The sequence below is a fragment of the Dipodomys ordii genome, unplaced genomic scaffold, assembly GCF_000151885.1.
Source record: "Dipodomys ordii isolate 6190 unplaced genomic scaffold, Dord_2.0 Scaffold88, whole genome shotgun sequence".
Taxonomy (NCBI): Eukaryota; Metazoa; Chordata; class Mammalia; order Rodentia; family Heteromyidae; genus Dipodomys; species Dipodomys ordii.
In genome coordinates this window covers 6,149,666-6,221,754 of record NW_012267304.1, presented here as the reverse complement: position 1 = coordinate 6,221,754, position 72,089 = coordinate 6,149,666, and the positions used below count along the sequence as shown (strand labels likewise).

General features: G+C 38.0%; 2 protein-coding genes across 6 annotated transcripts in view; one reads left to right on the top strand and one right to left on the bottom strand.

The window, feature by feature from the left end:
- Positions 1–24,455: 24,455 nt before the first annotated feature.
- Positions 24,456–48,255, top strand: Capn6 (calpain 6). The gene is made up of 13 exons (XM_013025851.1): positions 24,456–24,639; positions 29,742–29,921; positions 38,866–38,997; positions 40,400–40,608; positions 41,825–42,017; positions 42,541–42,734; positions 42,991–43,068; positions 43,178–43,364; positions 44,283–44,405; positions 44,569–44,771; positions 45,250–45,371; positions 45,686–45,822; positions 46,677–48,255. Exons 2-13 carry the CDS (start codon positions 29,757–29,759, stop codon positions 46,857–46,859), a joined length of 1,926 nt encoding a protein of 641 aa, XP_012881305.1. The 5' UTR covers positions 24,456–24,639; positions 29,742–29,756; the 3' UTR covers positions 46,860–48,255.
- Positions 48,256–61,606: 13,351 nt separating this feature from the next.
- Pak3 (p21 protein (Cdc42/Rac)-activated kinase 3) overlaps positions 61,607–72,089 on the bottom strand; it is a 250,362-nt gene continuing 239,879 nt past the window's right edge. For 4 of the 5 annotated variants that reach the window (XM_013025849.1, XM_013025846.1, XM_013025847.1 and 1 more), the window contains 2 exons: positions 63,632–63,769; positions 61,607–62,181 (listed from right to left, as the gene is read on the bottom strand). In XM_013025849.1, the coding sequence (XP_012881303.1) occupies positions 62,092–62,181; positions 63,632–63,769 (228 nt within the window). In that variant the 3' untranslated portion in view covers positions 61,607–62,091. The remainder of the gene's footprint in view (positions 62,182–63,631; positions 63,770–72,089) is intronic. The other variant, XM_013025850.1, reaches the window with a different exon arrangement.

The following is a 72,089-nucleotide window of genomic DNA, read 5'->3' as shown; positions in this document are numbered from 1 at the left end:
AGTTTCAGCAGGAATCAAATTACCTTCTTATGTATATAAAATGCATATCCCATGGTCAGTCTCTATCATCCAAATAGGAAGTCACTTTACGACCCACGAAAATACTTCATATTCCTTAGAAATACCTATACCTGCTGCCTGCAGTTTCTTTAACAGTGTGGCCTTTTTCCCTCAAAAGGTTGATGGTACAACCATTTTGGAAGAGGAAACAGATTTTATTCATCCTTAAAAATGAATGACTAATACCTATTTTTCTCAGATAAGGTTTTAATGGGATGAAAACCAGAAAGAATTTGGCTTGGGGAGAGGTTGAGGGATAGGGTAGGAGGAAACAGTTCAGAGAGAGGAGGATGAGGTATTGGAAACCTTTTGATCAACATCATTTTGTGAAGGCCAACCCTGCAGGTCCCTCCTAATCTGTGCTTTGAGCAACAAGGTGCCAACATCTCACACCATAGGACCAAAATGATTACAAAATCCTCCTCCTTAACAGTATTTTATTAACTAACCCCCTGACTCTCATAGAAACAGAATGGATAGAGTTGTGACATCTTGTTGTTTCCAATCCAAAGATGATATCATGTGAAAGACAATACAGTGATGGGTGTTTTTGTTCTTAGTTTTATCATATCCCTCAATTGTTTTTGAGACCAAGGTCAAGGATAAGGGTCAAATAATGCTAAAGAGTTTAAAGGAAAGATTTAAAGGGAGAGTTTGTAGGAATAAATAAAATTGTAGGAACAATAAAGTATTAACTTCAGTGATAGTCATTACTTTTGAAATCACATTCTTTACTAACTCTGCTAGGTTAATCTCCTTAAAGTCACACAATCCCCAAGGGCCAGATCCAGAATTCAATGCAAAGAAGTGTGATTTCAACGTTCCATCAGTTTTTAATATATATTGTTACCTTTAAATAGTTGTACAAGGGGTTTATAACTGAACATGTCCATTTATGTGTCCAATGCAAAAAAAGAAATCACATTCTTTTTATTTTTTGTTATTTAGAGGGTCTTTTGTGAAATTTTGGTCATAGCAGAAGATAGGTATGTATTTCTTTCTTTCTGTTTTCTTCCCCAGTCCTGGGACTTGAACTCAGGGCCTGGGTACTGTTCCTGAGCTTCTGTTTTTTGCTCAAGACTCTACCTCTTGAGACACAGCTCCGCTTCTGGCTTGTGTTTATGTGGTATTGAGGAACCAGACCTAGAGCTTCATGCATTCTAGACAAGCACTCTACCACTAAGCCACATTCCTTGCCCTGCATTTATTTCTTAATGTTCTAAGAAGACAGCCTTTTCAAATTGGAGACAAAACTCACATACATAAAGATATGGTAAAATAGGTCTTCTATGCTGTTCCAAGAGTTCAGATAGAGACTTTGAATTAAGGCTAGAGCTGTGGTAGTGTGAAGGAGATAAGGAACTTATGAGGCACAAGTGTCAGGACATGGTGGACAAATTGCTTGCATGAGTCAGGTACTAGCTACTTGGGAAGGTGAGATCTGAGAACTGTAGTTCAAAGATATCCTGGGAAGTAAAGTCTGTGAGAGCCTTCCCTCTAATTCCAGCAAAAAGCAAGAAGTAAAGTTGTGGCTCAAGTGGTAGAGCAGAAAGCCAAGGAAGAATGCAAAGTCCTGAGTTCAAGCCCCAGTACTGACACAAAAATCAGGCGGCACAATGAAGAAAGAGTAAATACTCCAACTGGAGGAATTCAGCCTGGAACCTTCCTTGTTCCATGAGACTCCTTTGCTCTGGACAGATCAGTAGCCTTTCCTGCTCCTCCCTTGAATAGTTCTGGCTCTGCAATGCTCATTCACACTTCCCTGTTGCTGACAGTCTATCCTTCTTTCCCTGCCTAGAAAAATACCCTCTGAATGCCCTTCCACATTCTCTCCACCTGTCTAAATCTCAACCAGAGCCAAAACTTACCAGCAACGGAACTTAAGGCATATTTATAAGAAAAACAAACCCAAACATGGAGAAAAACTGGCAACTTTTTATCCTGAACTTTCCAAGGTAGTCCCAATCTTATGTAATTTTTGTTCCTTTTCCAAATAAAGGTGATGTGTTAAATCTAAACGTGATTTCATTTTTATACCTTCCTAAAAAAGAATTTATACAAATACACTCACAAAGCTGAAAACATCCCTTTTTGGCCTGCATGTCCTCACTAAGGATTTGGAAAATAGGACTACTTTCACGAGAGTCATTGCTCAGATTTCCTTGTCAACTTGTCTGTACCTCATCCCCTGTGTCCCCTCACTAATATGGGAGAGTTACTGTATTCTTCATTTGTAATTCTTTACAATACTCCCAGAGGGTCTTTTAAATCATCTACTTACATGAAGCCTAATTGCTTTGAGCAGATGACCTTGAATAAGCAGGTAATTTGTTGTAGCTGAGTTTGCTGATTTTCTCCAATCAAGAATACTTCACTTAAATTGTTGGAATCTCTGTACTTTTCCCTAGAAATAAATTAATGCTTATAAAATTAAGAAAAAAGTGGAAGAGCATTTATAAACCACTAATCCAGTAGTCCCCAAACTTACTTGGGGGGGATGAGTGACATGGTATAGTTGCTTCAAACACCAGTTCTTGGTACTCTATCTCTGACTCACTTTATTTCAGTCTTCAGGTAGTAGCATGGAAAGCTTTGCATTGAATAAGAACCTCAATGATTATTCCATCTGAGACGTTTATAACACCTTCCAAATTTTGCAGTAGATAGTATCCCTAGAAGATGTTGTTAAAAATGATCTCCTGATTTAGGAGATTTGGTATAAAGCCCAGATTGTTTTTCTTAAAAGCTACTCACTGAAAAACTATTTTTCTGGTCCATGGACACACTATGCCTCCATCAGAAAGAATGACATTGCCCCATTTGTTAGGAAATAGAAAGACTTGGAAAAAATTATATTAAGTGAAGTAAGCCAGGCCCAAAGAAACATAGGTCCCATGGTTTCCCTTATTTGCAATAACTAGTATATGTCCGAGTCAAGCAGAAAAGGCCAGATAAGATGATTTTAGGCGAAATGAACCCCAAGATAAGGACATAAGTGGTTTTTCTTTCTTGCTATTAATTCTAACATATTTATAAGGTGATTTTTTTTGTTGCTTTGTATGTCCCTCCCCCACGGTATAACCCCTGTTTTCACTGTATTTGATGTTGGTATAATTTGGGGAGGGGAAGGGAAAAAATGAATTGTTTAAATAGGGATAAAGGTGGACCCATCGCAACAATGAGATGTACAAGGTGTTATGTCAAAAAGAAAAAATGAGCTTTACAACTTTGGCGGGGGGGGGGCAGAGGGAGGGGGAGTATAGTCATGGAGATGGGATGGTAGGAGAAAAACAAAGGAGGAGGCAACAATTCTTGATAAGAAATGTACTCATTACCTTGCTCATGTAATTTTAACCCCTCTGTACGGTTTTTTCACAATAAAAAACTTATTAAAAATAAGTTCAAGCCCATCTTTGTTCAGAAGAGGAAACAAACAGATATGGCTAACATTAGGGACTCCTGATTTCTGCACCAGTACTCTTTCCGTATGACCAGGCTGCTCATCACCAAAAGGCACTTAAAGAAGCCCAGCTGCAATGGCACTGTTTCCAATCAAGGGCTAATTGGAAAAAATGGTGCTTCCTGAAAGAGAAGCAGCCCTGGCTTGTCTCAGTAATGAATGGGCACACTGGCAGGAAAAAAAAGACAAAGGGTGGGGGAAGGGACAGATTTATGTCTCATTTTAATTGAAGAAATGAGCCAAGGTCCCCTTACAAGGAGCTATGGGGTGAAGGGCAGGAGTTAAGGTTATAAAATGTCCTTCTACATCATCTAGGGGAGGGATAAACTAATTTAAGATACCAAAAACTATCCCCCAAAACTATGTGATGGAGAATGTATAAGGAGCCGGAGAGCCCAAAGAGGGGCTGTGTAACTGCTAGAATAGGGTGATGAAGGCTGCTAGATATTGGGGGTAGTATAATAAAGCATTAATGATGAGGAAAGAGCTACGATTTACCCTGCCTAGAATAAATCTTTATTTTAATGGTCTCCTTCAAACACAGGTTTCACTGAGGAGGTGAAACTTGAGCTGAGGTTTAAACAAGTTGATGTTTGTTAGGCAAATCCGAGTGTGGGACAGAACAAGGGCATTTCTGCCAAAAAGTCCAGTATGAACAAAATCAATGACGTATGATCCATGTCTAATGTGTCTGGAGGTTAAAAAGGCCTCTGGTAAGGTTGAAGAGCCTAGAGTGTGGAATGCAAGGTAGGGAGTAGATAGAAACCATTTTGGAAAAGTGAACTTGGGATTTATTTCCTGGAAAACTATGCAATATGTTCTGTGTGAGGCCCTGGGCTAATTTCTATGGGATAAGCAGTTGTGGCCCTTCACTTCACAGGTCTCCAGTTTAAGCTTTAGTGATGTAATACTTTTGGCAGCATTTGTCAAATTCTGTGACAAAAGGAAGTTTTGAATGGCAGAGGAAGTGACATCTTAGTTGAAACCTGAATGTGAATCAAAATTAGCTGGGAGAGGAGAAAAAACGTGCTAGGTAAGGGGAAAAGAATATGTGAAGTGTCTGAGAAAAAGAACTCTGTGTTAGAGCAACTGAAAGAAATTCAGTACAGCCTAAGTATGGATGAAGATGCAGGAAAAGTGGTGAGAGATGACACCAGTGAGCCAGACAGAGGTCAGACCATGTGGGGCCTGTAAGTTGCATTAAGCGGTTTGAATTCCCCCCTGAAGAGCACTCAGAGAGTCATTAAAGAGTCTGAAACAGGAGAGTAAGATGGGCAGATAAAATGTGTGGCAAATTGGAGAGACTTTCAGGAAGTGGATTGAATTCTTGGTGAAGGTTTAAATCTGTGGAAAAGTAAAGGAAAAACATTCTGCCTGGATAGAAGTGCGTCAGAGGAGGGGAAGTACACTGAGCCAGGAAGAGCTAAGGACCACTCTGTCATTTGGGAGCAGTGGTGAGCAGTGAAAGCTCCTGGTGAGCAGTGAAAGCTCTCACAGAAGTTGGGCTGTGGACATAAGATTCTGAGGGACAAGAAGCCAATAATGACCTTTTTACTGTTCCCACCCCTCACTGTTGTGCTGCCTCACAGTGGTCTTGGATTCCCAGCTTCATCCTGGTGAAAGGAAAAGTCAGGGCCAAGTGGGAGGAGCTACCAGCTGCTGAACTCTCCTAACAAGTGCTAGCACATGCTCAGCATCCCATACACGTTATCCAGAATAAGTTTCACCCAAACCCAGGTTGTTCTCATGTTTATAGAGAAAACGGGATTCAGCAAAATGGATTGACCTGCTTGTACACACACAGCCAAAAATGATAGTCTGCTGGTCTTTCCATTGGGTTGACTTCATAAAATTTGATATGACAAATTACCACTACAATACGACTTTCCATTATGAATGTCATAACAACAGTTCACCATCTTCTTCAGCTGGAATGCCAAAGAGACTACAAGGAAATCTGAAGCTGCCATGTCAAAATGCTTGATCTCACAGGTGTGGGCAAAGTAGCAAGGATGTGTTGGGTGTTTAAGGCAACAGAATGGGGACCTCTTCTCTCTAGAAGCTTGATGCTGATACCATAAAGATAAATCTTGGGTGGAACTCTGGAGGAACATCATCAAATGGGAAATGTAAGACAATGGTAGATAGCCCACCTACATCCACAGATCTTGGATTCAATCTGTAATACTAAAAGGGGGATCAATGCAAGAGTTATACTCACTAGACACTAAGCTGAAAATGAACTTTACAACTTGAGGGAGAAGGAAGTCAGGAGGAGGAGGGAAAGCAGAAGAAAATTCGGGAGTGGGTAACATTGCCCAAAAAGAAATGTATTCATTACCTTACTTATGTAACTGTAATCCCTCTGTACAGCACCTTTACAATAAAATACAAAAATAATTTAAAAAAAGAAAAGGAAAAAATAGAAACATCAAAAAAGTCAGATGGTATTCTTACCACAAAAGTTAAGTATATGAGGTAACATGTATGTTAGTTTGATTTAGCCATAAGTATATGAGGTAACATATATGTTAGTTTGATTTAGCCATTCTACAATAGACACTCATTTCAAAACATCATATTATATACCATATGTAGGTATATATGTATATAGTTTGTTAATTTCATATGTTTGTTTTAATGTAAACTCCAGTATCAAAGAACACAACAGAATGGACAAACAACCTATGGAAGAGCAGAAAATATATACAAATAGTATATTTGACCAAAGATTGCTACACAGAATATATAAGTATATAAGGAATTCCTACAAGCCAGCAGAATTGCAGATTGCAGAATTAGTACATGACTTGAGTAGGTATTTCTCCAACAAAAAACATATGGGGTAAGAAACATATGAAAAATGCTGAACCATACTAATCATTAAGGAGATACAAATCAAAACCATAGAAATCAACTCACTCCATTAAGAAGAGCTATTATTTTTAAAAAGAAAATGCAGAAATTAACAAGTTGGTAGGCATATAGTGAGATTAGAAACCTTGTAGGTGGGTCACAATAACGAAACGGTACAGCTGTTATGCTTTGAATCATTCCTTAAAATATAAAAATACTTATATGATTTAGCATTCTTATTTTTGAATATGTATTAAAAATTAAAAATAGGATCCCTAAGATATATTTGTACAAACATGTTCTCTGAAGCATTCACAATAGCCAAAAATTGGAAGCAACCCAAGTAGCCATCAATGGATGGATAAGCTAAATATAGTGTATATGTGGAATGGAATATTATACAGCCTTGGAAGAATGTAAATCCTGTCACATGTTGCTATTAACATGGAAGAACCTTTAGAATATTATGACCAATGATAAAAAACACAAAAGCCAAACACTATATGATTCCACCTACATGAAGTATCAAAAGCAATCTAATTCAAAGACAGTAAAAGAGCAGTTCCTAGGGGCTTGAGGTAAGAGGTAAATAATGAATATAAAGTTTCAACAAGCAAAAAAAGACCGTTTTGAAGATCTATTTCTGAGTAGTATGAACATATTTAACACTATTGAACTGTATACTTAAAAATGGCCTTCAAGATAAGGGCCAGGTGTGGTAATGTATGCCTGTCATCCCAGCTACTAATGAAGCCGAGGTAAGGAGAATCATGGTCCAAGGCCAGCTTATGCATGTTAGTGTGATTCCCTAGCTGAAAAATGAACTAAAAGCCAGGTGTCAGTGGATCACACCTGTAATCCTAGCTACTCATGAGGCTATGATATGAGGATTACTGTTAAAACCAGCCCAGGAAAAGACAAGTCTGAGAGACGTCTCCAATTAACTAAGTGTAGGTGTGGCTAAAGTGGTAGAGCACTAACGAGTGAAAAAGCTAACAAGAACATGAGAACTTGTACACCTCATTGTTACAATGTGTCAACCTGTACTTTAAGCATTTTGTTATATCCCTTTCCAAATTATAAATATGTATATACAAGATGCAGGGCACCAGAATCAGATACAGTGAAAATATGGGTTATAACATGGAGGGAAGAACATACAAAAAGAACAAGAGAATCACACAGTGCATTATAAATACGTTAAAAAAATAGCAAGAAGGAAAAAAAAAACATGTGCAAGACACTATGTTGAAAATGAACTTATTTTGGAGTGGGGAGGGAAGAGTTAGGGAAGTAGGAGGGAAGGGATGGTAGGGGGAAAAAGGAGGAGGTAACAATGCTTGATAGGAAATGTACACATTATTCTACTCATGTAAATGTAACCCCTCTGTATAGTAGTTTTACTATAAAAATATATATGGAAAAAAGAAGAACATGAGGGCCTGAGTTCAAGTGGTACTACTGGCACCAATTTTTAACAAATAAAAGCAAATATGACTGGGAGTGTGGCTCAAGTGGTACAGCACCTAGGTAGCAAGCAAGTACAAAGTCCTAAGTTCAATGCCCAGTACTGCAAAAACAAACAAAAAACAGGAAAATAATCTTGAAAATAGTACATTTGGTATTCTGCATATTTTATCCATAATTTAAAATATCTTTCTAAAAGTGTAAGGTGGGATTGATATTTTGAGGAGGCCCTTCTCTCCTCAGAAGCTTCAGAAGCTCTCTCTGTTAAGTTTCCTAAGCTTTTTCCAGAACCCTTTTTCAGGAAATGGGAAGAGTGGCACAGATTCTCTGAGCAGCCTCCTTGAAGCCTTCCTCTCCGCAGTTTTTCAGAATTCTCCCTCCTCTGCTTCTACCCAGTGGATATTCTTAGTCTAGTTGATCTATGTTCATGGAATGTGCCCTCTCAGAGGTACTGGATGAAGCCTGTGAATGAGAGGAGAAAGGTGTGGACAGCTTGTTCCAGTTCTATAAGTTACAAGGACCTCTGTGCTTGCCCAGCAATAGCCTAGCTTTGTCAATTTCAGCAAGCCTCTGCTTCCTCTGAAATGTTCTTTCACTCCAGGCATGAAAACACAGTAAACCACTATCCAAAAAAAACCTGTCCACCCGTGAATGGCGCTTTGTAAGCAGGTTAATGTATAACACTTTAGAAAGCTGGGCAGGGAGCATGTTTGCTTTTCCAACAGGAACCACATCAGGGGTGTCAGATGCCAATAATCCCAGAATTCTGTGGTCATAGGCTTTGAATTGGCAGCCAAACTTTGGGATCCAGACATGGAGGCCAATGATTTCCAACCTTTTCACCACCAAGGTCCCATTTATTATTCCCCCCACCCCCCACTTGCTGGCCCCAAGTTTGAAAAGATGTATATCTACCAAAGTTGCATTTAGTATGGAATAATTCATTTTCCCAATTATTTACTCACTCAGAACTTTTAATCTACATGAGTTAACCATAGCCAACTAATAGAATTATAGTCAAAAGCACAGAAACATGATACTGTAGTTAGCTCTCTGTGGCTTTGTCTTGGCTTTGTACAATTTCTATTAGACTTTCCTAACAGTGAAAAATAGCTTAAGAGACCCCAGATTGAGAGCTTCTGGGACAAGGTACCAGGGATTCCATAGGAACACATCATCTTAACCAACTCTAAAGCCCCTAAAGCACACATAGGGCAGAATGTGTTCATCTGCAGCTCCCTGCCTCATTTCATGATCATTTCACTAGCTTGAGTTTCTTTCTTCCTTGTGAAAAGAATGACAAAACAGATCATTCACAAAAAAAAGTATCCCATTTACCTAGCACCTTCACAGATGTCAGATATTGTGAAGTCTCACACACGAAGATCCGCACACTACCCCCACCCCCTTACCAAATCTAAGGCACATTCCCTCTATATCAGGAATCTTAAGTTGGAAGTTATTTTAGAGGCCCATAAATAAACAACTCTTAACCACAGTGAATGTGAATGGACATGTCTACTTGTCTGTCTGTGCTACTATATGTTAAAAGCCCCTTGAAATGAGGCCCTTCTCTGATTTTTTTTCTCTGTATCTCTATATGTCAACAACCAGGAAAGTGCAGTGCCTGGCATCAACAAATCCTAGTGGAATGAATGACAGTGACTTCTGGGCTAGATGAATAGTTCAATTACTGAGAATAGAAACTTGACTGTGAGCTCCTTCAAAGAAGAGTATCTTATTCATTTCTGCATTTCCAGTGCCCGGCACAAAACAAACACCCAAGTGAATGGATGAATGCATCAATTCCATTATTGAAGAACTGGCGGCCTGAGGCTGGACACCAGTTATTACATGCACACAGGTAAGGGCCATGGGTAGATCCCTTTCCTGACCATTTATTTTTGTATGTCATCAGACTAGGCTTGCTCTGCCTATAGCTAATAGAATTTTCTACTGTGAGACTGGTATTTCCTGAAACCCATCACTCTCTCATCTTGACATTTCTGCATGTATAAACCCACATACATGCTTCCGATAAAAGATTGTAGGTCAGAACCCCAGCACCCCATTTTGGAGCAGTTACTGACCCTTGCTCTAAAAGAAGTTTGGAAAGGGCTGAGAATGAATGCAGCCTAGACATGTCTCTCCCTGTGGTGTCACTGGGTGTAATTTAAGCAGAGGCATTCCTGCAGTTGTTACACCCAGGCAAGTGTGGGGAATGAAACAGTTGTCTGTGACTGATTTAAACTGTGGTTTTTGACAACTGTGTCCTGGATTGAAGTGTCCCATCTGTTAATTTTAGTGTCCAAGGGAGCTGTGAACATGAGTTTCAATAGCAGCACTATCAGTTCTATGGGGCCTGACAACTCAAGAATGAGTTCTTATTCGCAAACCAAATTGGCCATTTTTTCTATACCTAAGTGTTGTTTAATTAAAGCTGTTAATTTGTGGCAGGATCCTAGATTCAGGAACAAGGCAGGCAGAACATGGAGGGAGTAGCAGAGGGGAAAGCCTCTTTTTAAAATCTTTTTCAAAGATCAAATCAAAGGTCACTCAAAAGCTCCTGTCTCAAATTCCAGCCTATATCCCTATATTCACCCCACCTCCATCTCGGATCACCATATTCAAGGTCCTCTACAACTCCCAATTCTACCAAAGGCAATGTAGCCTCCCACTCAGATATCAACATTGTAAGATATCACCAACCACTAATAGAGTGACATTATCTATCAAGTTTGTGACTAATAGCAAGAGAATTTGGCTAGAGGAAAAACTAAGGATAACTGAGAAATAAAGATATGCTTCCTAAAATAGTAGTCCCTGGTGGGATATGGACAGTACAGAAAGACAGAATGGAGGGGGTAAATAAAAGGAGCTGGGAGGGCAAAAACTGAAGGTGATAGGACCCAAGGTACATTATTCTACCATAGATGGAGCCAGGCCTACCATCTCCATTCCAGAGAAGCTTGATAGAAAAGGACTTTCAGTCCTGTCACCCACACCCAGTGGCAGCCCGCCCAGTCAACTAATCTATGACTGTCTTTACAGCTATATTTGACCAGGCAGGCTCCTGTATCACCATATACAAATTTGTAAAACTCACATAAACTCCATTCCAGATTTAGGCTCTGCCCAGTATAATCTCATTATTTACCAACATGAACTCTGAAGGCTGGCCCCACCAATCCTTCTTCTGTCCTCTCAATTCCATCCCAACACGTATCACATTTCTAAATACATCTTTTTAGCTCATGCCCCAAGTGTCTGCTCTTACTCAAAGCACTATTATCTTTCCAGTCCTAGTTCAAGTCTCACAAATTCTATGAACAAGTTTCCCAAGCATCCTTGAGAGGAGACGTTGCATCTGGAGAAATATGCCATATAAATCTTAAAGCATTGGTCGATTAATTATTCCTGAGGATGCCCATGTCCTTCTGTCTCAGAACCTTCCATTGAGGGATAAATGGAAGGAAGGAAGGAAGGAAGGAAGGAAGGAAGGAAGGAAGGAAGGAAGGAAGGAAGGAAGGAAGGAAGGAAGGAAGGAAGGAAGGAAGGAAGGAAGGAAGGGAGGGAGGGAGGGAGGGAGGGAGGAAAGGAGGGAGGGAGGGAGAAAGGAAGGACTAAGAATGCTTCCCACATACCAAATTTGTGTTCAGATAATCATGGCAACTGAGCATAATGGAAGGGGTCAGGCCTTGTCATAAGAATCCTCACTTCATGTTTGAAGCTCAATTCTGCCTCTGAGAGACTTATCTTACTGTTAGGAATATTAAGTTAGTATACAAGAAGCACATTGCACATTGTAGGTGCTCAATGAAAATGAACCAACTTCCTGTGCTTAGAACATCAGCTGTGACAATGTTCATTTTCTGAACTTGTCATCCGACCACACCCAATGCTTTCCAGTAGTCTCAATCACTCTTGTAACTCTTTCGCTTTGTTGCCTGTTTAAAGAAACCAAGATTTAGACAGACTTCAGTGAGTGACCAGACCTTCTGTGTATGTGAGGTGGATGTTAGGCCTGCCTGAGATCTAGTTTTCTCAGTCAGCTGAGTGTCCTGTGTACTGCTATCTTTTCAGACCTGCAACCCTTACCTATTTCCCTCTACACTTCATCTTATCAAATGCAGGCTTAAATTTCAAGGCCCATTTCACCTTTCTTATCTCAGGAATCTGGTGCTCATGCTCTATCATATTTGTTTTTTTTGGTCCGGTTGTGGGGCCTGAACTCTGGGTCTGGGCACTGTCCCTCAGCTCTTCAGCTCAAGGCTAGTGCTCTACCACTCTTGAGCCACAGCACCACTTCTGGCTTTTTTTCTTTTTTGCTTATGTGGTGCTGAGGAATCGAACCCAGCACCTCATGCATGCAAGGCAAGCACTCTACCACTGAGCCACCTTCCCAGCCCTGCTCTATCATTTAAAAAAATATATCCTGAACATTTTCACAGCTTAATTTTACTTCCAACTAAGATCAAGTGAGAATGTTTCATTCCTGTTATTGTTTTGTTTCCCCCAAGAAGAACAAGAGACCCCATACTCTTTTCTCTATGCTTGCATTCCTTTAAGAAGCAAGCACCAGGCTAGGCACTGATGCTCTAGAGACAAACTTAACATACTCCTTGCCTTCAAAGTGAGGACAAAAGTACAAATCAGGTAAAGATGTGAAAGGAATATTTATGCTATTTGAGGACATTGGCCGGATGAGAGTAGCTAAAAGAGAATATGGGAAAATCTAGAAAAAGGAAAAAGCATGCCATGCTCTAGAATAATTGAGTATGATATACTGCAGAAAATATAGCTGAAACTAAATCAAAGCCATCACTTAATTATTTGTCCATGTGTCACCTTAAAACAGTGCATCTCTACTGGGGGCATTTCCACCTCTCTGCCCCATATGATATTTGGCCATGTGTATATACATTTGGGGCTATGTTAACTACACACATACTACCACCTTCTTATGAGTATAGGTCAGAGATTTTGCACTGCACAACACCCTGTAATGAAGAACCGCCTGGTTCATATATCAGCAGTGCTGAGATTAAGAACCCAGTATCAGAACAATGTCCAAGGACACTAATTCTTGAGTACAGGAATTATGTGTCCAAGGTCCAGCAGGTTTTTTGATATCATGAGTGCTTAAATACATAATGTATATTGAAAGAACAAAATATTGGTGGAAGATAGTTTGGGGGGCAAATGTGTATTCTTCTCAATTTATTTAGTCTTCTTCCCAACACATTCCCTGTCTTTATTTTTTAGAATTTGTCTCCATGAGGGCAGAGACTGTTCATTGTTTTCTTTCCAGAAGCTAGATGAATACCTACCAAATATGGGGTTTTTATAAAGGAATATTGAATGAGTGAATGGTGGTCTTCATGGTTGGGCCTGGGGATAAGGACAGGAAAAGTCCTTGTTTCAGATAGACAGGAATCCATTTTCTTCCCTTTCTGTTAAGAAGCAAAAAAGGAAGAGGCACAGTCCTGAAAATCTTCTTTCCCATCCTCTCCTTTGCACTCTGACTTCTGGTTTTCACACATTCAATTGTGGTATACCTTGACATGAATTTCTTTGTGTTTATTCTGTTTGAGATTCACTTAGCTTCTTTTGGTTTATGTCTTGACAAATTTGCAAAATTAGCCACTATTTTTTCAAATATATTTTCAGCCCTTATTCTTAAAACTCTCTCTGGAATCCAATGGTATCAGTGTTAGCACTCTTCTTATTGTATCATTCATCTCTGAGTCCCTGTCTCTCCCTTTTAGTATATTTTCTTTTTGTGTTTTGCTTTTGTTTTTGTTTTTAAATTCTATTTTATTGTAAAGGTGATGTACAGAGGAGTTACATAAGTAAGGGAATGAGTACATTTTTTCAAACTGTGTTACCCCTTTTCTTCTTCATTTTCTCCTATTTTCCTTCCCTATAACTCTCCTCCCTCAAGTTGTAAAGTTCATTTCCAACATAGTGTTTAGTGAGTATCACTGTTGCATTGTTTACCCTTTGTCCCTCTGTTTTTTTATTTCCCTTCCCTTCCCCAAATCAGAAAATGTTATATACAAGACAAAGGGTACCAAAATCAGAAGCAGTGACAACAGGGAATAAACTAGAGGAGAAAAAAATAGAACACAAAAGAAATAACTTCAAACAGCACACTAATAAAAGATAACAACAAAAAACCTTCTTGTTTCCATATCTTGGAGTTCATTTCAATTAGCATCATTTTATATGGTCACGTGTACATAGCTACTGAGCTATTCTGCTCATCTGCTAGGACTATCCTAAACATATACTAACTAGAACAGATGAGGGAAACCATGGAGCCTATGTTTATTTACATCTGGCTTACTTCACTTAATATGGTTTTTTTTCAAGTCTTCTCATTTCCCTACAAATTGACAATACTATTCTTTCTGATGGAAGCATAGAATTCCATTGTGTATATAGACCATATATTCTTGACCCATTTTTAAACATTGGGTATATTCTGTTTCTGTCTTCAAGTTAATCTAGTTTTTGTTATCTCCATTCAACTCTTGAGCCTATCTAGCACTTATTTATTTTGTTATGCTTTTCATCTATGTAATTTTCTCTTTCTTCTATTTACCTTTTTTATTTCTTTGCTGAGATTTTCGACATTTTCCTTTGTTTGAAGACCCAGCTCAGTGTTGGACTTCTCTAACGGTGGAATTGGAGCACTGACTGGCTCAGAGGGGTGAGATACACTTGTTCCATTGACATGTAGTTGCAATTTGATGGATATTGACAAAAATGTTTTTCTATTGTTAGGTTACCATTTCCTATTTCTCTGACTTATGGGGAAAGTTTTATTTGGGACATTATTTGCTAGGCACTGGAAGTTCCAGGTTGGAGGCTTCTACAATACCTTATCTGAAACACACTGGAATGAAACACAAAGCTCAGAGAATCCAAGGCTATTTTATTCTTCAGACACTGAGGTACTTTGATTGCTTTCTTCCAACCTTTCAGTCTTCCTGTGTTTGCTTATTGTTTTATGCCTTGGAATTTCATCATTTATTTTTGTCGGTTGTGGGACTTGAACTTGGCCTGGGTGCTATCCTTGAGCTCTTTTTGTCATTTTGGGCCACAGCTCCACTTCCAGTTTTCTGATGGTTAACTGGAGATAAGAATCTCACAGACTTTTCTGCAGTCTGGCTTTGAACGGTGATCCTCGCATCTCAGTTTTCTGAGTAGCTAGGATTACAGGTGTGAGCCACAGATGGCCAGTGCCTTGGACTTTTTTTAGTTGTAAAAGGGTGGACAGGGGCTGGGAAGATGGCTCAGTGGTAGAGCGCTTGCCTTGCATGCCTGAGGCCCTGGGTTTGATTCCTCAGCACCACATAAGCAAAAAGAAAAAAGACGGAAGTGGCGCTGTGGCTCAAGTGGTAGAGCACTAGCCTTGAGCTGAAGAGCTGAGGGACAGCGCCCAGGCCCAGAGTTCAGGCCCCACGACCAGACCCAAAAAAAAATATAAAAGGGTGGACATAGATGGGGTAGGGGATAAGACTTCCTTACTAGAGCTAGAAGTCTGGGCCATTTGTTATTTTCATGTCAATTTCAGCTTTTTTAAAAAATCAGTTTTATTTGCCCAATATTGGGTATGAACTCAATCTTGCACTTGATTGGCTTGTTTGCTTTTCCAGTGCTTACCACTGGAGATACGCTTCCAGCATAACTTTTTGCTGATTATTTTGGAGACAGTTTTGTTAACTTTTAGTTTTAGGCTGCCTTCAAATCTTGATCCTCTGTATCTCAGTGTCATGAGTAGCTTAGATTATAGATATGAGGCATTAACACACAGTGTTATTTTTTTCTTTAAATATGCAACATAATGAGTTTCATTTTAACAAATAAATGTATAAAATATACTTTGATCATATTCACCCTGTTAACCCTCTTGTTTTACGCATGCTCCTGTTAGAGCCTTTGTTTCCCAAATAGTACCCCTTTTATTTTCAATGTTTGATTTTTTCATATAAATTCTGCATATGACAGAAAATGTGATATTTGGCCTTCCAAATGTGGCTTATTTTACTTAACATAATGACTTCTAGATCCATTTTCCTGCAAATGACAATTTTATCCTCCTTTATGGCTGAATACTACTCCATTCTGTACATATTCCACCTTTTCTTTACTCATTTGTCAGTTCATGAGCTACTAGGCTTTTCCTTATCTTGGCTATGATAAACAATGCTGCTATAAACATAACAGTACAGGGATTTCTATTGAATGCTGACTCAGTACTTTTGGGTATTATGCTCAAAAACTGAGCTATACATTTTAATCTTCTTTCAAGCATCCAGCCAAGCCAGTCATTCTACACATTTATAAGATTATTTCTTTGTTGCTTTGTATGCCCTTCTCCCACAGTATAACCCCTGCTTTCACTGTATTTGATGTCGGTATAATTTGTGGAGGGGAAGGGGAAAAACAAGTCGTTTAAATAGGGATACAGGTGGACCCATTGCAACAATGAGATGTACAAGTCGTTATGTCGAAAACGAACTTTACAACTTTGGTGGGGGGGGCATGGGGGAGGATGAGAAGGGATGGGAAGGGGAAACAAAGGAGGAGGCTACAATGCTTGATAAGAAATGTACTCATTATCTTGCCCATGTAATTGTAACACCTCTGTACAGTATTTTCACAATAAAAAATAAAAATTAAAAAAAATATTCACAGTGGTTTTAGACATGATTCTATTTGATTCTCACACCAATCCAAAGAGAAAAGTACTATTTTTGTCTCCATTTTACAGCAGATGAAGCTGATACATCAGAGGTAAATTTAGTAGCTCACGAATGGCAATGTAGACCTTGACCCCAAAATTTAGTTTAGTGCTCTGTGTATGAACGTCAACCTGATCTGCTATTCACCTGCCTCTCTTTTGCAGTAGTCACAAGCGTTCTCCAGTCTGTTTTCTGCCTCTGGGCTCCACATCTCCTGCTAAATATCTGGTCTATGTAGAAGCAGTCCAGTCCCTCAGTCAGTGCGGGTTTTTGAAGTGTCCAGCACTGGCACTACATAATCAGTAAGTCCCAGAAGGCCAATTGTGCCTAGTAATCTCAGCCAATCCAGACAGGAAGAGAAAGGGTGGGAAGGAGTTGATGGTTTGTGTTCTCTAGATGGTGCAGCTGTGGGGATTTAACATAAATGTTAACTGGAGTCAGGACCTGTGAATCACATAGGATTCTGACTCTGTGCATAGGGGAGCCCCATGCTTGGTTAAATATTCTGTACTTGTTGTCTTTGAAAATCCTGGTACATTTTGAGCAAGATGCCCCATGCTTTCATTTTTCTCTGTGTAAATTATATAGCCAGTCGTAGCTGGGTCCTGTTGTAACTCTTGGAATAGAGTTTATTCTCTGAGCAAAGAGCAGAGGAACATGCAAAGTTATAGCCTTGAATGAAAGGCCCCCAAGCGTGAAATCGGCTCCTTCAAATTTCACACCACACTCTCATTCCCTTGCACTCAGTCAGGCTTAGTGACCTGTGCTGCTCCCTGGGGAAAGGTTTCCCTGAACCAAGTCCTACCACCTTGTCTCCACATCTTGGCTGGACTATGTCACCTACTAGACCATTCTAATTTCATCTTTTGTAAGATGAATTAGAAAAAGAATAGAAGGTGGCATTGAGTTGACATTAACTCTATGGGTAAAATAAAGACAGGGATGGGCTAGAAACAAAGACAATTATAAAATGTTTCCAACAAAGGGGAATACTGTCTCTTTCAATCCTACTAAATTTTATTCATCTGGCTTCTACTAATTTGGAATTTTAAAAAAAGGTCTAAAGGGGAGTACAGCTCAATATAAAATCTTGAAAGGCAAGGGTTGCTAAAGTAATTAAGCCTCCTTCATGTTGGGAGAGGTGGGGGTGAGGAGGGGAGAGATCATTTGGCTTAATTAGAAATTTTGAAAGAGATGTCTGTCAGAGAAAACACATTTGACTTACAAATCAACATTCACAATACATATTGTATTTTTTCCATAAAATACACTTTATTTGACTGTGGAAACTATTGATTTTACATTAAACCTTCACAGATGCCATGTCAAGGAACAGTATATTCTAAAAGTGGGCCTACTAAGAAACAGATTAGGAAACCTGCTACTGATACTACCTGCACATTTAAGTTGTAAGAATAATGCATTCTATTTTATTTATTTGAATATATTATGGAGGGTGATACTGGGATTTGAGCCCAGGGTCTTCCTCTTGGTAGGTAGGTAGCATGTTACCAAGCTAGCCCTTAGCCTTTTCTTTTCTTTCATTTGCTTCTTTTTTCCAATCTTTCTTTTTTGCTTTACCTATTTTTTGGCAGAACTAAGGTTTGAACTCAGAGACCTTATATTTACTGGCTAACACTACCATTTGAAACCATCCTTGTGTTATCTTTTATAACAAAAATGTAAAGGTAGTTTCATATTCACATGTATTTGTAAGGTATAGTGTAAAGATCCTGTTTACCATTTTCTCAAATTTCCCAATGATAATACTTTTGACATCATCTCAAGATCTTTCATCATGTTGCCTTTACAAATCACAAACACCTCACTATTGTGATGCCCACTCTTAATCTTTGGTAAACATTAAAGCATTTCTAAAGCAAAGATGTCTGGGCTATTTCCAATTTGAAAGTATTAAAAGTATTACTTCCTTTTTGAACATGCATTTATAGTCACTTAAATGCTTAACAAAGGAAGATTTATTTTTTCAAAAAGTGATTAAATTCCCTATTTGTCAATGGCTATTTTCAGTTCAGAGGCAATATGGTCCAGGGAAAGCAGTGGGCTCTAGAGTTGCAAGAATTGTTCTCTAGAAGCAGTGCTACACTATTTCATCCTTGTGTAGCCTACTGGTCCTGGGGTTTGAACTCATGCTCTGGGTTCTGTCCCTGAGCTTTTATGCTCAAGGCTAGGTCTCTACTGCTTGAGCCAAAGCTCCACTTCCAGCTTTTTGGTGATTAATTTGAGATGAGTCTCATGGACTTGCTTGCCTGGGTTGACTTCAAACTACTATCCTCAGATCTCAGCCTCCTGAGTAGCAAAGATTACAAGTATGACCCACTAGATCCTGGATGAATTATAGTGTTTTTTTTAATCTTGATTATTTTTTTCTTTTTTTTCTCTCTTTTTTTATTGTAAAAATACTGTACAGATGGGTTACAATTACATGGGCAAGATAATGAGTACATTTCTTATCAAGCATTGTAGCCTCCTCCTTTGTTTCCCCTTCCCATCCCTTCCCATCCTCCCCCCGCCCCCCCCACCCAATAGAACTACAAAATTTTAAGTCGTCTTTTGTCCATCACCCACTTGTCCCAACATGGAAGAGGATTAATTAGTTTAGCAATTCTTTCCTTTCAAGATCCTCTTATAACAAGCTCTTTTAGTCCAGTTTTTCAAGAATCCCAAATTAGTGGAGTTGAAGAAAAGCCCCTTCCCCCATGTTGGAAATATTTCATAATTCTCTTTATTTCTAGCCTCTCTCAGTCTTTATTTCACCCTCAGGCTTAATGTCAACTCAAGGCTTCCTCCTCTCATTTTTTTCTAATTCTATAAGCTTTCCCAGCATTCAAGAGCTGTACATGGATGTGTAACTCTTACAAAGAGATACTATCATTTCCATCTCCCTAGACCTCCAAGTTTCCCAAAGTTTGAAATAGCAGAGATGAGTCTATTTCTACTTCATTCTCTATGCATGTGGTGTGTGTATGTGTATATAGAAAACAGAAAGAATCCTCTCCCAAAGTCATATTAACTTGGTTCCTGGTCCTATGTTTCACACTGTGGGAAGCAGAAAAGCCAGAACTTCTATTTTCCAGGGTTTGCAGTGTGAGGAAGTGGAATCATATTTTTGAAACACTGGAGAATAATTAGTTATGACCATGTGTGATATGGTACTGTTTCAAAGGGAGGTGTTTATTCCAAGATTGGATTAGTAGAGGATGAAGAAAGCTTTTTAGAGTGAATAAGACCGTAGAATCAAAGAACAAGCAAAGTCTGAGTGGGTGAAAACGTAAGAAAGAACAGCCACAGTGCGGGCTTGCGTGAAAACATTGTGGTAGGGTTCAATTATGCCAGGTATCCAATACACACTCTTTGGCTTCGCTCTTAGGCTTTGCATTGCAATTTTTTCTCCATCCAGTATTGTATAATACTTCCTGACCTGTGTGTTCTGAATCACCCTAAGTCTCCTCTTCCTACCTTCTCTTCTTTATATGGCTTTGGCCACTTTAACCTGTATCCAACGCTCAACTTTTCAGGGCTGTTTCTCAACTACAATTCATGCCTAAGACTTAGATGCCATTTCCATCTAAAGGGTCACAGTTATGCAACATTTCTCAGCTCTCAGATCCCTACTACAGCACTAACCTAATATGTGGTTGTATTCCTGGAAATTTTGTCTGGCCCTCAGAAATGGAACAGAGAGGCAAGCTAGTTCAATGCCAAATTGGTCTGGGCAGAAACCAATCCATTAGCTGAGAAAAAATCTTGACCAAGTAGAACAGTGTGGGTTTGATAGAGGAGACATTATCAACCACTGTGGCTCTCTATTTAAATTACTATGGGCAGAGGTTTTTCCATTGAGAAATTAGAATCCTTTTGAATGCAAGACAAATTAATTTCTTCCTCTGATTAAAGGAAGTTCTGCTGATGGCCCAGTGAGGCATAGTTTTGTGTTAACCAGGCCAACAGGGAGGATATCCAATTTACCCCCCTATCAAAGTCTTGGTTGCACTCTACCCCACACTGGGGCCAAGGGTATTTGGCTTGGACACAGCAGTCCATTCTCTTCGTGGCTTCTGTTCACACTTTGGGGGTTGTAAACTCAAAAAAGGGGGGATGGTATCTAGCCGACCCAAACCAAATGGCAATATCCTTCACTGATGAGCTATACTACATTAATGTACCTAGACTTCATACTACATTTGTGTACATAGGCTCCACTGACATATCATGGGAGTAACTTTTATTTCTTCGATGGGAGAAATTAGTTTTATCATGTAGGCATGAAAAAATGCCACATCAGAGGAAGTGATTTGGCTGGACATAGGAAACAAAGGGGACAGAATGCAAGACTGAGATAGAATTAATACTAGTAAATGGTACCTTAGAGAGAGCAACCAATGACTGGCTTGACAAATCCTGGGAGATAAGGGGTGTCATTGATCAAGATGCATTGTATTTACAAATGGACATGTTGAAGCCTCTTTGTACAACTACTCAAAGCTAATTAAAAAAGGGTACGACCCCTAGCACATATCATCTGTTCATCCTATTGGAATCCTGTTTATTCTTCAAGATTTCACTTTAAAAAAAAAAAACCCTGCCCTTATTGCTCTTACCAGAACAGTTGTCTCCTACATTGGAACTGATAGCACAGTACCCATGGTACTTATTTGGTACGTGAAAACTACATAGAATTTTATAGTTAAAAGACAGACTTCAAAGTCAGAAAAGGCAGTATTTAAATACCAGCTCTGTCAATTTACTAGGTGTGTGACAATGGGCAAGTTACTTAACCTTTCCATCAGGAGCATGATCTTTGAACTGGAAAGTGAATTAAAGCCCAAAGTAGATGAGGAGATAAGCGAATACTTAGCTCCCTTCAATGAGTTCAAGTTGCCCACACAAATTACATCAGAGGCTACTGAGAGAATGTGCAGTTGGAATCCCAGCACCGGTCTTGGAGACCTTTAAGAAATTATGGAAAAGGGAAGAGATGGGAGGTGCAGTGAGGCAGATAAATGTCCAGATTTTATTAAGGGTAGGTGGTGGTATTGAGGGATTCAAAATATAAATCTTTTCTATCTTTCTTTCTCTCTTTCTTTCCCTCTTTCTCTCTTTCTTTCTTTCCTCCTTTCTTTCTTTCTTTCTTTCTTTCTTTCTTTCTTTCTTTCTTTCTTTCTTTCTTTCTTTATTTCTTTATTTCTTTATTTCTTTCTTGTTGTTCATCTTGCTTGAACTCTGGGCCTGGGCGCTGTCCCTCAGCTCTTCAGCTCAGGGCTAGTGCTCTACCACTTGAGCCACAGTGCCACTTCTGGCTTTTTCTGTTTATATTGTGCTGAGGAATTGCTCTCAGGGCCTCATGCATGTGAGACAAGCACTCTACCACTGAGCCACCTTCCCAACCCCTCAAAATATAAATCTTATAAATGAGTGAGCATGACATTGATCCTTGGAAAATATATAGAATGCACTATTAAGCAGGTCATTTGTAAAACATTGGAAAAGGAACGGAAATCACTACGGATAAGCATGAGCTCACTAAAAGCAAGTCATGCCTTACTAAGCTCATTTCCTTTGTGAATGGATAGCTAGAAGGGGAGATGACAAGAATACTGATCCATAATGTGTCTGTATTTCAGCAAAGCATTTGAAAAAGTCTTATATATCCTTATAGAGAAGATGGAAAATTAGGAGTTGGGTGGTAGCAAGATTTACATGGATTGCTTCAATTTGGAACAACACAATTAAAAGTGACTGGTAATAAAGGCGAGACTCTAAGGTTACATTGAAATGTTATCTCTGGACCCTATCTCATTCAGTGCACTTATACTCTTGCTGATCAAATACACAGATTAAAAACTTAGTGATACAGAGCATGCATTCTCAGTGAGGGTGAGATTGCCCCCAAGGGGGCAAATTTTTTTTGAGGAATAAAAAAGTCTTTATTTTTTAATATATAGAATGTAGATGTACATGCAGTATGCAAATCTATTTACAATATTGAATATCTAGGAAACATAAGAACATGTTTTTAAAATAACTGTACAATTGTGCAATAGTGAAAACAAAGTTTGAGAAAGGGAGTAGATTGAAACAAACAAGACATTGGCTTTTAAGAATGAATACAAGCATAGCATATAGGTTAAATTAAATCAATTGTACAAATATAGGATCAGGCATACAATAGTAGTTTCGTGCAAGAAACCACAGAGGGTTTTAATTAAGCTCCAAGCTACCCACTGAGTAGGTTTCTGCTTAAACCATAACCAGAGTGGCAAAAGATCTGGAAATGATATCCTATGAAGCATAGTTTAAAAGACCTGAGGATGTTTATCCCAGAAGATGGAGGATTTGGGGGTGTGTGACATACATTCTAAAGGTCTGCCATGTGATTGGGAAATTAGAAATTGTGTGAAGTTAATTTTTCCTGAGTCTAACAAAGAGAATTTAACAATTAGGAACTGCCCAAATAGGTATAAACTGCTTTACATGGAGGGGATTGTGTTGCAGATTAACAGCATGCATTTTTCCAGTGAGTAGTAGAGTTGATGGGGTCTCTACATTTCCTTCGAATTCTCACATTCTATGATTTCTCACATATTGGAAATATAGAGACTGGAGAGATGGTTGAAGATGAGCCCAGACAAAACATCCTCCCTTGATTTTAAAACCAAAATCCTGCATAGGAATCTTTTATTCTTGAGCCAAATTTTGTGGTAATATTTAAAGTCCCAATTCTCTTATGCTCTGGGCTTTTTGTATTGCCTCCTAAATGCTAGCTTGATTTCCAACTTGGCATAGAAGGCACAAAAGGAGATGTAAAGAAATGTCAACGGGGAGTTCTCAGAGACTATGTTATAGAAAAGCTAAGATCTGCTTCATGAAATATTGGTATGGGGCCAGTGGGTGGGAACAGCATACTTCTGTTGTTCCTACTTAGATTCTCTCTGTCTCTCTCTCTCTCTTTCCCCCTCTCTTTCTCTGTCTCCCTCTCTCCCTTTCTCCCTCCCTCTTTTCCTTCCCTAACCAGGAGGGTTGGTGCAGAGGTAGTGGCAGGGGTACTAATTTCAGATTCAAAAGCAAACTTCCCCTTAAATAGGAGAGCTGGTACATAAGATGGGAGCCTTCACACTTGAATTTAATGAAAAAATAATCCCACACATGCCTGGAATCATGTCCCAATGAATGTATCCAGAAAAAGGGAACAGGATTTTGACTATGACTGGAAGGAAGCATAGTTTTTACCCCGGTCTGAACACCTCACTGAAGCTTCAAACTCTCAGAACAACCAAGAACAATAGTTCTTTGCTTTTCCCCTCACACTCCTCGCCAGAATCTCCATTGCAACTGTTGCTGGAAATTAACTGTCTTAACTCCATTCACTTCTCTTTTTTATGCCCTTTATCAAAAATGCTACTTGCTCTTTCACAAAGTAACCTTTTCTTCCCCGCATTCCACAGGTGAGCTTTGGTTCCCACTCATTTTTAAATCCTCATCCCTACTGTACATGTGTGTATTTGGGGCATGTCCACAGGCCAGCTCACTTTGCCAACCATTCCGACATTTTTCTCCCCACATCCTCTCTCCTGTAATACCCAAGTCTGCAGGATTAACCTTGGGACCGAAAGTCTGAAACCCATTAGACCCCCGCGCCCCTCCCTGAAAGTCCGATTTCTCTTTGGAACAGAAGGGGCTTTCAAACGTGGATTTCTGAGTTTTCCAGTTTGCTGGTGAGTGGCTGTGGAGTGGGCATCCAGTCTGCACATCTGGCAGGGGCGCCTTCCAGATTTTCCTCCAGACTCCGGATCAGCTTCTCACTGCTGGGCGGGGCAAAGGTTCCTAAGTTGCCTCGAGGCACCTCCCCTTGTGGGCAGAGCTCGGTACAGCCCACATAGCTCTCAGGTTAAGAAAGCCAGAATCTTTGTTCAGCCGCACTGACCTAACACACTTAGTGGGGTTACCTGGTTAAGTGCAGCAGCGGCGGCAGCGGTGGCAGCGGCGGCGGCAGCAAGCAGCAAGACTCCTGGGAAAACTTAGGTGAGTTAGAGAGGGGTATCTACAAACTTCGCCTAGAGTTTTATTTTCTGGTAACAGTAGCTTCGAGAAGCCAAGGACCTTTCACTTTCATTAAAACTTCACAGCTGTAATTTGATGGTTTTGTCTCAACCAACTAACTGTGCACATTAGCAACAGTTTAGAAACTTGAAACGAGAGAATTCGGAATTGTTAGTTGGGTGTGTGCGGTGAGTAATTGTGCTTGTCTGGCAGTAGAATTTTTCGTGGTGTATATATAGATGAATCCATTTTCAATGTGTAAATGTGCTTTTTTTAAGGCTCATGGTAAATACTTGGTAAGCCAAGACAAACCTGGGAGAGGAAAATGAGGGGGAGAGGACCATCTTGATCGTCTGGAGTTCCTTCTATTTTGTTCGGACTCAAAGCTACACAGCCACAGGCTTATGATTCAAAAGCAGGCTCAGTGTTGGAGCCCCAGTGTACGCATCAATGCCTGAAAGCCCTGGCATTAAAGGGGTACACTGTGGACCAGGAGGAGGTGATGCTTAGGCTGTCTCACTCCTTGTCTGCACAGCCCGCTGCCCTCCTGCCTGGTGACAGGTTGATTTTGGCTACTCCACTATCAGTTCCTAGCCTGGTTATGTTTTTGTTTCATTCTAGATTTGGTTTAAATTTTGTTTTGAAGTTAGGACTGTGTCTTCCAGCCCTACCTGCAAATGCACTGTTTTTAGGGGCTTAGGGGAGGGGGCCTACTTGAACATTGCTGGTCATCTTAAGCACAGGCCAGGCAAAGATGCTGCCCACACATCGCAAAGGAAGCCATTGCTTGTTAGGATCTAGAGGATTTAGAACAGTTTTAACTGTGGTGCAAAGCACCTAAGAAAGCTCAACAAATTCTACTGTTTGGACATTCACCTCGAGCTTCAGGATAAAGCATCCCTGTTTGCATTAATATTTGATTGCAATTCAGCTAATACTTTATTTGCTAATCTTTGTGTGAAATTAAGGACACTGTAGTCAGAATGAACAAATGAAAAAAAATCTTTAGGAACTGTTAACTCTTTCATTCATCTGGCAGTTAGTGTGTGGGGTGTGCGTGAAAGCACGTGAACGCTAATGTGCATGTGGGAGCAAAAGTGTGTGTGATTCCTTTGGATTTGAATAACATTCTTAATTACTTCTTGGACTTCAGGGGAAAGCCTTCAGGAATAGGTTAAAAAGCAACTTTCCCTATCCTTCTTAAATTAAAAGCATAAAAGGCCCCTTTGTGACCCCCCAACAGTGTTTATTTGATTAGCATTGATTTGAAATAATCTCACCTTCTGACAGCTTGCAGTTCAAAAACACACCTCCTGAAGTGCATTTTTTTTTGCAATCAGATAATGAGAGTTTTTCAAAAGTCATATCTTACTAGAAGATTTGTCTTTGCAGGCTTTTCCCTACTTCCTTTCCCCCTTGACTTAAAAAGATTATGGTGAAAAACTATAGGTCGCAGTTATAGTGCCAAGTCTGTTCTGTATGACCTTGGTCATGTCCCATCACCTTGCTCTACTACGTGGCTCCTAAGAGTCCTTCATGCATAACATTCTATAAAAATCAGAATTAGATTCTCAAAGGACTGTAAAATTAGACTTCTAGGATAGGTTTCTTCAGCTACGAAAGCAAGTAATGGCTGAGGGGCCATTTTACGGGATTTTAAAAAATACCAATAGACATCTTATTTAATGCATAAGGTTGAATTTCCTCACTTTCTTCTAAGGATGGGAAAAGGATTTTATTTGGTAAAAATAAGTGTTTGATAATTTTACTGTCCTACATTAACCTCATCGTTAGCAATTAAAAAGTATACCACCATACTTAATATTCTTAGATCTTATTAGAGCAGTGACATTTTGAGATCAGCAGGGCAGCAGCATATTCCCGTCGTACTTATGCAGAAACTGAGGGATAGATGTTCTCTAACCTGATTTTTTATTTGACTTTGCTTCTATGTGCAGACCGTCACTGGGAGGGATGGGATGGTAGGGGAAAAACAAAGGAGGAGGCAACAATTCTAGATAAGAAATGTACTCATTATCTTGCTCAGGTAACTGTAACCCCTCTGTACAGTATTTTCACAATAAAAATTTAAAAATTTATTTTATTGTAAAGATGCTGTACAGAGGGGTTACAGTTACATGAGTAAGGCAATGAGTACATTACTTGTTGCACATTGTTACCCCTTCCCTTGTTGCTCTCCCATCATCACTTTTTAAAACAGACTTCTTTCACAGGTTCTTGCTTCTTTCACAGGCTCTAATCTACTTCACTGTGCGACTGGATAGCAAGAGAGACATGGGCACGTGGCTTTCCTAAGAGCAGGAAATACTACTCATTTAATCAGAAGGCTCAGGGAACCTGAGGTTCTGGCAAACTAAATGTCCCAATTGCCTTAGACTCTCCCAAATTTACAGTTCTGGGTGTGGCAATCCACCAAACCTTCTAGGGAAAGTAAAGACACATAGTGTTGACTATAACTGGGAGCACAAATGAAAATTGGGGACCATTTGTAACAAACTGCAGAAAGAAGCCTGGGCAAACATTCAGGTTGGCTCAGATGCTGCTTTACTGAAAACAATTAGTGATATACCACCCATGTTTATATTTAAAACACACAAGCAGACGTTAATTGAACTAATGGCTAGCACTCTGTGTTTTGTTGTGTCCCTGTAGTCCTCAGTTTGCAAAATGGTTGTCTATAAATAAAACTATGGGAAAATCATGATAATGTTTAGCTTCTTATTCCTTGAATTCAGAAAAGTGTATAATTGTTGTGCATGTATTACAAATAGCATTTCAAAAGACAAATTGAATTTTTATGGTTTTCAAGTGGGGGGACTTGTTATATCAATGAGACATTTCATTATGATCCTGAAAGCTTGCACTGAAAAACTGTAGCTAACTTTTATTTTTATTAAAAATTTAAGTCAGATAAGATGATGTTAAGCGAAATGAACCCCAAGATAAGGACACAAGTGGTTTTTTCTTTCTTGCTATTGTTTCTAATGTATTTATAAGGTATCACATGATTTTTTGTTGCTTTTTATGTCCCTCCCCCACAGTATAACCCCTATTTTCACTGTATTTGATGTTGGTATAATTTGGGGAGGGGAAGGGAAAAATTGTTTAAATAGGAATACAGGTGGACCCATTGCAACAATGAGATGTGCAAGACATTATGTCGAAAAACAAACTTTACAATTTAGGGGGACGGGGGAGGAAAGTGTAGTTGTGGAGGTGGAAGGGATGGGATGGTAAGGGAAAAACAAAGGAGGAGGCAACAATGCTTGATAAGAAATGTACTCATTACCTTGCACATGTAATTGTAACCCCTCTGTACAGTATTTTCACAATAAAAACTTATTAAAATTTAAATTGTTATTATAAAGATGATGTACAGAGGTGCTACAGTTATATAAGTCAGTAAAGAATACATTTCTTTTTGACAATGTCACCCTTCCCTGGCTCTCCCTGTTTTTCCCACCCATCCCCACGCACGGGTTGTGTAGTTCATTTTTAACATAGTGTGTGAGTCTCACTGCTGTATTTGTTCCCCTTTGTCCCACCATTTCTGTATCCAACTTTTGTTTTGTCTTTTGCTTTTGCAAATTCTGTCATTTTCCGTTGTTTACCACTCTGGAATCATAATCAAGTTTTTATTGGTTTCAAGTCTCCCCGCATTGTAGAATATAGTTAGTTATGCTAACTAGATACTAACTAAAAATACATTTTTAAAACTAATTAAAACTTTCACCACTCTTTGTGAAGTTAGTAAAGGCATTGAGATGTCTATTCTCATCACAAGACTATTTAAAATCAAGTTTGCCTTTCAAACTATCTTCATAAAAACTGGTAGCTCAGGACATTTGAGTGTGGGGCACTCTGATCGGCCTGAAGAACCACTATATTGTTTCTCTGCTTAGAAAGTGAAGTCATTATCTTCATGTCGCCACAGTTGTCATCGCTGTTGTCTTCTCCTCCTCCTCTTTCTTCTCGTCCACCACCACCTCCTCCTCCTCCACCCCACCACCTCCTCCTCCTCTTCCTTCTTTTTCTAATGCTGCTCCTGCTTCTTCTTCTACTTCTTCCTCTTCTTTTTCTCCTTCTTCTTCCTTCTTGCTTTTTCTTTCTTCTTTTTTTTTTGTAAAGCAACAATGCATTGCCATGGGATAAGAATCTATACTTCATCAAATTAGTGTAATTGAATTTTGGAGTCTGCCTTTTGATTTCATAGTCTGCAAATGATTGTACATTAGACTTTGAAGAAAAAAAGACCATACAATCTTTCCATCTTTTCTTGTCTTTGTAGGCCATCTGCTGAGCTCTGTGTCTTGCATTAGGCCTTCTTGGCCAGTGGTAAAATATAAAAAGTTTTTTAAATGATAAAAAGAAAGTAATTGTGTAAAAAGACTTGTTACAATTGAAAGAGGCTGCCTGTCCCCTGCAGTACAAAGTAAGTGGCTCTGTCTGGCAGTCACTTTTCCTGAATATATTAAATCGATTATTTTATCTTGGTCTTCAAATTTAAAATTTTGCTTTGCCTTGAATTATTCCTTATTGGTGTAAATATAAAGGAAAATTGTCCTCATATATACTGTCTTGCAGTATTCCTTGCTAGGGTAAAAATAAATATACTTTTATATTTGTATTTTATCTAAATATAAATATACAAATACATTTTATATTTATATTTTATTTATATTTATCCTAGCAAGGAATACTTCAAAGCAAATATATATGCATATATTTATATGTGCATAAATATAAAGGAAGACATGTTTAATTAATTTGTTTATTTTATTATTTATTTTTCCAATGACATTGATAAATTCAATCTTGTCCCATTTGGCTGATAAAGAAACTGAGGCCCGGAAATGGCCAAGTGACTTAACCAAAGTCCTATATTAATGAGTTACAGAGTCTCTGGTGCCTTACTTAAATGGTGACTTTTCCTTTAAAGACAAATTGGAAGTAACCAGCAATGGGAAGAATTGAATGATGACTGCCCTTTGCTGCAATTTCAGGTAATCCCTGAAAGACCTGAAAATTTCTTCCTCCAAAGGCAAACATTTTTCTCATTCTAGGCATAGTTTGACACTATGGGTCCTCCTCTGAAGCTCTTCAAAAACCAGAAGTACCAGGAACTGAAGCAGGAGTGCATCAGAGACAGCATACTTTTCTGTGACCCAACCTTTCTGCCTGAGAATGATTCGCTTTTTTACAACAGACTGCTTCCAGGAAAAGTGATATGGAAACGTCCCCAGGTAACTCCCTCTTGGCCTCCTTCCTCAAAATTAAACTGACTAATGTACTGTGTAGGAAAATCTTGGAAGTCATTTTTTTCCTTTTCATTTCCTTTTTATTCTTATCTCATCCTTCCTTTCTCTATATCTTCTTTTCACTCTTTTTTCTATTCTCTATTTCTTTCTTTCCCTTTGTCTATCTCTATATTTTTCTTTATCTCTTCACTAGCTCTTCCTTTCTTTCACTCTTCCTTTCCCCTTTCTCTATCCTTTCCTTTCCTTAGCTCTTCTTTTCTCTATACATAAACAAGGTATACATTCATGGGATACAACATGATGTTTTGATATAGCTGCACACTTAAAAATACCACACTTAAAAACTACCACAATTAAACGAATTCACATATCCATCACCTTCCATAAAGGAAATTACAGGTTGCATTTAGCTTAAGAAAAGCTAAATTTTAGCCAAATTTTTGTCAGATTTTAATTTAGTTTAAACTTGACAATAGCAACACCAAAAATCTTTATATTTCAATTTTTTGAATGCTCCATTGAGTAAAATAAAGGTAGCCAAAAGCAACTACATTCTTTTTTTAAACACAACTACATTCTGGTTTCTTTAGTAAGTTGCCTAGTATAGCAATTTAAAGATAATTTTAGAGCAGTGGTGGAGGGAGGGGGATAAATCTCCTCATATAATGATGATAATGAAATGAGATGTACAGTAAAAGGTGTGCATTGCACTGGTGGGAAGGAGGCTTAACTGCTTTTTGGATTTCCTCCCCTGTATGTAGGATCCACATAGAATTGCATGTCTTTCAGTACCTAGGAGTAACTGATAGTCATTATGGTTCTCTATAAAACATCTGCATGTTGTATGTCAAAGCAGGTCTCAGGATCCCTTCACAAGATGTATGGGAATGAGAGTACCATGTACAGTAAGATAAGGTGGTATGGTGATGGGTCTGGAGAATGAAGGGCATCATTAATATATTTAATTGGTAAACCTGAATTGATGCATATTCTACCTGGGCTCCTTCCCAATGTCAGTGATGGGATGTTATAGGCCATTTAGAGCGATTATGAAATGCAAATTCTTAAAAGGTCACAAAATCTACATAATGGGGTATCTTTTTGTTCATGATTGTGGGACCACTTCATTACTTGCCTTCTTTTATTTAGTGGTACTTAGGTTTGAATTCAGGGTTTCGTATTTACTAGAGAAGCACTCTACCAGTTGAGCCACATCACCAGCCCTTTGTTTGCCTTCTTTAAGGAGCCAACGGTGACCCTTTATTGCAATTTCCACAGCTTCAACTCCTGAATGTAATTCCAAGATTTACTTCAGTTTATACAGATGGCCACAAGGTGGTGCCAAAATACACTGGTTACACTGCTGAGACTTAGTGTGTTCACAAAGCAGGAAATTCAAGACGAGACTGTGTGGTTCAGTGGTACACCAAACTCAGTGGCACTAGGTTCAATCCCAAAGCAAAAAAAAAAAAAAAAGTGAGACTTTCTGTGCCTCTATTTGTCACTTCTGCAGATATTCTTCTTCAATAAAACATGAGGAATAATTTAACTAGTATTTGGATATTTAGAGTAGTGAGATCTTTTTGTCTCCTTTTCCCACAAATACACAGAGAAAAAGAGATATGTCATGTGGGAGCCATTTTTATGAATAGATGGTGATAATGAGGATTCTTACAGCTTTATGATGCTTGGACATAAGGGAGAAGATGTCAGTAGGGCCAAAGTAGCTGAAAAAGAAGCAGAAAATTGAGAAATTTATTGGGTAGGTGTCTTTTTTAAAAACAGTACAATTTTGAAAATATTTATAGGCTAAGGAATAGACAGTAATGAAGTGAAGATAAAGGAAAGAAAAGGAATGCTTGATGGGAGTAATGTCCTGAAGTAGGTGGGAAGAGATCTAGTACAAAACTGCAAGTCAACATGAACTCATTCCCCAGATGTGAACCAAGTAGAGATAGTTACTTGTGCTGGCTTGTCTATAGATGCATCTTCCCTCTTTCTCTTGTCTCATCCCTTTGTCCTCTGCTTTCATCATACAAATTCTGTGGTTTAATCTTAACTGGATTAGAGGGAAAGAAAAGAAAAACCTTAATTGTGACACTAGTCCATTTTTTTTCCCTCTGAGGTAAGCAATGCCCTTTCTGGAATAAGGGAAAGTGTGTGTGTGTATGTGTGTGTGTGTGTGTGTGTGTGTGAGAGAGAGAGAGAGAGAGAGACAGACAGACAGACAGAGACAGACAGAGACAGAGACAGACAGAGAGACAGAGAGAGAGAGACCAAGACAGAGAGAGAGAGACAGAAAGAGAGAGAGACAGAGACAGATAGACAGAGAGAGACAGAGAGACAGAGAGACAGAGACAGATTGAGGAAAAGAGAAAAGAAACAAGTAAGGAGGGGTAGAAAAAGAAATCAATATTTATGGCATCCCTACTATGGGTCAGGTACTATTTCTACACATTGTTCCACTTCATTTCACCCTTATTTACCACTGCTTCATGAGGTAGGTATTTTCAAATTAGTTTGATATAATTTTTCTTGATTAAAAAATAACAAATATTTTGTCCATTTTATGGATGAGGAAATTATGCCTCCAAGAGAAGCTAAATAACAAGATGAGATTTGAATCCTGGCGTCAATTGAAATCACATGTTATTATGTCCAGGAGAGTTGTTTGTGACTTTTCACGTTACAAAATAGGTAGCTTCCTTCCAATCAGTTCTCACATTCCTCCTCACTATTGATGCTGTAATTTCATTAGTTGATCCGTGTTCTTCCTTTTGATAACATTATGTATGTTTAGTGTCAATGAACCCCTGAAGGAAAGTCACTTGAGAAATATTTGAGCACCTGCTCTATGGAAAGGGGCCTTTTGTGGGGAGTAGGTGAAAAAATAAGGTTCTGGGCCACTCTCTGAACCTTCTGAGAAAGATGTAGACTCCCTTCCTGCTAGAATGGAGGCCAAGCCTGTGGTCAATATCCACGTCAAAATTCTCTGACCTTTCATTAGGAAAGCTGAAATAGTACTGGGCCTCTCTGAATTGCCTCAGCAAGACCAAATGGGTTACTGAATCCCCTTTCCCTCATTGGGAAAGTTGAGATCCTAGTTTACAGGGAAGCCTATAGACATCTTGTCCCTTAGCATGCCACATAGCCTCACATTCAGCCAGGGTTATTGTTTGAACTTTCCAATATGGAGGCAGCACCATTATCTTGATAACTTGGTATTCTTTCTCTGTGTTGCTCTGTCCCTGTCCCTGTCTCTCTCTTGTCCTCTCCTTTCTCCACCCCCACCCCCTGCCCTGCATTCCTAAGGATTAAACCTAGGGTCATGCACATGCTAGGAGAGGCATTCAGAAAACTTCCATATTGATAGTTGAACAAACGTGACTCCAATTGGGGGTAAGAGTCACCTCCCCTCCATCCTCCTTTTCACGACCTGTTTTAAACAGCTTCCTTCATTGCTTTAGATCGAAAGGATTGACAAATATGTTTTTATGACAGTTCAGTGATGTCATCTGCCCATAAACTCCAGAGGGAAACTCTTCTCAACTCTTCCAGTGATTCAAAGGGTCAGCTATTTTCTAGCCTCTGGGTACACAAGTACATTACTTGAGATCATATGCTTCTATTGTTCCTGTCCTCATGAAGCCCTGATTTTAAGTCTAATAAACAATAAGATCCGAGTTATACTAAGGTGCAGTTTGACTGGAAGGCTGCAGGTAGGATTTTTAGGCTAAAATGTGCCTTGCCAAATTCCTGCTGCAATCTCTTCTCCAGCTTCTTCCTGCCCCTTTGGCATTCTTCCCGACTGACTCATATCCACCTACAATAGTGTCTTAAAGTCAGACACATCTAATCCCCGACTGAAATAGAGCTAGGCCTCATGGGAATGTGCACAGCCAGCTGTGAGGGAACAAAGGGTACCTGCTTAAGATCTTCTGTCAGTTCTCCTGGGTAAGTTTGGTGGATTGTTTTGTCTTGTTTTCCAGTACTGGAGATGGAATCCAGGGCCTTGAGCTTGGTAGCCAAGCACTGTACTGCTGGGTCCTCACTCCAGCCATATGTTTTGTTCATATTTTTGTCTTTGAAACAAAAATATCACTACTTTTTCCTGGACTATCCTTAAACTCCTTTCTCAATCTTCTAAGTGGCTGGGCTTATATGCATGTGCCATCATAATTAATTCACTCCCAGTCAAACTTTAAATTCTCTCTCCTACCATTACCCTTCTTTTGGATAATATTCTCCCCTGGGACCATTTTACTATATTATGTAGGTGGCATAGGAAGGTGATGAGCTTTACTAAATTAAAATGGTGGAAGTAAGAAAGGAAGGAAGAGAGAAATCAGAGGAAATGTCAAAAGCCAAATAGGCTTTTGTATGAGACAATGATAAAGGAAGGAAACACTTTTCTCTGTGAGCTGATCAAAATTTACATATACCTGGTCAATGTGACTTCTTTATACAGGAATGCAGGACTAAACTGCTTTTCTTTCTTTAGGAGAGCACATCCTTCCACATAAGTACTTCTGTTTCCCACTATTTACACAATCAAAAGGACTGAAATAGGCCCAGATCTTCTCTCCAACAGTTCTATTTATTTTAAAAACTTTAGTGTTTTGTTTGAAAAGTATAATTACATACTGTGAAATGGACCTCTTTTTTAACATTCGATGCAATAATTTTTGGTAATTTTATAGAGCTGTACAAGCATTATCACAACCTAGACTTACAATAGTTTCATCACAGTAAGATCCCTGGGTGCATTTCCCTGATAGACTTTTAGTTTCTATCTAGATTTGCCAATTCTACACTTTTTTCTTAAAAGAGATTCATAAACTTAAGAAGCTTCTTGCACATAGCATAAGTTTTCAGTCAGCCATGTTGTAGTATGTATCAGTTTATTCCTATTGCAGATCAACAGTCCAATGCATACATATGTAATTCTTTCTAATAAAGTGCTTTGGGTTTTTTTTAACCTGGACTCTCCTCCCAGAAGTCTGAAGATTAAAGTAAAAAATTCATTATGTAGTGATTTGGTTGTCGTGGTTGAATGCGGAAGCTTAAGATTTGATTTTCAGGCTCTTTACTGGGTTTTCCTTGGGGGAGTTACAAAGGAACTTGTGATAAAATATTCATGTAGAAGTAAAAATACACAGGAGAGCCTGGTGACAGGGGCTCATGTCTGTAATCCTAGGTGCTCTATGAACTCCATCTCCAATTAAGCAGGAAATTCCAGACTGAAGGCAGGTATGGCTCAGTGGTAGAGTTCTAGCCAAGAGCAAGCAAGCGGAACTTGATGCACTGAATTTAAGCCCTAGTATTGGAGCAGGCGCATGCATGCACACATGCACTCTCACATACACACAGATTCCCAACAGGTAAAGGGGATCCCTTTAGAGATGAGTAACATTGGTCGCTGAACCCATGTCTACAATTAAGTGTATCATCTGGTGATGGGTCAGTTTTTAAACATAAGATAATGGTTGCTTGAACCAGCACATAAAGTCGTTAGGTCCTAAATGGCAGTTCAATTCAATTTATCCACTGAAATTTCTGGGACTGCTTAGCTATAATGTACCATCTGTGGAGCTTGCCATGCTTCTGTTTCTGGTTCTGCTAGCTTGTATGTAGCACTTTTCAGGCTGCATTCACTCTTCTGGATGTTGGTTTTCTAGAGAAAGTTTTTATTTTATTGTGGTCCCTAATGATTACCCTGAACCTCAATGCTTATTGTTAGCAAGTTTCACCTGCAAAAGAAAAATCACTAAAGATTTGGATGTGGCTGGTGCAAAGGAAGCCTCTTAGAGTGACATGAGTCCCCTCTCCAAGAGGTCTCTGGAAACTAGGATGAGGTGAGGATTATTGGGAGGGTCCTCAATGCTCAAATAAGTGAAAACTATTTTCTAAAGAAGATGTTTACTTACATAAGGTTTTGGATTTGGGTGTGGATATGTGTGGTCCATTCCAGCCCTCCTCATGGTGTTCAACTTCTTAATTGTGTATATTTCCCCTGAAGAAATTATTTTGCCTTGACATAAGAGCTCAGTTCAAGGATAATTTCAACTGTGCCAACACAGCTGGGAGCCATTAGGAACTCAGCATCTCCAGCCCCCACACTACTCCCAAGCCACCCAAATGTTGTGAATTTGTGAGCTGTGACCTCTCCCCCAACCTCACTCCTACCTCTCCAGCATAGCTCAGTCTGAAATGTCCCATCTGCATGCACTCTGTCTTTCAGCTTGCAGTCACAGAGAAATTTCTCCAGTCGTCCTTTCTTAACTCCAACAGGAAGATATCCAATATGGCCAAAAGTACAGGAAAAGTCACTAAACAGCCATTTCATTAATTTCAAGTTAGCACCAAACAATTCTTCTGGATATTAGATTTGCATTGGCTTGTTACCCTTTCTAACTCGCTGGCTGTTTTCTAGTCATTTTAATGACTCACTTCCTTTAAGAGGTAGAAGATAATGGTTTAGTATTTGTCTCCTGTGTTTCTCATCATAATGCTTAAATATAATCTAAGACTGATTTATATTTAGTGTGTTGGATTGAAAGGGTCAAGTTCTAATGGTGATATTTATCCTGTAACCAAAAGCTAAGAAATCTCACAAGAAAAATGGAGTGGGATGGCTGACTGAAATTTGTGGCTACATCTGCCTCAGGTTGCTGCGTAATCCCTTTATGCAGGGCCATGGATAGTCTAAAAACAAAGGGATGGGCTAGCCAAGGCTAGAGCTTACTTCTCTCCTAGTGTGGTCATGGGAAGAATCAGAAACTTCAGATTTAGTGTCTTACTAAGTAGCTAACTAGTCAGAGAAGCAAGTTATTGCCCCTCTCAGAGCCTATTTTATTAGGTAGTTTCTACCATTTCTCTTGGTTTTGACATTACATGATATATTCATGTCTTTAAATACATTGTTAAACAGATCTCATGTATGAAGAATGGTTAGGAAAAACTAGGAATCATCCAGTTCTTCAAAATGAAATCAATTATATATAAATGTATATCCCTTACTTACATGACTCTTTATGTCATGAAGAGAAGTTGATATATCAAAAGTATTGACTGAATCTAGACTCTTGTTGTGAAATGAGTCTTAGGAAAATTCAAGACAATATCAAATAAGTCTTAACCACAAGTATCTGCAGAAAGCCAGCAAATATCTTGCCTTACTAATCGAAATGCGTAGTTTTTCCTATGCAATTGTTCACATTATCATTTTTTCCATGCTAGGAAACTGTGGTATGTTTCATCTAGACTCATGAAATCTATAACTTTGCTTCATGTTCCAAATAAAATGGTAACATCTGATCATCTGATGTATGAAGCAAAACCCATGCTTAGTATATTAGCTTCATTTGTAGTAAAAGCAAAAAAGATAGAAAAAGAAAAAGAAAAAGAGGGGTTCTCACTCATCCCACACACCTGCTGCATGTTCAATAAACAAAAAATGAGCTGTTGAGAACCCATAAAACACTGAAGATAGAAGTTTTCTCCTAAGACAAAAAAAAATTAGTGATTAGACTCCAGACCTGGATCTTAAACAAAAAAGACCAGAAAATCTAAAGCTGAAAACCCATCTAACCATCTCCTTTTGGCAGAGGGATGCTCAATTAATCTTTAGTTTGGACTTGTCCTTGCCCAGAATGCCTCTTTCTTTCCAGAGTTATTTTGGCTTTTAAAGAATAAATGGAATGCTTCATTCTGTAGACCAGACCCTTCATCAGGCAGAATTATATCCATTAAAAAGGAGGGTTGAGGATCAGAAAAATATAGCTGTCGTTTTTTAATCATTTTAAAAGAGTATATGTCTAGATTTTCTTTCCATTCGAGACTAAGATTTATTTCTGCTGGATAGGCAGAATGTCAAGGTACCAGCCAGCTGCCTTATCCACAAAGCTTTCTCCACCTATCAAGGCTTATTTGGTATGTCCTGCCTTTGAACTCTTCAAGTGCTGATATTCTGAGACACAGTCATGTTCACAAGTATATGCTATCAAATATGCTGTTATGCCTTTGTCTTGGTCTGTTCTCTGTTATGCCTCCATATCTCTGTGTGTACTGGCCTAACTATATTCTGCTCATGCATTACCACCACTATGCATCTATTCTATCTACTATCAGAGGAACTTTGAAGATCTTTCCGCAGGCACCAATTTTACTTTAAAAATGGGTCCATCATGCCCTTATCACATTCTGTCATAGTTATATTAGTTAAATCTTCTTTTTTCTACTCACAGGGTGAAAAGAAAATATACACATTGAAAATGAACACTGCCCTCCTCTCTGCCCAGATCCCTTTAGAATATATACAGTTGGAAAGCATCTGTTGACGTGCTTCCCTGCATGGTCTAGTAACATTTGCTATTAATACTTCTATCATCTATACCCTTCCAAAGATGGGGGGGGGAGTTTTGTTGCCATGGAGACTACTGTTGCCTTTTCTGTGTGTTAGAAAAGGGCTTCCTGTAAGGTCTCCTAGCTCATTTTCCTGGAAAGGCAGATGCATTAACGTTTACCTCCTTCAGCCCCTGTCTCTTAAATACAATCACTCTTCCAAGGAGAGGTACATCAGAAAATCTTGCCCTGATAAAATAGAACCAGAATGTAATATGCTCTTCTCATCTTTCAAAGTTCATTGCTATAGTGAAAACTCTTCCAAGTCCCAATATTAAGGATTATCCACTAGCACCTATCATTCTATCTCATTACATCCTCAACATTTCTTTAGTCATTTTCCTACATGCCCCTTTTCCTGTGGCTAAATGATTCACTGCTTTGTGTTTTTCCTTACAATCCTTTTGACCCTGCTGTGAAGATCCTAGCCCAATCTTCTCTATGGAGGCAATCTGCCTAGCTAAGCTCACAGTGACTCTTGGGAAGCTCTTTCTAGAGTATTCTACAAAAATTGTTGTTTTTACAGGACATCTGTGATGACCCCCGTCTGATTGTGGGAAACATTAGTCACCACCAGTTAATCCAGGGGAGACTGGGACACAAGCCGATGATTTCTGCATTTTCATGTTTGGCTGTTCAGGAAGCTCACTGGACAAAGGTAATTTCCTTTCTACTCTGCTTTGTCACCTATACTGGAGGATGTTTTATTCATTCTCATTGATTTGACTCAGTATTCATAATTGCATTCTATGTACCTATGGGGATGTAAAGCCAGTAGGAATCAGCAAGTCATTAACACATTTATGCAAAACAGAAGAGGCGAGAAAGATGGAAATAGATTTCTGAAAATGTTCTACTAAATTATGAACACAAAAATTCCCTTCAGAGTCCGGTAGCATTCAAAATGATGACATATTTGGAACAAAGAGCATTTTCCTCATAGAAACAATTTTAGACTATAAATGTGAAATTGGTACATAAAAAGAATTTCTTCAATATCGCATTACTGTTACTTGTCATTGAATGAAATCAATACTCTGCACTCCATATGAATGCTTTAGAATGGACATATGAGAACAACTACAGTAGGGCTTGTATTTTGATTGGTCTTACTCTTTTCTTTGAACTCTTTTTTTTCTTTTTTTAATGTTTTTTAATTGTGAAAATACTGTACAGAGGGGTTACAGTTACATGAGTAAGGTAATGTGTACATTTCTTATCAAGCATTGTTGCTTCCTCCTTTGTTTTACCCCACCATCCCTTCCCTCCCACCTCCACAACTACACTCCCCCCTGCCTAAATTGTAAAGTTCATTTTTTAACATAGTGCCTTGTACACCTCATTGTTAAATGGTTCAACCTGTATCCATAAACATTTTGTTTTTTCCCTTCCCCTCCCCCAATTATACCAACATCAAATAAAGTGAAAACAAGGGTTATACCATGGGGGAGGAACATACAAAGCACATGGTACCTTATAAATACGTTAGAAACAATAGCAAGAAAGAAAAAAAACACTTGTATCCCTATCTTGGGCTTCATTTCGCTTAACTTCATCTTATCTGGTCATATGTACATAGCTTTTGACCTTTTCTACTTATCCCACACATATACTAGTTATTGCAAATAAGGGAAACCATGGGACCTATGTTTCTTTGGGCCTGGCTTACTTCACTTAATATATTTTTTCCAAGTATTTCCATTTCCTAACAAATGGGGTGATGTCATTCTTTCTGATGGATGGTCTTACTCTTTTAAATGTGTTGTTTATATGTCTTCACATGTAATTATAAATATCTTTGAAGTGTCTGTTGTTTATTATCTAGTTTATGGTTGATTATCTGTCAGAAACATCTGCCTTGTTGGCCCAGCCATACTGTATATTCAGAGCAGGTACGGTAATATCATCCTCAGCAAAGCAAAACTGGGGAAATAGGTATTGTAGACAAAAATCCCTTAGTCTAGGTGTATCAGGAATACTTCATTTTGTCACATGCTTTTGTCAGTATCTGGATATGGTGTGGAGTAACAACACGGAACTGAATGTTTTTACTTTTCCAGACAATTCCCAATCATAAGGAACAGGAGTGGGATCCTCGCAAGCCAGATAAATATGCTGGAATATTTCGTTTCCGTTTCTGGCATTTTGGAGAGTGGACTGAGGTGGTGATTGATGACTTGTTACCCACTATCAATGGAGATCTGGTTTTTTCCTTCTCCACCTCCATGAATGAGTTTTGGAATGCTCTACTGGAAAAAGCTTATGCAAAGTAAGGAGATGGTTGGTTAGTCTTTGGTTAGGATATATGAGGAAAGAAAACCCATGTTTGTCCCTCGGAGTTCATTCTCTACCTACTCAGCTTCACAGTTAAAATTGGGTTAAGTCAGGTTTATAACATTGTTTTGGGACTGGCCCTAGCTCTCAGACATCTTAGATGGCATAGTCTCCATTAAATCCTTAATCTTCCCCTAGTTCTCCCAGATACTTTCCTACTACTAATCCTACTACTAAATCTTTCCTACTACTACTATAGATCATATGCAATTATCACCTAGTTTGCTATCCTGGGGTTTGAACTCAGGTTTTCACACTTGCTGAGCAGGAGCTCTACCAGCTGAACAATACTTCTATCTCTTTTGACTCTGGCTATTTTTGAGATGGGATCTTGCTTTTTGCCTAGGCTGGCATGGTCTATGACCTTCTTGCTTATAATTGCTGCTATTGTTGGCATGACCAGTACATAGCACCACATCCATGCTTTTCTATTGCAATGGGATCTTTCAAACATTTCCCCCTGGATTGACTTGGAGCCATGATCTTCCTGATCTCAGCCTCCTGTGTAGCTGGGATGACAGGTGTATACCACCATGCCAAGCTATTGGTTCAGATAGAGTCTCATGAAATTCTGCCCACCCCCATGCTGGCCTTACTCCACAATCCTTAGGATCTCTGCCTCCCAAATAGCTAGGATTCTAGACATGAGCCACCAGGTCTGGCTCCACTGCATTTTTTGCTTGTGAAATGCCTGTCAGTAGGAAGAAGTTTCTACATGAGCAATCTTTTTTGTTTTGCTTATATGTTTTGTGCTACTAGGGATTGAACTCAAGGCCTTATGCTTGCTAGGCAGGCACACTACCACTTGAGCCACACCCAAACCCTTTTGCTTAGGTTATTTTTAAGATTTTCCCAGGCTGGTCTCAGGCAGAGATTTTCATATCTCTGACAACTGAGTAGCTTGGATTATAGTTGTACAACATCATCATTGGCTTTTTATGGACTATCTTTCACCAACAGCCTCCATCTAGAAATCTCAATTTCAAATAATTTCCAAAAACCGCTTATTTTATATATACAGAAAAGCTATCTGGAAAAATTCTACGTAGGGACCATTTAAATTCTTGGAAAGATAATGTCCTTAGTGTGGAAAAAATAACACTACCAAAATAACTTTGCATATTTTCCCCGCACTACCCCTCACCCCCCAGGTTGCTAGGCTGTTATGAGGCTCTGGATGGTTTGACCATCAGTGATGTCATTGTGGACTTCACGGGCACATTGGCTGAGACTGTTGATATGCAGAAAGGAAGATACACGGAGCTTGTTGAGGAGAAGTACAAGCTGTTTGGCGAATTGTACAAAACATTCACCAAAGGAGGTCTCATTGGCTGCTCCATTGAGGTTTGTGTTCACTCAAAACAACTACTCTACCCTTACTGCTCTCACTAAGAGATTACAAAAGTTAGTATGGAACATTTCCCTTAACCTGGAGATCCATGAAAAACCAGTAATGGAACTCAGAAAGCTAACATAAGCATATAGCCCTGGCATGACGATTGGGGAGCTTGAACATTTTATCTATTTGAACTAATCATTCCAGTGAGGCATACAAGCTGGTATAAATAGCTTCTTGCAAATGATTCCTCTGGTCTCAGCTCTTGGATATTGAGTTTGCTCAAGAAATTAGTTGTATCAGAGTGTTTTGTAATACACTTCACTGAGTAATTTCAACCTGAATTGTTTAAGTGGGGGGTTATTACATTAATTTCATCTCCATGACTTCATTTTATAACTGGTTGGGTGTAAATTTAATCTGCATAGGAAGACATAGATAAACACATTGGGATAAACTAATTAAGAAAGAAGGGGAAAGCAAGACTTAGATCTCCCAATTCCTATGTCCTTTTGTCTTTTTTGCTCCCAGTCTCCAAGTCAGGAGGAACAAGAAGTTGAAACTGATTGGGGTCTTCTAAAGGGCCATACCTACACCATGACTGACATTCGTAAGATGCGCCTTGGAGAAAGACTTGTGGAAGTCTTCAGTGCTGAGAAGCTGTATATGGTTCGCCTAAGGAACCCCTTGGGAAGACAGGAATGGAGTGGCCCCTGGAGTGAAATGTGAGTGGCATTCTACTTTTCCTCCTATATTTCCCAAGCTCTGTTGTTGTTTTAAGCCTATTCCTCCTAGTGGGCTTTCAGTGCTCAGGGACATCTGGAGTGCTTGTTGGGCATGGGGTCTATGACCCAGCTAGAGGTAAGATAAAGCAGGCCTGCCTGGTGCTCATGCACTGTGTTTCCTTTGACCACTTGTTTACTATATGAAAGTCAATGGCAAACCTAATAGCTTCTCCTTGTATTCTTTATTTACCTTTAGTTCTGAAGAGTGGCAGCAACTGACTGTAACAGATCGCAAGAACCTGGGGCTTGTTATGTCTGATGATGGAGAATTTTGGTGAGGAGAGGTGTTCTGCATTTAAGGGAATTTGGGCTTCTTCCTGGACTAGAAAGTGGTGAACTATTAAATACCATCTTCTTTCCTTTCTTGCACTACTTCCATTTAGGATGAGTCTCGAAGATTTTTGCCGCAACTTTCACAAGCTGTATGTGTGCCGTAATGTGAACACACCTATTTTTGGCCGCAAGGAGCTGGAATCAGTTCTGGGATGCTGGACTGTGGATGATGATCCCCTAATGAACCGCTCAGGAGGCTGCTATAACAACCGTGATACCTTCCTGCAGAATCCACAGGTTAAAGACAAACTGTATAGCCAATAGGAATACAGTTTTCATTTTGGTCCTTTCTGGAGTTTTATATTAGCATTCCATCTTCCATTTGTAGCTATTGTGTAATATTCATCAAGCAAGATCCCAAGGGATTAAGACTCAGATGCTTGTAAAAACACAGCAGACTATGTCTCCTTGAAGAAACAAACCTTGGCAGCATTACCTTGCCCCTCTGCTGTCCAGATTGCTTGGTATAACTCTTAACCTCTGCTTTATTGGGATGATCCCACAATGGTTAGAGAGAATTTCTTTCCAAATACTGTCATAATTCTTCCTCATTTGGCTTTACTGCCCAACTATTTTCTTTAATGCATATTTTTTGTGCCACTACTGGAGCTTGATCTCAAGGCCTGGGCATAATCCTTGAGACTTTTACTGAAGGCTAGCACTCTACCATTTGAAGCACTTCTCTACTTACAGCTTTTGGTGGTTAATTTGAGATAAGAGTCTCATGGACTTTCCTGCCAGGGCTGGCCATGATCTTCAGATCTCAGCCTCCTAAATAGCTAGGATTACAGACATGAGTCACCAGCACCTGGCCTCATTTTCTTTTTCACATAGTTAACTCTTCTGAATGCTACCATAAAACCTCCCTTTTCTTACCTAGAACAAGGTCACATTTTATTGGTGTACATTGCATTGTACATAATTAGAGGTTTCATCATATGCCAAACTGGGGAAATGACGGCTGTTTATATATGTGGACAGTATTGATTTATATTTAGCAAGTGAATGAATTATCCAAGGCCTAATTGGTCAATAGTAAGGCCATAAATTAACTCAAGGCTTTCTGTCTGATTGTTGTTTTATTTCATGAAATTGAAGCTTGTTTGTCTGAAATGGGAATTATAACTCTGATCTTTGGTGGCCTCTTTCCCTTAGTATATCTTCACTGTGCCTGAGGATGGGCACAAGGTGATCATGTCCCTGCAACAGAAGGACCTGCGCACTTACCGCAGAATGGGAAGACCTGACAATTACATTATTGGTTTTGAGCTCTTCAAGGTAAAATGGGACTTTTGGAGGAGAAAGAATAAAGGCAATCAGAGGCTAAATTCGTTGTTTGGAGTTAGGGGAGTTATGAAGATGTAAAGAAAATGATTCAGGACCTTCAAACATAGAAACTGATTTGAACAGAGTGGAGCATTTTATCCCATGTTGTTTCTAGGTGGAGATGAACCGCAGATTCCGCCTCCATCACCTCTACATCCAGGAGCGTGCTGGGACTTCCACTTATATTGACACTCGTACTGTATTTCTGAGCAAGTATCTGAAGAAGGGCAACTATGTGCTTGTCCCCACCATGTTCCAGCATGGCCGTACCAGCGAATTTTTACTGAGAATCTTCTCTGAAGTGCCTGTTCAACTCAGGTTCGGTTTTTTTAAGCAAGCCCTTCAAACACTTGTTCTCTGCTTCACCACCAATCCTAAAGCTTTTGACACTTTTTCATCTCTCTATACTATAACACTAATGATGAGACAACCTTTTTAAGCAAGACACAACTAATTGAAATGATGGTGGTTAAAATATTCCCCAGTTGAGGTCTGTTCATCTGAGCTCTGAACTGGTGCTTGAGGGGAATAGGCTTATAACCCCTAGGTTTTTCACTTACATTGTATATTCTGCTCTCTGGTTCTTTCTTTTCACCTCAGTAGCCCTGCTTACTTCAAGTACCTTCAAGTCAGAGGAAACAAACCATACTTATAAAACATAATTTATACTTAATGAGGGATGGAATACATATGTAGTAGCTCATAGCTTTCAACAACGATGTCTGCATAGGCACGGCAGACCTGTCCCATCAAAGGATGTTCACCAAGAGATGACACATCTTTTTTGATGTTCTAGGGAACTGACCTTAGACATGCCCAAGATGTCTTGCTGGAACCTGGCTCGTGGCTACCCAAAGGTAGTTACCCAGATCACTGTTCACAGCGCCGAAGGCCTGGAAAAGAAGTATGCCAATGAAAGTAAGGACCCCGGGGAGGGGAGTCTCAGAAACAAAATTCTATTCCATTATTGTGCATATGACTAGAAAAGATAATCAGAAATTATTGTCAACCAGGGTACAGAATAGGACATAAACCTTGGGCACAGTGCACATATTTATTTTTATATTCCAGTAGAAAACATAGGAAAGGAAAAAGTAACAAAGAATTGAGTTGCAGGTCACTTTGTTGCTGAGGCTTTATACCGTAACAATTGACTCCATGAGATAGCTTCTTTTCTTCCTGAAAAGGAAACCCTAATCATTATTAAAAATCAAATGTCACTTTTGCTGCAGCTGTAAACCCATATTTGATCATCAAGTGTGGAAAGGAGGAAGTCCGTTCTCCTGTCCAGAAGAATACTGTGCATGCTATTTTTGATATCCAGGCTGTTTTCTACAGAAGGACCACTGACATTCCTATTATAGTTGAGGTAAGAATGTGAACAGGAACGTTTATTGGGTCATAGTCCCTACCAGATATTAGATTATCCCAAATATCTTGTGTAGGTTTATGATTGATTAGTCCTTGTTGTCACTTAAAAAATTTCTGTACCCTTTGTCTTTTATATAAGTTTATCTGATTTGGGGAAGGGAAGAGAACTACCCTTGGTAGGACAAAGTGTGAACCAATTCAACAGTGATACTTAGTAGACAATGTATTGGAAATGAACTTTACAACCTGCAGGGGTGGGCAAATGGAAGAAAATGAGGAAGGGGGGAACACTGTTCAAAAAGAAGGGTACTCATTATTTACGTAACTAACCCCTCTGTACATCACCTTTACAATAAAATTTAAATTAAAAAAGAGTGAGGATTATCCTGGTTTTTACAGGTTTTACACTCAACAAAACTTTTTTCTAGGAAAAGACACTTTCTTATTCAACTTCACCCTGAATTCCTTGGATTTATTTCAGTATAGACACTTGTTCAGGAGTACTCTTGTGAACCTATGTGCTGTAGAATCTCCTGAGTGTAAGAATGTATTAGTCTAGATGATCCTTACATTGGTAGGTCAGGATGGATCCCTGTAGTACGACAGTATTTCTGAAAGTATTTATGATCAGCTAACTTTAGGTAACTGTCTCACAAGTGAAGGACAATCTTGAGCTGTTCTTCCTTTTTCTATATTTTAGAACTAGCTCCTTCTCAGCCAAAAGACTATCAGGAAAGAACAGAATGGTGTCTTGCCTTTGAAGATCTTTTACAAGCTCACTGTTAAGTTCTACATGTCACTGGGCAGGTGCCAGTCTCACAGGGGTTGCTTGTCCTTGACTTGTCTTTTCAGGTGTGGAACAGCAGGAAATTTTGTGATCAGTTCTTGGGGCAGGTTACTCTGGATGCTGACCCCAGTGACTGCCGTGATCTGAAGTCTCTGTACCTGCGTAACAAGGGTGGTCCAGCTGCCAAAGTCAAGCAAGGCCACATCAGCTTCAAGGTTATTTCCAGCGCTGATCTCACTGAGCTCTAATTTGCCAGTTCAGAGAATCCTGACAGAATTTTCTTTCATTTTATGTCAGGTACCTGGTCTTACCTAAGATTCACAGTCTTTGAAAGGAAAAGAAAAGACACAACAGTTTTTAAATTTTTTTTCTCTCTCTTCGGATAACTTTTCCATACCTCCCAATCCAAGTAGCACGGTAGCTACATAACCTATATACCTCCAGCAGCTGGACAGGGGGAAGGTGACAGTCCAATCTGGAGATTGTATACATTTGCAAAGAAAAGAAACATCTTGAGAACTTCTGAGGGGTGAGATTCAGGCAGAACAATAGAATAGCAAGAGCCTAGCCACCTTACAGATGTATTTGGTGTTTTCAGTTGCATCTCTGCCTGTAAGGCATGTTGAGGCAGGAAGAAGGGTTATCAAGGCCAAGCTGGTCTGGCATGATATCCCAACTCCTTGACTTGACAGTATATATAGTGTTACCATCAGTGTTTCATTCAGTAGGTAGAGCTGACTTTAAAGTTCCTAGCCTTTACCACCACCACTGCTACCACCAACACACCTCCACAAAATATAATCCTACCTTAACTCAAGTCACCCCCCCCCCATAATAAATTTTACCTTCATGTTGAGGAGGCTTCCTAGGTGCTTAGTCAATGAGCTTTAGCTCAGTGGAAGCCAGCTGTGTGCCACAAGAGGAAAAAAGTGGAAGAAGCTGCAGTGTGAGACAAAACTTCTGTCCATTCACCCACACACACCTACACTCACACACGCACATAGGTGCACACGAACTACCATTCAGGCAATCAGCGGGCAAGGAATGGCGAAGGAAATTTGAGTGTTACACAGACCAAAAGATGAGACAAGATACTATCCAGGAATAGGGCAGCCAATTTGGGGCCCCTGACTGCAATGTGAAACCTCTTGCTGCTAGGTTTACAAACAATCCCATTGTCCTGTGTCTCCTAATATCATTGGTACTGAAGACCCCATCTGGGAACTTGAGATTGGGTCCCAGCCCAGCCTCCTTAGGCATTCCCTTCAGTTGGGAAGCTTCACTCCCTAGGGGTGTTTGTTTACCCTCTTGTTTTTCAGTACTTCTACAAAATGTTTTCCAGAGTCAGTCATTATAAAATGTAATTCCCTGCATCTTCATCTACTTGTATTCAACCCTTCCTGCAAGGCCCAGCCAAAATGCCATTTCCTCCATGAAGCATTTCTGAATCCTGCTCCCAAACTCCACCAACAATATTTCAAAGCTTTTGCAATGACAAAAAACCCCACAATACTTGTAGTTCTTAGTCTAGTCCAGGAAGCACACAGTCATTTAACAAATATATTTTGTAGCTTTTTTTAGTTCACTAATTTTCTACTATGTTTTTTCTAATTGATGTAACTTCTGAAGTGTCTTCACTATATATACAGCTTTAAACAAACTAATAAAGTTAATATTCAATAAATTGTCTGTTTGGACTTTGATTGATAGCAATAGAGAGATGACAACAAGAGTGGCTATGGATTGAGTTGAATTTCTACTGGAAGTAAAGATGGAGTGGGAGTTGTTTATGAAAATTGAAGGGTGGAGGCATGGTTTTAGCAAGTGAACCTTTAGTTCAAAACCACAAAGATCCCCCCCCCACTAAAAAAAACAGAATCGTTACTAAACTTGAGGTCAGGTACAAGTCTGAATTCCGAAATCTTGGCTTTATTCTGATGGTACAGGTTTCAGTTTACAAGCCCAGAGGAGCAAAATGGTGGAGGTTAGAAGACTTAGGAGGGTCTTGCTTTAACACTATATTTTAGACATTTGGGTGGTATTTGGGGTTACTCTATCTTGGAACCCTTCTGGAAGCCAAAGTTACAGTGGCTAGATATTTAAAGATAAGGCCTCCCAACAAGAGCAAACTCTAACTCTTTTCTCCCAGCATATTTTTCAGAGCCAAATGGACTTCATCGATTTGCTTATACACTCAGTCTGCCTTCTGCACATCTCAGAGTAGGTTATGGAGGAGGTACTTATCCTTTTCCCTTAAACCAGGCCTCTTGACCTCAGAGGAAGCCGAGTCAGGGGAGGGATCTCCAAAGGATTGGCTTAGCAAAACAATAATCAAATAGACCCTTCACTCTGTCTCTACAATGCCAATCCAGATCTCATTAGGGGTTATATGTTATATATTTTTTTTATTGGAAATAACATCTCATACAGATAATGTAATCAGTCTATATGGTCACCAGATGGCACTATGATATTACAATTAAACACAAAGACACTGACACTTTAAAGGATATTTTTCCCCAAATAAAGAATAGAAAAGGAAAAGAAAATCTCTAATGCTCTGCATTAGACTACATGCTCAGTGCTTTACATAAGTGATCTCATTTTAATGTCCATAACAAACATATGAAGTGTTGGTATCCTTGGTTTTCAAAGATAAAAAAGTTAAGGAACACATAAAATAGCTGATTGACAATTTCTCAGGACAATGGATAAATGATGAAGGATAATGCCATTTTAATTCCTGAGCCTGGGCCTGTTCTTTGAAAATATATTCTGCCTTAGAAAATGATTTCTTGCCCATACCTGCCTGCATTACCAGCTGCATCTCTAGAATTCTGTATCAAGAACTGTGCAAATAGCATACTAAATATTTGTTACCAGAATCTCAAACTTAACACTTCATTTATGGGCACTTTGTACATAGACTTGTTCTACAAAGAAATCCAATAAAATAATACAACATGTCTTTGGAGCAACCTGTGAGCATCTCAAAATAATTATGCTAAATCAAAGAGGCTAAGGGAGACTGTACATCTTTCTTGATTACTTCAATATAAAATCCAGAAAACGTGAACTGCTTTATGACCAAATACTATATATAATTGGTGGGATGGAAGGAAAACAGTAAAACAGTATGAAGAAACTTTCTGTGTGTGTATGTGTGTGTGTGTGTGTGTGTTTGCGTGTGCTGATATGCTTAAATTCAGGGCCTTGGCACTGACCCTTAGTTTTCATTGAAAGCTCTACCGCATGAGTCATAATTCCACTTGTTGCTTTATCATGGTTAATTGGTGATAAACATCTCGTGGACTTCCCTTTCTGTGCTGCCTTCAAACCATGATTCCAGATCTCAGCCTTCTGAATAGCTGGAATTAAAGAACTGAGTCACTATCTCCTGGCTATTTTAACATTTCATACACATAACTTCATCAAAATATGGCCCTTTATATCTGGCTTTTTCACTTTAAATTAGTGTCTTCAAAGTTCATCCACAGAACATCATGACTCTACACTTGACTCAAATAATTTTCTATTGCGTGATGCACCACATTTTTAATTACTAACATAATAATTGATAAAAGTATGGGTTGTTCCAATTTGTCCCATTATGAATAATTCTTCTGCGAATGTTTGTGTATGAGTTTTTGTGTGGATGTGTGTTTTAATTTTCTTGAATATAATTACTAAATCTTTAGGAAGTTCTGTGTTGAACCATTGCAATAGTTTTCTAAAACACCATTTTTCATTCCTATCTTCACTGTGCGGGTTCAGACTTCTCAACAAATCTGGCAGTACTTTTAGTATCTCTTTGTTAATACTTCCATCCTAGTGAGTCTTTTTGCTATTTTTATATAACTAGAACATATATTATACTTGATTTTGTACAATATAATGCTTTGATAGACACTGTGAAATCATTATATAGTCAAGCAAATTATACCCATTTTTCTCTCATAGGCACTAACTAGTTCAGTGTGATTAAGTGAAATCTATTCTCTTAGTGAACCTTCAATAAAAAATATAACATTTTTGTGTTACTGGGATTTGAAGTCAAGGATACGTGCTCATTAAACTGATACTCTACCACTTGACTCAAACACCCACCCCTGCTTTTTGCTGGTTATTTTGGAGATGGACTCTAGCAAGCTTTTCTGTCCAAGCTGGCTTTGAACTGATGTTATCTAGATTTTAGCTTCATAAGTAGCTAGGATTTTAGACATGAGCCATGGGTACTGTGTAGATTTGGAATGCTTTCTTTTTTGGGGGGTCTGGTTGTGGGCCTGAACTCTGGGCCTGGGTGCTGTCCCTCTACCACTTGAGCCACAGCACCACTTCTGGCTTTTTTTTCTGCTTATGTGGTGCTGAGGAATCGAACCCAGGGCCTCAGGCATGCAAGGCAAGCGCTCTACCACTGAGCCACCTTCCCAGCCCCATGGGTACTGTCTAATACAGTTTGATTAACTATAGTTATTGTGTTGCATATTAAACCTCTAGATTTATTCAGTATGCTAAGTGAAATAGGTTGGTGATCTCACTTATATGTGGATTATGTAGATAAAGCATAGACTGGTGGATACAAGTACAATGAAGTGGGAGAAATGGGGAGGTGATGGTCAAGCCACACAAAGTTTGTTATATAACATCAATAAATTTTATTTGTATTTTTTTGTATTTGCTTGAAAGATAATGATGCTGATGTTCTCAATGGTCCTTTGAAAAAATAATTATTCAGATCCTTTGCCTGGAGTTATTTACGTATTTTAGAACTTAGTTGTTTAAACTTTGGCTTGAAAAATATTTTTCCCACCGTGTGGGTTTTCTTTTCTCTTTCTTGATAGGGCCCTGTGAAGCACTTTGATGATACCCCATTGATCTATTTGATTTTGATGTAAGACCTAAAATTAAGTGCTTATATCAACAACACAAAGATTTATGCCTTTCTGTTCTTAAGGTTTTGAAGTTTAGGGTTTTTTATATTTGGGCCTCAGATACATTTGAGTTATTCTTGTGTATGGAATGTAACAAGAGTTTAAATTCATCCTTCTGGAAGTGGCTATCAAGTTGTCCCAGGACCATTTACTGAAAGATGCTTGGATTTATCACTTGAGTGGTGATGAGAGAGTAAACATAATGAAAGTATCTGTTATAAAACACATGAGATAGTGCTTTGGACAATTTGAATATTAAGGGTCTTTAAGACATATTAGTGGAGACTTTCAGTAGAGAGATGGATTTACAGTGTGTTTCTACAGCTTAGATGAGATATATGGGCTGGAGATAAGAATTTTAGAGTTCCAATATAGGTGGAACTAAACATAGCATGACTAAAACATATCATGGACGTATCCTGGGCAACACTCACATATAAGGAATGCCTGGGATATGAAAAGGGAATTGCATAACTTAAAACTAGAAAGGGAGGACAATGATCAGCTAAGAATTGTGACAACCAAAAGATAGTAGTTTCAAGAACAAAACTAAGTTTTCTTCCATCCAACTAAACTTTATTGTATGTGCTGTGTGTCTGGGAATGACAACCTTGCTGGAGTTTACATTCACCTGGAAGATATCAAAGAACAAGCATAGTTCATAAATATCTGGCAGAGTCTGATAGATGTCTTGAGGAAAGGCACATCAGGGAGTTCAATTTAAATTTAAAGATCAACGTGTTCCTCATTGAAAAATAATACATCAAGGAAAGATGAAGAGAACAAAAGATGTGAATATGGATTTCTAAGGGAAGATTGTTCCATCTGAAGACATAGACCACTACATAAGCTTGGAGGACAACATAAATTTTTGTGGAATAGGAAAGAAACCAGTATGCCTAGAATAGAATGAGAAAGGGGCAGAATTGAAGAGAATAGTGAAAAAGCAGGAGTGGCATATGCACAGGGAGGCCTTGGTCAACTTCATTATCAAGAGTTTGTCTTTACTCTGAGAGAAATATGGAATCATTAGAGGATTCTTGTTTTTGTTGAATGCTCTGCCAATAATACACATCAATGTACAAATAAAAGGCAATAGACTGGTTAAAGTAGGAGAAAAAAATGAAGGAAGTAGCAACAAGTTTGACAAGAAATATACTTATTACCTTATGTAACTGTAACCCCTCTGTATAATACCTTGACAATGAAAAAAACAGGCTATTACAATAATCCAAGTGGGGACAAAGATGGGTTGGCTCAGATTGATTGTAGTGAAGTAGTGAAAAGTGAACAGACCAAACACACACACACACACACACACACACACACACACACACACACACACACACACACACACACACACTGGTAGGGTTTCTTTTTATTCAGCTTCTTTGCAGTCTAAATTAAATATGATAAATCACCTTATTTTAGTTTTTGGGGGGGAAAGACTCACAGAACACATTTTCCCCAACGAGAGCCCTCAAGCCCAGAAGATTTTTTAATTTTTTTTATTGTAAAAGTACTGTACAAAGGGGTTACAGTTTCATGAGTAAGGTAACAAGTACATTTCCTATCAAGCATTGTTAGCCCCTCTTTTTTCTCCTACCATCCTTTTCCTCATTTTCAATATAGTGTCTTTGTACATCTCATTGCAACAATGGGTCAACATGTACCCTTATTTCAGCATTTTGCTATTTCCCTTTCCCTCCCCAAATTGGAAAAATGTATATACAAGATACAGGGCTCTGGAATCAAATACAGTGAAAACAGGGGTTATACCAAGGAGGAAGAACATAGAAACAAAGAAAATCACATAGTACATTATAAGTACATTAAAAACAACAGCAAGCAATATAAAACCTCTTGTGTCCCTATCTTGGGGCTCACTTCACTTAGCATCATCCTATATGGTCATATGTACATAGCTTTTGAACTTTTCTGCTTGCCCTAGACATATGCTAGTTATTGCAAATAAGGGAAAACATGGGACATATGTTTCTTTGGGCCTGGCTTACTTCTCTTAATATGAGTTTTCCAAGTCTTTCAATTTCCTAACAAATGGGGAGGTGTCTAATGGAGGCATAGAATTTCATTCTATCTATCTATCTATCTATCTATCTATCTATCTATCTATCTCACATTTTCTTGATCCATTCATCTATTGAGGAGCATCTGTGTGGTTCTGTATCTTAGCTGTGGTGAATAATGCTGTGATAAATATAGTTGTGCTGGTAACTTTAGTATGGTCTCGTTTGTGATCTTTTGGGTAAATGCCCAAAAGTGGGATTGCTGGGTCATAGGGGAGCTCTATGTGTAATCTTTTGAAGAAACTTCTTACTCCTTTCCAAAGTGGTTGAACAAGTTTACACTCCCACCAACTATGCAGTAAGCTTCCCTTTTGGTCACATCCCCTCCAGAATCTGTTTTTATTTGATTTCTTGATTATGGCCATTCTAACTGGGGTGAGGTGGAATCTCAATGTTGTTTTGATTTATATTTCTTTCATGGCTAGAGAAGTTGAGCATTTAAGACCAGAAGATATTTAAAGCTACCATACTGTAAGAGGAAACTCTCTTTTCTACTTTTGAATCACTCGCTTCAATTCATTCAGAGCAATGGATATAATTTAAAGTATTCCAATCAACGAGGACTTTTTGAAACATAAATAGGAATTAACAACTCTTATTTATTGAATATTTAGTACATGGCAGAAATTAACATGCTGATAGGTTAACTTTTTAATTCTTTACAAACTTTGATTCATTTTACCCTCATTAAAATGGAGAAAATTACTGCTTAGAGGGATATGAGATGACATAATAAGTATGACATCTGAACTCTAAAAATTATTTTAGCATATATTCATTATACAAAAGGATTTCATTGTGCTTCAGACCTAAACGCTTAATTACAAAGTAGTCTCAGTGGGATCTGTAGTTCAGACATTCAACTGAGTTGAAGGCATGTGATCTATTAATCTGAAGCAAGAACAAAAAAGGCTATGGAACTGGAGAGTGGTGGCTCACACCTATATTCCTAATCTCTCAGGAGGTTGAGATCTGAGATTTGTGGTTCAAAGCCAACCCAGGCAGGAAAGTCCATGAGACTCTTATTTCCAATTAACCAACAAAATGCTGGAAGTGGAGCTGTGGCTCAAGTGCCATCATTGAGTGAAAAAGCTAAGGGACAGTGTTCTGCTCCTGAGTTCAAGCCCGAGTACACACACACACACACACACACACACACACACACACACACACACACACACAAATAACATTTGCATGTAAGTACTGTGAACTTACAATTAACATTTGCTAAGATATTTTATCCATTTGCAGGGAAATGGTGTGTATCCACTTACATGAAAATACATAATCACACATGCACCCATACACTATAAAGGGAACACTATGCACACATTATCAGTATTAATGATAGAAGAAACCTCTATTTTAAGTGTTAAGGTTGTTCTTGGGTTTTAAAGACTGAAGAGTTTCTAAGCCTGACTGCATTTAGCAGCTTTCAATGAGTTTTACTGTCATGTAGTCACATTTAGAAGCGATTTTGAAAAGAAGTTATCTTTAGAAGAAATGTCCACAGTTCTTGACACATAGCAGAAGTCCAATAAATGCTTTTTAAAGGAATGAGTGGGTGAGTGAAGATTCTTAGTAATGTTGGTTTGGAATTTTTATGCAGACCATGAAACCAGATAGAAGACAAAAACTAAAAGTTACGCAGATGACTTTACATGTTCAGAATTTCCCAAGAAGAAATATGACCAAAGAAATAAATCATTTGTTGTATATACTTTCTTTTTGTGGTTTTCTTTTGCCTACCTTTGTTTCTGCACTAAGTACAATATTCTCTTCTTTGATATATTACCTATAAATCAAGATAGAAACTCTGAATTATTGTCAGTATTTCCTGTATTTCTCATGAGGATATGCACTTTATTACCTCCATGCCTGTGAGACAATTCTACCCTAAAATATGTGAAGTTGGTAAAATGATTAATTACAAGAGAGTTGGCAGGAATGTGACAGAAGAGAGAAGCCCAGCTTATTGATGTTTGTCATTTTATTTGCAATACTTTAGGTCCAAGTTTCAAACTGCAATATTTTTACACTCAAGACACAGTCATGCACAATCCATATTTCAATTTTCTATTGCTTCAACCACAATTTAAAATAACAATAACAGAAACAAAATCCTTAAAACAATTGGATGCTGAGGTCAGAAGGATGGAACCATACCATCAGCAAGTCCACAAAAGAAATAACTTACTTAAAAATCAAACAAAAGACCATAAATATCTTTAATTCAAATTTACAGAAGAATTTTCACTACACATGGGTTTACAGATAACACATCTTGACAAAAGTAACATACAGCCAAATGAGATACAATTCTGATAAACAGTGAAAAAATGTAGATCCTCTTCAACTTATTTTATCTGAATATTGTGAGTTTAATCCCAGTAAGTATCAGTACCATTGTGATCTGGCTCTTAATGGCTGATAATATTGAGATTTAAAATTCAACCCTTTAGTGGTTGTAGGATTCTGTGAAAGATCTTAGCATCACTAATGAATATAGTATATGCAGGTTCATAAGCACACCACACACAAGCACACACATTGATTGAATTTTGTACTTAGGGCTGGTTGGCACTCTGCTGTAGGCAGGCATCCATCTAACTTGCACTTTGCTCTCTTTCCAGCACATGCTCATACACCTGTGCAATCACTGACAGAGTTATCATCATAAGGAATGCTATCGTTGGTTCCCAAAAACTCAATTTCTTAACACATCTTAAAACAAAAGGCATGCAATTACTTTTACATTTCTCTCTGTAACTTGCAAGTGCTTAGGTTCATTCTATGTAGTCTCACCTTTTAAAATGCATGAGTCCTGTCATATTGTGCCACTTTAGGGTTAATTCAATAAGGCCCAGCACTGCTTCATAGGAAAAGAGAGACCCAAGTACAGTTCTATTCTACCAAATGTGATGATGTATTTCTGTTCTAGTAGCAAATACTGGCCACAGCTTAATGAAAACCAGACTTTACATACAAAGAGTATAAAAAATGAAAGCTGGGAACACTCAACAGTAAAATGACATTAAAACAAGAACAAAATAATTCTAAATAAACTGGAAGGCTGCCACAAGTTTTTTATATCAACATTTCTTGGTAGTATATCAACTTCATTGAATTGAGTTTTCCTATCTTACATAGTTCTGTTGTTTGTAAAATAAGAGACCCAGGTCTAAGCATGCGATATTTGCCATCACTTTATCAGGTTTGAATTTGCAAGGCAGTCAATATAATATAATACAACAATATTTTAGTTTTTGGAAAGACTGGAGAGTAGCTAGTCCAATATCCATATTTTACAGATGAAGAAATAGCCATGGAAATGTTAGGTGACCTGTCCAAGGTCTAATAGTAAGTTAGGAATAAAGTCCATATTAAAATCCAGGTGTCCTTCTTGTGTAGTATTACTTAAACTACATCTGAGACACTCTGTGGAATTGCTATCAATTTTCTCTTAGGTACATAATCATGTGAGAGTAGTACCTGCCTTACTGTTGGCATTATGGGATAGCATTCACTTGATGGCAGCTTCTGAAGGAGACACTGAGGCACTAACCAGATATATAAGTTAATCCTGCAAATTCCACCAAATTAAGTGGCAGTAAATGCTACAAGTTGAATAGTACATTTAGTATGCCAAGTTGTGCATGTGGCAGTGATATCTTAGTTCCCATAGTTGCAGATTCACTTCGGTAATGCTTGATAATAAACAAACATTCCCAATGCGGATGAATGAGAAATTGTCTTAGATATATTGGGTCACTCATTAAAAGAGTCTGGATCAGAAAATGAGTGAAAAAATAAAGCTAACTGAAAGAAATATCATAACAGAAATGAATCTTTTATGAAACATTCTTTCATAGAAAAATAATTCCACTATTTCCAAGGCCCTGTGTATTTCCTTCTAAATCCACATGCAAATATATGTTCACAATTGTGTGTTAAGTTCACTCAAAATCCCAGGCCCATTACACTGTCAGTTTATAAACATTGAACTTCAAGTCCTTATTTCTCTGAGACTGGGAGATGCTTGTACCATTAGCCTCACCTTTGTTTAACTGAATATTAACTGCAAATGGCTCAAAAAGGGACCAAAAATTTCAGCTGGGATGTTAGGGTTAAGACTTTCATAAGAATGGCCTAATAAAAAGCCTGTGACTTTTCCAGGTATAAGGTCTGCTTTTGATGAAACTATTATTCATGAGGCCATTACCTCATTAGTGAACTCCTTACCCAAAACTTTTTTAGTGACTTAGAAGGAAATTCCCCTCTTTTGGTAGATGATCTCCCTTTCTCTTAAAAATGACACTAAGTGCATGAATCAGTAACTTAGCAGTACAAAAGCATATGGAGGCCATCCTAAGCCAAAGTGAGTAAGACTGTAATTGAATGCCCACAGGCACAGAAAATTCTAAATATTTGTTGTAATAATTTCAGTCGGGTTTTAATTGAAAGTTATAATTTCTCTTGAAATCAGTGAGGCCTGTTTATTGGTCATTAAAAGAAGAACCTTATCTGAATGATCTAAAATCTTTTGGAATGAGGAAATGGTGGGAGCTAGGGATTCTATCTTTGTATTTCCTCAAAATGGTACTTGAAAATTTGGTACAACAATCCAGAAAGGTAGCAGTGGAACAAATATCATCAAAGGAACTAATCAAATGTCCACACCTCCAGTCCAAAACAAGCACAATAGACATCTGGATGCCATGCCAAAGCAGAGGGCAGCCTGTTTTAAAGCAGAAGGATGTATTTGGAATTCTAGGAATGGCATCTCCCTAGCTTTGATTTAGTTAATTGTCTCCTAAGAAAGCACGTGCCATACCTGAGCGAGTGCCAACCTCAGCACCCAGGCAAGTATAAAGCCTATGAAATATTTGTAACTAGCAAATATTTGTGCCCTGCATGCTCTGGGCTCTGGCCAGAAGACATCTGCTTCTAGCATCTTTTCTATGTTTCTATGGTTTCCTTTCTGATGTTTACTCATCACAAAGTAATATAATGATATCAAAGAAAATTTCAGAAAGAAATTTTTTACATAATCCCACCACCCTAACAACTGACTGATTTCAATTTTTTGTGTTTCCAGTCTTGCCCATATGCACACTAATTTTTTACATAGCTGTAATCCCTGTTTATATTATTTAAAAGTGACTTTGTAGAATCTCTCTACGAACTGGCAGCCTAAATAGAAATAACTCATTAAGCAAAGGAATATAATTATTTACACAACCTTTGAGCTGAGAAATATCGTTTATAGACAAACATCTCAAACTATCAAAACAGTTATATAGACAGCAGGAAGCAATTTTATATTTCTTTTTCTTTTAGCAATGGAATGTGCTTCACAGGGGAGAGATAGATGTGAGGACCAAGTGGTGAAAATCAAACATTGGTGTGCAATTCACAAGCCTGAAAGGAATTTGAATAACACAATTAAAGAATAAATATTTGACTTAAATCTTCTCACATGATTGGCCATCCAGTAGCCAAAAATGGAACATGGACGCACAAATATTTACAATGACACATCGACAAGATCAGCAAGAACGAAGTCATTACCCAACATGGTGACTGATTTGAGGGGACTGAATCATCCCAAAATCCTCACAGGATTATGACAACGCACCGGATCCTTGCTACGACATTAGTGTTCTATTCTTTCTTAAATAAATAATCTCTACTGTGCTTCTCACCCTTCCCTGACTTTCCCAGTGCCCTATTCCTATCTCAGGATATTTGGAATCGACATTCAACCATGTGCCCTCAACTATCTCAGGGCACTCTAACAACATTAAAGATCTGGATAGACTCATCTTTGTCAAGATGAATTTTAAAAAATCTAAGGAAAGGGAATAAACCATTAACCATCTGGAGTCCAAGTTGTTTCAGGGTTCCTATGTGAATCCTTCAGCATCATTTTTGGCACGAGAAACAGCTTCTCTCTAATACTTATTAGAAATATACATAACTCTCCAGAACAGGGAAGGGGCTTTAAAAGCTGCTCTCATTTGAACATTTACATGTAGGTAAATTTGTAAGAGCAATGCCAATTGGGGTATACCATTAAGTATTGGTACAAAGTGGTGGTAAATAAGTAGCTGGCTCCTCAGTGTTAATAAGCTGAACTAAAAGCAGAAGGAGCAGCCATTTCTGTCAAAGACCACTGCTCCAGGGTCTTTAAAACAACAAGGAAAAAGGTCTTTACGTACATAAGGGATGCTAATTGACAACTAGGATTCCAACCAGGTGATGTTGGCTCTCTTTATTGGCAGCACATAGTCATCAAACTTGAATTTGATTTGTATCCCAGGTATTTAATTGAATTCCCTGGCACTATGAGTGAAAAACAAACTTTTGATTTTAAAATAAAACAGAAATTAAGGCCTTTGTCTCTCATTAGAGCAGTGTGGCATTACAATTTTAAGCCAAGACAAGTCTTTACAAAGTATAACATAGTATGCTTCAAATCATCATTTGATTTTCTTTACACATTTGTTAATCCCACTGTGGATATTGTCATGGGAGAGGGGTGTAAGCCCCTTCACATTTTTATAGTCTAGGAAAATAGGAAATCCATCAGTGGTGTCATCTTCTAAACATAAATATGTGCAGTATATGGTTAGCAGAAATTCTAAAGAAAGTGCTTTCATTTTAAGAAAATGATAGATGGATGAATAGATGACTGAGTGGATGGACAGATGAACAGATGAATGGGTAGATTGATGGATAGATATACCTCATAGAGGAGGCAGGCCTATAACATTGATGTCTTTCTCCCTCTTGCTGAATGTAGATAGGTTCTATTCAGATTCTTTATATATTACAAGAAGCCTTCTACAGTATAGATTACTAGCTTTCCAATAGCTTAGCAAAACAATTTTCCAGGACTTACAAAACTGACAATACACTAAAAGAGAAGCATATCCTTTTCTATGCAGATACCTTCCAGTTATTTATCTACTCTTAGAAGATCCAGGAACTTTTAACTGTTGAATTTTTAACATACATATGTATATATATATTTGTTTTATATATTATATAGAGAAATAATACGTTTTAGAATTTTCCCTAAGACACAAAAAAGAATTCAATTGGATTGATATCTCTTAGTATACTATGGCAAATCAAAATGATTTTCACTGGGGCATTTGAAGATATTTTTGAACATGCTTTTGCAATACAAAAGTCCAAGAAACTAAATATAAACATACCATATTTTTAAACAGAACTTGGTATCCATAGGGAAAATGGGGAAACATTGGAGATATATCTTATAAGAGTTGAATGCTTACTAGATTTTCTCCAGATCATTAAAAAAACTTTGAAAGTATTATAACTTGTCAAAATAAATTAATTGTAGCATAAAGAAATGTTGGCTGATGGATCTATGTGTTTCTTACAAAGCATGTGTTCCATAGCACAGGAGAGAATTCAATTAGATATGTTTAATTTTGTTGACTTAATGTCCAATGAAGGTTTTGGTATTATACTTGTACCTTGTTTTCCTTTTGGATCTTTGAGAGACCCTCATCTTTGCTTAAATATGGATTCTCCTATCAGGATTTTCAAGGTGCACAACTTGGACTCACCCAACAAAGATGTCATAGTTTCAGTATGAACTTTTTTCTGGTATCATGAAGGTTAATAAGTTAGTGTACATGACAAATCAACTACCTCTTAAGCATCTTTTGAAAATGTGACAGGATTTCACCATTTGAGCTTTCTTTAGATATATAGTTTTTAAAAGCCTCTCCTGAATACACTTACTCCTCTCTGCTTTCAGAAAATGTCTTAAATGAATCCTTTCCAATACAAATGCAGAAAAATAGGTACACAAACCAAGCCACCACTATAGAAGAAGAATAAAAAATTGCAACTCTATTAGGGCATGGACTTCCACATGTTCACACAGTACTTGCTCTATTTTTTTGTTTGTTATGGTTTTTTCTTTTTGTTATTTTTTCTTTGCGTTTTTTTCTTTTTTTAAAAAAACATTTTGACATCTTGTTTTCTGGACATCTAATGACAATGCAAGTGAAAAACATCACATTGGGTAAGGGGTTCGAAGGAGGTTTGAATGCAAGAGGGACTACTCTCTAACTTAAAAACAAACACAACACTATGAAGAGGGAGTGTGCATCTTTGAGAATTCTTTTTCTTCAAAGTGAATGCACAAGATGAGGGGATTCACTACTGGCTCTTTCGCTTCACGGTAGAAGTGACCACTTGATGGTCACTTCAACATTGCTGCCCCAATGGGGCTGCAGTTCAGGCTTACAAATAAATTACGTAATCTTAGGGAGTAGGAAAAAAGGCTTATAAGAAGTATCTATTCATTTGAAAGTTAAGAACTCCCCACCCCCCTTTGACTGTCTTGTCTTCATCTTTCCTGCAGCAGTTCTATTTCAGTCTTACTCATGAAGGAGATGGAGAGGGTAAGGCTTGAAGTCCTAGCGGCTGCTGTTCTTAATTGCTTCCTTTGCAGCAATAATCAGAGGAGTCAGGCTGGAGAGAGGCTTGGCTAATTTTAAAAATGGATGCTGTATAAAGAAGAAAAAAATTACTGGAATTCTTTCCCCCAACCAGTATATTGCTTTACCTCTTCCAGCATCCTTTTCTTCATTAAACTGTATCACCCAACTAAACACCATTTAATGAAAAAAAAGCTTGGGCCAGCTTTTTCCTTCAGATTATAGTTTGTCTTTTAGTATCATGCAACCCTGTAGAAAATGACTAGCATGGCTAGAAACTCTTGTGTTTCTGGTAAATGCTCGCTGAATTTGAAATGGACTTAGTGATTTTCTTAGACTGATGAAATTATCTGGGGCAGAGCTCATGCTTGAAAATGTCTTCATCGGACCACTAAAGAATTTTGCTCTGAAACCAATAGCTTTCTAATTGTGAAGTATAATGTTGTGTCTCCATCACTTCCCTGTTCTCCTTTTTTTTTTTAGTTTTTATTTTTTAACGTTGTCACTGGAACTTCAACACAGGCTCTCAAGCTCTCATTTGGCTTTTTTACTCAAGGCTTATATTCTATCACTTGAGCCATGCCTCCACTTCTGGCTTTTTGCTAGTTAATTCAGGATATACACCTTGTGGATTTGTCTGCTGGGGTTTATATTGAGCTGCAATATTCAGATGTCAGCTAGGTTGAACCACAAGCACCTAGCTTCCACCATTTTTTCTTTCTTTTAGCTACTCTATGGTAGTTAGTACAAGTGACTTTGAAATGGCTTCCTCATTGGGGGCCTGTGACACTGTATTTTCTTGGGAATTTCCAATAAAATACTAACTAATCCTTTTCCAACTTTTTGTTGGATTTCACTTCCTTTTCTGACCTCATATATACCAGAACTTGACTCTTACTAGCTCCTTTTTCTTTTTTGTCTTTTTTATTGTGAAAATACTGTACAGAGGGGTTACACTTACATGGGCAAGATAATGAGTACATTTCTTATCAAGCATTGTAGCCTCCTCCTTTGATTTCCCTTCGCATCCCTTCCCATCTTCTAGCTCCTTTATCTAATTTCATTGTTTCAATATATCCTCATTAATCTATTAACTTATTGTCTATGACTTAATCTCTTTCCCAAACTCTGGCTCTACTTCTCTAAGTGCCTACAGGACATTTTATCTAGAGTGTTCTATCACATTAAATTCAACATTTAAAACATCATGTTAAAAGCACTTCCCCAAGAGCACATGCATACAACATCCAGAGGTAAAGAAAAGCAACACCAGAGGGTCACATTGTTTTTTTTCCTTGCAAAATAAAAACTCCAGAAAAACAAAACACATTTTCAAATTAAACCGCCAACTTTTCAGAAAGGAAGCAAGCTGTCACTGAGCCATGTATTTGATGCCTGCATTTATGATAATTGCCTAACTCAAAGTACATATCTCTTGACAGTACTCGGCTACTGTCACACATTGAGATGGAAAGCTCAATATAACTCTCTTTTTGTAATTGTCCTATTTTATTTTCACCTGCAAAAGCTCCTTGGCAGATCCTCGCCTATCCACATCCATCTCAAGACAGCGATTTAAAAAGTCACGGAATACAGCTGACAATCTCTCAGGATTCTGGAGCTCTGGGGTTCCATTAGTGGCTATCAGATATAATGCCTACAGAAAAAAATAGAATCTATTCAGCACATACATATTAGGCTCATGGGTTAGCACAGAATGCACAGACCAATTTTCTTCAAATTTATACTCAGTATTCTAAAATTTCCATATTACAGAAGGCCAGTGGCATGCATTTCAATGTTTCTGTAACATTTAGAATGGATAATATTGGCAGTAAGGATATCTATGAATAGAACTGGGATGAAAATAACAGATTATACATTTTGAGAAATAAAAAAAACAGAAGATAGTGCATAGATGAGAAGCAACTGGTGGTAGACAAGTTTTTAAATACTTTTGGAAGTTATAGCCCTATTGGTTTAAGTTAGAGTTCCCATGATGTTTTGGCTAAAATTAGGGGAAATGAAAGAAAAGTTTACACTAGTAGTCTTGGTACCTGAAAATAATGTAACCATAGTAAAAATGTAAGTTGGTAATTCTTGCTAAACATCTCTGACATTATTTTCATGTAAGAGCAAAACAGAGACACATTAACTCATAGTTTGCTGAAGGAATCAGTTTCTAGATTTCAAAAAAAGAGAGTTGGGCCCAGGAGCATGAGTAATCACAAAGGTAAATCATCCTTGAAGGTCCTTAATAGCAGAACAATCTGACCATTCTTCAAGCCTCCCATGAGCAAACAATTATAGAGCATTTAGTATTCATGAGGCATTAGACATTGATGATCCAAGACAGTAATTTGGCTTTCAAAGGTCACACAATTTATCGAGGGAGGGATACGTCTAGAGAGTGATAAGAACTAATATAGAAAGTTATGAAGTACCACATAAATACAAGGATAAGGCAATTTACACTAGAATTCAGAAAAAAATCTTAGAGGAAATTGGCATTAGAACAGTGTCTTGAAGAATAAATTGGAATTTGTCTCCAGATATTATCACTAACATCATGCCTGCCCATATGAACATCTCCCTAAGTCTATCTTTTCGATTATGATTTTATCTTTAAATAGTTGTACCCATTCAACATAGCAGTTCAGGGCTGGCTTTAGCTCAGCGGTTACTTCGACAAGCATTCTCAACATAGCAGTTCATAAGTATAATGCATCTTAACTGGTATCACCCCTTTCATCTTTCTCCCCTATTTTCACAATTTCTTGTGAAATTGTGTGCATGCATGTTGATCCTGGAGCTTGAACTCAGGGCTGAACACTTTCCCTAAGCATTTTTGCTCATAGTGTTTTGCCACTTGAGCCACAGCTCTGCTTCCAGACATTTTTTGGTGTTTAATTGAAAATAGAGTCTTAAAGATTCCTACCCAAGCTGGCTTCAAACCATGATCCTCAGATCTCAGTTTCCTGAATAGCTAGAATTATAGGGGTGAATGACCAGTGCCTGGATCAAATTTCTTAATTTCATAAGATATGTATTGATTATTATAACTGCATTCTTCCCCTTTTCCTCTCATTCATTAACCTCTCTCCCTTAGACCTCCTCTCACCTTTCAAGTGCCAGATTCCTGGTTCCTTAACTCTTAAGAAGATTTTTGAAATGACCTCCAAGGCATGGACACAAGAGGTTTTTCTTTGTTGTTGTTGTTTTTAATGTACTATGTGATTTTTTTGTTTCTTTTGTCTGTTCATCCCCCTATAGTATATCCCCTTTTGTCTCTGTATTTGTTTTGGTACCTTAGTTTTTTTTTTAAAAAAAGATTTACTCCCTCCTGATGTCTCTTTAGCTTTGCTGCAAATTCATCATCCTTTCCCTACCATGGCTCTTAATATAATTACCACAAATAATTTTTCAATCTCCTTGCTCATGCAAGAACATCTGGTGGCAAGTAGAACAAGGCTACTTTTTTTCTCAACACTATATCTTGCATGTTTTTGATGTTTAAATATTCCTCATAAATATCATTTTAATGACTGCATCATGGTTTATCAGGTAGATACACCATAAATACTGGTATTGTAGCCAATTTAAAAAATACTCATGAAAAAGGTTGAAGCACATTGACATCTAAACAGTTTTCTCCCAGTGGCCATATTATTGGTGACTTACTTTTTAAAATACACTTCTCAGTTTTCCAAAGTTTCCACAAAGAACACAATTGCCTGTAATATTTTAAAAGCCTCCAAAATATTATTTAAAAGTAAATTTTAAAGGCCTTGGTGTCTAATCTTCATCTATTTGCTTTGTCCTCCTAGGGTTAAACCAGCTTTTCATCAAGTACTATCCTTTCAGGGAAACAAAACCCCAGACTACTTCTTTTTTCATTTATTGTTTTCATTTAAAGTGCTACAGTATTATTTCCAACTGACTTCCATTGCAAAAATCCATACGTTTCAGTTATAAGGTGGGCTAAACTGGATTTTGTGGACTGACCTGGAAATCTAATCACCATGCCTAATGCCACTTCTATGGGAAAATGCACTTTGAGTTCATTTAAAAATGAACTTTTGGAATACATCCTGTGTGTAAGCTGAAGACTATCTTCATATAAAAGAAAATTACTTTCTTGCTTTGTATGTCCTTCCCTCATGGTATAACCCCTGCTTTCATTGTATTTGACGTTGGTATAATTTGTGGAGTTTTTAAATAGGAATACAGGTGGACCCATTGCATCAATGAGATGTGCAAGTTGTTATGTCGCAAAACAAACTTTACAACTTTGGTGGGTGGGGGGGAGGGAGTGGGGGGGGGGCAGGGGGGGGGATAGGAAGGGGAATAAAAAAGAAAAAAAAGAAAAAAGAAAATTACTACACACATCTTTGTTAATAAGAAACAAGTACTGTTGTAACTAACATAACAATGAGAGCAAAAGGGATTTTTAGAGCAAAGTCAAGACGTAAATGAAGAAAGACTGAAAAAAAATAAATCAATCATAAATAAACACATGTTGGTTTTATCTGAGCAAGTGCAAATTCAAAGAAAATGAATTGGCTACTGAAAATCAGACTAGTGACTTCTATACTTGGTTATTTCTGACACAAGTAAAAAAGCATAGGAGCATCCTTGTGTTTTCCTCACTCAGCAATCTCCATTTATGATACTCATTCTCTCGAATGCCCTTTGTACCTACATCTCATGTCACATTGGTTCATGAATACTTGATCCTTGTTTACAGAACTATCTTTTCCTTTGGATCAAACACCCATGGAAAGTAGTAACTGTGTCATTATCATATCTAAATTTGGCAGCAATTTGTTCAAAATAGGTGCTTAATGAGTGTTTTTGTTGTGAATGAAAAGGAAGACAAAATGTATACATCTACTTGATCTAGAAATTTGAGAGATTGGTATAGAAGCACAAAAGCTAAGAACCTAAACTATTAAAATATAAAATACACAAAGATGAAGTACCTTTTCTCAGTTGATGAAGCCTGGCATGTGATAACCTTTGACTAGCCACTGCTTATTGTAGAAGAAAGAAAGGAGTTCCTGGAGCAGTGAAAATAAAGTGTTGCCATCAAAGGGAAGGAAATAGAGGGTGGTGCCTGTAATCCTCGGTGTTTGGGAGACTCCTTTTCAATTGATATCTATATGTAGTAGCATGTACCTGCCATCTTAATCTATGCGGAAGGCTAAAATTAACAGGAGGAATGCAGTTCCAGGCCAGCCCAGGGATGAAAACTATGCATGACTCCATGTCCATGGAGGGATGCCAGACATGATGGCACATGTGTAACATTCCAGCAAGTAAGGGAAGACTAAAGTAGGTGCATCTTGGCTCAGGCCAACAGTCAGTGGGAAGTAAGGTCCTATCTCACAAATACCTAGTAAAAAAAATACAGTTGGAGGCATGACTTAATGGTAGAGAGCTAGCTAGCCTAGTAAGTGAGAGTTCCTGTGTTCAAATTCTAGTAATGCCAAAAATTCAAGGGTGGAAAACTAGAGAAAGATGACTACAAAGTGTCTAATATGGACAAACTCAAAGAGCTGAGGGAGAAAATAAATAGTTTCTGGAACTTGAAACAGTCCAGAAACTTATCTTCTCTGGCTCACTTAGAGCACAGAAATTTCTCTTGATTAATCTGCTAATAAAAAAATAAAAGGTCTGCTTTTTCCCCCTAACATGAGGCAATATGAGTTTCATCTTAACTGGCTTTATTTATAATGTGAAAAGGACAATGAATGGCAGAAATTACGGCTTTATTGTGATATACACATTACTTAAAGTTTGTAAGGTTTGTAATGTTTCAGAATTCTGCATAACTCTATTTAGATATTTATCTTGACATAGAACACAGATATTACTGACCCTGATGTGCAACTAAATTTACCTAAGCACTAAGAGAAAATGAGTTTATCCAGTTGAAGGGATAATTCAATTTACCTTATTGGCAATTTCCTCAAGTTTGGAAAGATCAAAGCAGTCATCATAGAAATGACCACATCTCTTTAAAGAAGTTCCAAAACAATCCATATGTACCCAATAAATTTTCATTAAGTCAGTTTTGCAACAGAACTAACCATTTAATTAAAAGCTTTAGTTTGTGACTTCAGTTCATTATAACAGTTTATAAAGTTTGTGTTAAAACATCAAAAAACAAACCAGAGGACTTATATGGAAATGTGATAGCAACTATAAAAGACTTCAGAATCAATATGAAGACACACTTTACAAACAGGATAAAGGTGTAGTAAAAACAAAAACTCTTTTAGTAACACAAATATTGGGGTCCCAAAATACACTTTCCATGGAAACTATCATACATGGTACATGGGCTTAAGGCCTAATTCACAAAAGTCTATTAAACTTAGAATGTACCTAAACTATAAAAAAAATCCAAAAAGCTTTTACCTGTATCTCAATATCTGTATGCCGAGATATAAGATTTATTGAATAATTATTACTCATGTAATTCACACAACAACCTCCTGAGGTAGACTATTACAATCATCATTGACAAGAAAGTAAATGGTCCCATGGGATTAAAATTAATAATTGACAAAGCAAGAATCAGTATTTGGATCCAGGTGTTATGCATCCATAGCCCATTATCTGGACTGCAGTTCAAAACCACCTCTCTTCCCAGTCTCTAAGTTAATTCCAGCAGAGAGAAACATGGATAGTCAAGAACTAAGGAAAATTCATTATGAACAACTGCCTTAGTTTATTTCTACAGAGGAAGCAGATCATTTTGCAGCCAATCATTCTCTCTATCTTGGAAATTGGGAATGTCCACTTTGAAGATTTGCATACTGTATTTCTCTCTGTGTGTGAGAAGAAACATTATATGTAGCATGTACATTCTGGTATTGTCTGTATTTTACTGACTTCCAGATTCTTTTATCATTTTAGACTTTCAACTCATTGTTTAATAAGCAAGATTTGACAATGAGTGACTTGACACCTTGACTTAGTTTGTTCATGGACTGAATTTTCAGAGGTTAAAGTCCAGAATATATTGTTGCTTATGATGTATTGATGGATTTCAGATAGTCCTAACATTTCCTTTTCCTCTGAAAACAGTAAACAAGCACCAATCTTCAAAATTAAATCACTAAGTTTTAAGCAGGATTGGATCCCATATTTGATTCAACTTAATAGTCTTCTGTAATAGCAGTGTGATTTGCTTTAGCTTCCTTCCTGTCTTGCATGAAAATTCTCATCTGACACCAAATTATGACAAGGACTTTGTTGTTTTTTTGCTTCATCCTTTAAAAGCCATTTAAAATAAACATATAGATATATTTCCCTGTAGACTGATAGTAACAGGTAATTAAGGAATATATGCTAATTAGGTCAGTACCATCTGAACTGATAAGGAGATGGAAATGCTAATTTCCCTGATTTGGTCAGCATAGACTATATGTATATGCCAAAATACTACACTTTAGTGATTGTAACCCCTCTGTACAGTATTTTCACAATAAAAAATTTATTAAAATATTACACTTTATCACATTAGTATATTACTTAAAAATTAAAGTTAAAATGAGAAAACTTATTCAGAAAAAATTTGTCATCTATATTTAACACATTATTATCCAAACCTCCCATTTTTTTCTTCAGCACACACCCAATTTCCTGTCATAGGTACCTTTCAACATTCTACATTTGTTCATGTCTCATCCCAGAACATTTAGAGCAGGGAAGAACTAACTAAATCCCTGATTCTTTGGGGCTTTTCCTTTTTTCTTTATTTTATTTTTTTAATTACCATATTCAGATTAAATCAAGCTGACTGTGATGTGATCTGAGAAACATGCATTATTGCTCACATAAACTGATTTCAACTTTTCTTAAGGGTAGCTAATCAGCTGAACAGCTCTGTATAGAACAATATACAACCTTTTCCATCATCCTGCAGAGTGTAGACTATATGTTCATGTAACATCTTTATCACTAGTGTTCTTCACCAGTTTCTCTTCAGTATTACTATCAACATGAGGTTACCAAGTCCCACATGCAGCATGTTTCACACTGTGATCAAATGTGTTTGCCTGGTAAGACAAGGAAGATCTTTCCACTATATAGGACATGGATTTAATCTGGAAATGATCAGACAAATGTCCCAAAGGTGTTTTCTGAAGATCATTCCTTTGAAAGCACTCTTAAAGACAACACTCACTCTATTGATAGCCCTTTTGACGGAGCTATAGAAAGCTGGAGCCCACATGTAGTCAAAGTACACAAAATCAAAGGAAGGAACCCACATATTCTGTCTTTACCAAAGTAAATCTCATGTGATAACTCAATATAGAAAATAAACTATTTTTCAGGAACCAAGAACTCTACAAGGAGATTTCCCTCGGCCCCTATAACAACCCAAGGAACTCTAAGCAACTCTAGAGCTTTGTGGAACCTAATGGAAAATAATCACTTGACTAATCTAATTCTACTCATCAGAAACAATAGGAAATGGAAGCTTAGCAAGAGATAACCTATATAAGGTCACATAATTCCATACTGGTACAGTTGGGAAGATAATTCACTCTTCAACTCACATAATATATAAAATTAGTGGGGACACTAGAAAGCTCCTTTTCCAGTTCTCTCACATTTATTGGATACTTTGTCATCTGAGTAAGGAGACAATTTTTTAAAAATTTCCTTCAAAAATAAAGGAAAGAAATCACAGGGAATGCTGTAGCAAAAAAGCTAGCTTGATTCTTGAAATATGGTTTAAACTCTGACTTTCCCTGCATCAAAACCAAGATTTTTCTTAATGAATTTAACCTTCTTTACTGAGAGCCTTTTCCAAGATATTTCAGAGTAACTATTCATAAGAATGCAAATGTTTTTCTAAAATGATACTGCTTCTAGATTAGAAAAGCATAAATCAAAATGACATCAAAGGTCAGAAAAAAACCTTAATTACAAAGAAAACACTGACATTCTTGGCAAAGTCATTTTTCATTGGCAAATGTGTGAATCTTAAAAGCCATGGGAGGTGGAAAATCATGTGAATGGCATTTCATTGGGCAAATGCACATCATAATAATCCAAGATTATTCTCTTTAGAATAAAGTTTTATTCTGAGGGTCTTAACTACTTGTTATGAGTATGAGAACTGTTAGAGAACTAGCCATACACATCCCTGGATTATACCCAAACCATGCTGAAGAATGGAGAGAATCATAGGATAAGGAAATGTCAGACTTGGCCAACAGTGCGCCTCTGGTCCCCATATTTTTAAACTATCTTTCCCTCCTCTTCTCTAGGTCAGAGTTTCTTGGATTTTACTTTGCTGTGGAATCAATTTCTTATTTGGCTGTCTTCTGGATCATAATTCACCAGGTTGAGCTGTCTGCTTCTGAATTACACTCTAAATGAGACTTTCAGCTTTCCTATGGCTAAGTCCCATTTTCCTATGCTGAATTTTTGACAATCAATGCTTCTTAAGAGCTGTCTGTCTTTTGACAGGCAATCTTTTGTTCTGATTAAAAAGGAACCTCGTAACTGTTCTATAATTATTTTACTTGTAGGTATCCCAACTCTCCCCTTGCCCTCCTTTTCAGCATAGGTTAGCCCTCAAAAGGAAGAATGTCAACAACTCATCAATAAACTTTGCTGTTCCATAGTGGCTTACGGAAAAAGAAGGGAATGCTCCCAGCTCCTCCTGAAATACATTCAAAACAATATTGACTGAGTGCTAGCAGAGTATGCTTGCTTCTCTGGTGCTCAGGAAGTTTATGTCTGACTTTAATTCCAAATGAGCACGCGCCATCAAACCCAGACATTCCAATCCACAGCACAGCTTCCAGTGGTTGGAGGAATAAGATGAAATTTGGACTTATTTTCTGTGTTTCAGTGGCTAGAGATCTCTAATTCTACTTGACTTTCTGCCGTAGATATAACCATGATCCTCTAACAAAAAGTGAGAAAACTAACATTTGCATGAAGTTTTA

Bases quoted from the DNA above. Each gene is read 5' to 3' on its own strand.
- Capn6 (XM_013025851.1), top strand. From the start codon at position 29,757: ATGGGTCCTCCTCTGAAGCTCTTCAAAAACCAGAAGTACCAGGAACTG. The intron at 42,018-42,540 runs GTTTGTGTTCAC...TTTTGCTCCCAG, and splicing joins TCATTGGCTGCTCCATTGAG to TCTCCAAGTCAGGAGGAACA. The intron at 43,069-43,177 runs GTGAGGAGAGGT...ACTTCCATTTAG, and splicing joins TCTGATGATGGAGAATTTTG to GATGAGTCTCGAAGATTTTT.